This window comes from Melitaea cinxia, chromosome 23, assembly GCF_905220565.1.
Source record: "Melitaea cinxia chromosome 23, ilMelCinx1.1, whole genome shotgun sequence".
In the NCBI taxonomy this organism is placed as follows: Eukaryota; Metazoa; Arthropoda; class Insecta; order Lepidoptera; family Nymphalidae; genus Melitaea; species Melitaea cinxia.
This window is the reverse complement of record NC_059416.1, coordinates 2,060,061-2,132,149: the sequence shown is the minus strand read 5'-3', so window position 1 is coordinate 2,132,149 and position 72,089 is coordinate 2,060,061. Positions and strand designations below refer to the sequence as shown.

The window sequence follows — 72,089 nt, the reverse complement described above, 5'->3', positions numbered from 1 at the left end:
GAAAAAAAATTACACGTGTCATCATGTATTGCGTCGAGTTTCTCGTAAATCTATTCTTCAGAATTTTAACTAAGCATTGTCTTTAATTTGATTATGATTTGTTTAAGTGATTTATTTGCTATTATGTTGTTCTTACTGATTTATTTGTTTGCAATGTTGGTGCTTTGAAACGTTTTTTTTTGTTGTCATTAATTTCAACAAACCGTTTTGGTTTAGTGGTGCGTGATGGATATTTGTATTTGTATAAATACTTCTTTTTGGACTTAATGTCTTTGTGGGTTTCCCCGCCGTGCCCCGGAGAGCTCTTTAAGCCGTCGGTAGCGGTTGTTATCATAAACACCTTATAGCGATCGTTACTTATAGTAAGGATTATATCCATCAGGCATCAACCTAAACTGGAGCAGTGCGGTGGATTAAGCTCCGACCCCGCTCCTACATGTAGAGAGAGGCGTATGCCCAGCAGTTATCTTCTTTCTCTTTCCTTAACTTCAAAAACCACAAAACTTTTTACTGTGTGTACTGATTTTGATGATTCTTTTTATTCGAACGATTGTCGCATGTGCCCATTTAAAATTAAACGAGATTTGACGAAAAGTTTTTGAGTTATCAATAATGCGCGTTTAACTACTTTGATGATGTTCTAAATTTAATGTAAATTTAATGTCAATGTATATTAGTCAAAAAATAAAATAGCTTTATAAAAAATCCGAAAAACGTTAATTTTTTACATTAAAAAGAAAAAACGAAATTTATCGATGAAAGTATCGACATTAGGAAACAACACTATACATTTTCCCTGCAAACTAGCACAAAGCTCGTCGCTTATCGGGCCTTGAATAATAATTAGACTGCTAATTATTATGAGATAGCACGAGAACTTATGGTAAACGATTTACATAAATGTCGTGAATAGTTCTGATAAGGCATTGTCCTAACATTCTTTTTTCTAAAATAAAAAATAAAATAAAATAAAACGCCTTAGTAAAGAATAAATAATTGTGTTTGCTCGCAAACGAAAATGAACCGACTTCAGTTACATAGACAAGTAATACAGCGTAAGTTGACCAAAAAAATTAACAAACACACAAGTTATTACTACGATTTTCGAGGGTTTCCCTCGATTTCTCTGGGATTCCATCATCAGATCCTGGTTACCTTATCATTACTACCCTCATCCATACCATTCCATGCCACCTTTCGTCATCCATACCATCCTTGGAATATTTCCTTTCCAACAATATATATATATATATCTATACGGTTGAATTGAGTAACCGCCTCCTTTTTTGAAGTCGGTTAAAAAGTGGTATTAGTTTTTTTTTTGATCGAATCATTATATTGTATGTTTTTTTATTACGTAAAATTATTACGTTATCTATCTATATCGATTTCGATAAGATAAATAATTTACACAAGAAATCTAAAACAAAACATTTTTAAACAAAATTAAATTGAGTAAATAAACAAATTGCCACAACTTACAACAGTCAAACGATGCAGTTTGAGATTTAAAAAACCCTGAAAACTGATTGCATAAGTTACATATAAGTAGGTACCTATTTTAATTGTTTTTTTTTTCTTGGATGAAAATATAAATTCTCCGGAAGATGAAGAACCTTTGCCATTTCAAAGTTGTTACCTTTGACAGATGAATTACCAATGGGTACAGAATCCTAGAAATCATTACAATGTTAATTAACCAATTTCAAAAAGGAGGAGGTTCTCAATTCGACTGCATTTTTACGTGTGTTACCTCAGAACTTGAGTCTCAAGTCGACATCGCATTTTTTAAGTGTTACCTCAGAACTTGTGTACCATTCTAATTTGACCGAGATTTGACGAGTTCTTTTTGAGTTATCCCTAATATTGCGTATTTAATTGGTTATTTTTTCAATTACCCACTTTGTATTACTTGTCGAAATAAATTTTTCGTTTTTTTTTTATGTGTGACCAAACATAATGATTATTTTCGTACTTACTTCACTCCGATACATAATAAAATGTCAAATAATTTGCATACCTATTCTTTACTAAAACAATTACACAGTAAAAATATTATCCTATTTTAAATAAATCGTTCCATTCTCACTGATAGAAATAAAAATAGTAAAATACTGTATTAACAATTATTTTTTTAAATATTATAGTGTTGTACATTGGTATTTGTCGATAGTTTTGTCACCATTTCATTATTATTTCTTATTTCGATTATTATTACAAGTAGTTTTATCGTAACAAGTAAATTCGTTTGACATTTGATGAGGCGATGGTGCAGTGATACATATAACACTATTTTGCTGGAAAGCATGCGTTCGATTAATGCTTATCTTCTGTTTGTAAAAACGTGTAATATTATAGTCTGATGACTTCTAATGAGATCAAAATCAAAAATATCTTTATTTAAACGGGCTTCAAAAGTACCTTTGAATCGTCATTTTACAATTTAATCTTTTAATTATTTTTAAAAGTGTAGCTATCACTAGTTGGTCATGCAGGTTCTGTAGAGAAGAAGCGGAGAGAAACTGCGCAGTCTCTCTTCAAAAATATATATACATATAAACTCTTTTTTTATACAGATTTGGTAATATCATGCATTAAATGCAATCACTAATGTGAATTTTAAATCAAGAGTCGAGAGTAGGCATCTTCTATGCGCGCACCACCTTAGGCTGCATCTTCACTTGCCATCAAAAATAAAACCAACACAGGAGAAATTAGTTCTGAGGGCTTTTGAAGTAAATATTACTAACTTTTACTAACTATAAGTGTCTTTTTTATTGTAATTAATAGTTTCATTAGAAGGACATTTTATTTGAAAGAAACTGTATCTTTTTGACAGTTTTGTTAAAGAAAGATGAGAATTTATAGAATAAGAATCAGAATCTATAGAATAATCTTTATTATTTCTTTAAAATTTTTTGATGTTTCTTTTTTTTATTAAAACAACCGTACAGCTCACCTGATGATTCTAAGTCAGACGTTACGTGACGTTGTGACATTCGACATGATAGCTTTAAATAGTAACTTGAAACTCATTGTTTGAAAATTATTTTTCTAATTTATTTTAATGTTTTTTTTTTACACAGCTAATACAGAATACATATACATAATAATCAGAATCGGTCACCAACCCGCCTGCCCAGCGTGGTGAGTATGGGCAACACATATGAGTTCACGTATTTATGGCGCGAACTTGTGGAGGCCCATGTCCAGCAGTGGACTGCAATAGGCTGGCATGATTGAATACAGAATATTCGTTCTCTGCTCCAAATCCGCCGCTGTGATACCATCAAAGGTAAAATTATAGGACAGATTTAAAACGAGTCTTCTAAGTTTAATTTCTTAAATATTTAGTTTTTATTTAAGATATATTATGTGTTTTTATGTATATATAACTAGGTAAGCAAACAATCGCACGGCTCACCTGATGGTAAGTGATTGCTGTAGCTTATAGACGTCTGTAATACCGGAAGCGTTGTAATTTGAAACCGCAAAAACTTTTTTGATAAATTTCGCGCGGACAAAGTCGCAGGCACAGCTAGTTTCTAATAAATTTAAATGGAATAATACGACAAGCACAAGCTTTCGTTTACAAAAGGAATAATCTAAATCGATTCACTCTAACAACTTATGAGGTATAAAAATAGTACTGTCGGATATCGGATTGCTAAACTGTGATTGCTAACTTCTACTTTGTGGTCGATTAGTAAGGATTTTTATAATTATCATATGTTCAATGAGAAGTTTTCTTGGCGTGATTTCTTCACTATATAAACGGATGTAGACGAAGCCAAGTATATTAGCTAGTGAGCTTATAATCTCAGTAATGTGCTAAAGTGTCGCTAAGGACCGCCCGCGTCGGCCACACACCGATGTTATTGTTCCAACCACGACGGTTTTACGATTGATTCCTCTAGTGACGGGCTTTATATCGATAATAACCAATTGAATGATTCAGGGTATAATATCTCACTGCTGACTTCTTTCTCTACATCGGAGAAGGGGAAGGGAAGAATATCGATGATAATTAGTTTTACTAAGTAATCGTTTCTAACAGCAATAATATTTTTTGCGCACGTTCTTATTATTTTTGACAGTTCAACATTTTGAATCTGACGTTTTAATGTCGAAAAACGAAAAATAAATTCTCGGTTTACGTTCGAAGGTACAAGTAATTATTATGTGATAAAAAGTTTTTCGATAACTTTTATCGATACTTTAATTTCCCAACCCTATTCATCGACTCGACACAGCCCATTAATCGTTTTTACTTTCAGTAATTTATGTTTTGAACTTCATTACGGGCGCAAAATTCTTTGGTTAAACAAAGTTCCATATCAGATGCCTTTGACACATGAGATGGAACCTTGTGATATTAACAGTTCAATGCAGTCGTTCGTTTATTAAATTAAGTGTATTTTGAATATATGAATTAAAGCCCGCTTATTTTTTATTTTTTTAAAAGTAGATAATAATTTTTTATTACTTTTTTTTTTAATCGTAAGATAAGCAAATGAACACCTAACTAAAACGCTATTAAACTCCACTAAACTATGCAGTTCTATTAATCATCATCACATCAGCCTATCGCAGTCCACTACTGATCATAGGCCTCCACAAGTTTGAGCCAAAAATGGCGTAAGCTCATGTGTTTTGCCCATAGTCACCACGCTGGGCAGGCAGATTGGTGACCGCAGGCCTGGCTTTGTCGCACCGAAGATGCTGCTGCCCGTCTTCGGCCTGTGTATTTCAAAGCCAGCAGTTGGACGGTTATCCCGCCATCGGTCGGCTTTATAAGTTCCAAGGTGACAGTGGAACCGTATTATCCCTTAGTCGCCTCTTATGACACCCACGGAAAGAGAGGGGATGGCTATATTCTTTAATGCCGTAGCCACACAGGTCAGACTACTAATCCTACCAATATTATAACTGAGAAAGTTTGTGAGGATGGATGTATTTAATTATTTTTTTTTTGTGTTCGTTAAGTAAAGATTTGTACTAAAGAAAATGATTAAAAAAATATTTTATAAAATAAAAATTCACGAAAAAAAAATATGGTGGTACGTAAGTATATAGGTTATATCATAATGATTGTGAACCAGAGCACCTTCTCATTGAGGTTACGCTTTCTCACACAAAGTTACTTTTGGGTGTGTATTATAGTCCTACAAAAAACGTTGACTACTTCCTATCTTTTGAAAATTTACTCGACTCTTTTACTCCACTTTATGGTCATACTGTGATAATGGGTGACTTCAATACGTGCCTGCTGAAAAACGATACGCGATCTTTGCGTTTGACTGCAGCTGTCAATGGTTCAAACCTAAATATACTTCCTCTTTCTGCAACTCACTGTTTTCCAAATTGCATCCCTTCTTTGCTCGACCTAATTATTGTCTCATCTACTGATCATGTTGTGAAACATGGTCAATGTCCAGCACTTGCTTTCTCATATCACGATCTTCTATTTCTCTCTTATAAAATCAAACCTCCAAAGGCAAAACCAAGTATTCTTCTTCAGCGCAACTTTAGTGGAATGAACTTGGATCGCTTGCGGGAAGACGCTGCTAAGACTCCTGAAATAAAAACTTTACAACAGAGGAAAAACTTGGCAAAAGCAAAATATAGGTCGAATCCAACTGAAGAAAACAATTCCATTTATAAAAAGTATCGGAATCGATGCAACAAGTTGTGTAGAGATACACATCGACGGCATATTCACAAATCTATACTGGAAGATAGTAACACATCCAGAGTCTGGAAATTTTTAAAATCTCTTGGAGTTGGCAAAATACTCAATGCAAACATACAATCGAATGCTATCGATCTCAATCAACTAAACAATCACTTTTGCTCTTCTGATGCTATTGATTATGCAACTAAGTTAAATACTATTAACCTTCTTTCAGCCAGTTTAGCTCCAACATCATCCTCATTTTCCTTTGTTCAACTAACCGAATGTGATATTAGGAAAAATATTTTAGCTATAAAATCTGATGCTGTCGGCTGTGATAGTATTAGCCGTAAAATGATTATTCCTATTATTGATTATCTGACTCCAATTTTAACTTCAATTTTCAATAACTCCATTATGACCAGTACATTCCCCTCTTCCTGGAAAGATGCCCAAATCATTCCTCTCCCGAAAAAAAGCAATGCTTCTTCACTTAATGATTATCGTCCTATCTCCATTCTCCCATTCCTATCTAAAGTTCTAGAACGTCTTTTATATCACCAACTTGAATTTTTTCTTTGTTCAAACAACCTTTTGAATCCATTCCAATCGGGTTTTAGAACTGGTCACAGTACAACTACTGCTTTGGTTAAGATTACTGATGACATCAGATTGGCTATGGATAACCAGGAACTTACTGTATTGACATTGCTTGACTTTAGTAATGCTTTCAATACGGTAGATTACGACATATTACTGGCTGTTCTTAAATCTCTCAATATATCTCCATCAGTGATTAAGTGGTTTCATAGTTATTTAAATGGTCGTCGTCAGCGTATTAGAGTCCAAGACTCGTGCTCTGAATGGCTAACCGTGAATGCCGGTGTACCTCAAGGCGGCGTTTTATCGCCTCTACTATTTTCAATATTTATCAATAATATAACTTCTCGTATAACTTCTCGCTACCATTTGTACGCTGACGATCTCCAGATTTATGCTCACTCCAAGTTAACTGATATTCTTTCTACAATTAGTTCATTGAATTCAGACTTAAATGAAATTGTTAACTGGAGTAATTCTTTTGGATTGAAAGTAAACCCCGTGAAAAGTCAGGCTATTATTATTGGTAGCTCTCGTTTGGTTCGTCGCTTAGATGAATCACTTCTGCCACCTATTATTTTTAACAATAATATCATTCCTTACAGTACAGAAGTGAAAAACTTAGGCGTCATTTTTGACCGAAATTTGGCTTGGAATTCACAAATAAAGGAACTAAGCCGTAAGATGTTTTGTGCGATCGGTTCTTTGCGCAGGTTACGAAATATTTTACCTATCCCCACAAAGATTGTGTTAGCAAAAACGATCCTTCTACCTATCCTTGATTATGCCGACACCTGCTATCTTGACCTAAGGGAAGACCAACTTAATAAACTCGAGCGGATTCAAAATCTCTCTATTCGGTTTATTTTTGGGTTAAGGAAATATGACCACATCTCTGATTTTCGAAAGCAACTCGGGTGGCTCCCAATTAAGTTCCGCCGAAATACTCACTCTCTATCGCTTTTCTACTGTTCACTGTTCAATCCGAAGACACCTTGCTACTTAAAAGAACGCTTTGAATTATTATCGAATTCTCACGATCGGTCTCTCCGCTCTGATAGTAATCTCCTTCTTAAAATTCCATCTCATTCTTCTTCTTTTTACTCTAACTCATTCTCTGTCCAAGCGGCCCGACTATGGAATTCTTTACCCGTAAGTATACGGCGTGCACAATCATTAGAGTCATTTAAGAGCCATTTGAAAAACCATTACTTAAAGTTGCTATAATATCGTTACTGATTTAGTGCTATATTTCTCTTGTACTCTGTCGTTTATATTTATAATATCTATTAGTTGTTTATATTGTATGTATGTATGTATGTATAAGTATGTATATGTATGTTTATGTATGTACTCTTATATGTAGTTTCATGCCTGTAATTATATCTATTCAAGTGTATGTATAGTTATACAGGGTTACAGGAAAAGTCGACCTAGATCCGTTAAGGGCGTGTAGTACACACCATTTGTGAATGATTTTACTATGGAACCCCCCATCCTAAGCTTAACCGTTTTCGAGATATTCGAGTTTTAATTTTTTTTATGAAAATGCCCAATTTTTCGGCTATTGAATTGAATATTTTGAATTTTTTTGACTCTTATGATTATTTTTTTGGTTTTTTACATGAAGAATGAGATGCTTAATGACTTCAATGACTAAAATTGAGCGTAAGTTAACTAAATAGGTCGTTGTAGACGATCGAAACTTAAGAAAATAAGTACAAATTATAAAAATATATTTTTCTTTTCTGGATATCTCAAAAAATCATTATGGCACTTACTCTGCAGATGTGCTTAAATAATAATAATAATAATAATATATTTATTTCGGGACTAGCCCATATAGTGTTAGTAATAATTTTTCTTATAATCTAGTGTTAGTACAATTACAAAGTATAAACTAAATACATTTTAATAATAATCTACGTGTTAGGTACACAAAACTTAAAACTAAACTTACAACTAAGTTAGTAAAACTTATAAATGTAATATAATAATTTCTTCCTATGGGACCCCTGTGCTAAAGATTATAGTTAGCAGAAGGAGCATGAAGCTGTACCCAGCGACAAAATAGTGGGGAGTCCCATCGGTCGGCCAAGACGTTCAGGATGGTGTTCGATGCTCCGCGTACTCGCGCCCACAACGACGCGCACCGCTTTCTAATGATCGCGTGGAAGCAGTCGGTGCGCGCCTCGGCGAACATAGACGACGCGCTACAGAAGCGCGGCAAACCAAACAACATCCTGAACGCATTGTTGTACTGGACACGGAGTGCACTGTATGCTCGCTGCGTGAAATCGACCCACAGACCGCACGTGTAGAACGATTGACAGTAGGCTTTGAAAAGTGTTATTTTGACTTGTTTACTACAGCGCGCAAATCTGTGAATCAACATGTTACAGCGAACAGACAGCGCCCTACGCTCTCTTTCAATATCCACCGTGTCTGTCAAGCTCTCAGTGACCCAGTGACCCAGATATTTGAATCGGTCAACTCTTTTCAGCTGAGAGCCCCCTAGAGTAACACAAGTTACTCTCCGTTGTCTCCTCGCGCCCGTCGCCCGAAAAACCATGAACTCGCTTTTCAACGCGTTATATCTGAGTCCATGAGCCACTGCGTACTCTTCACATATGTGAAGCAACTTAGTCAAGGCGCCGATCGACGGGCTCAGCAGCACCATATCGTCTGCGTAGCTGATGTTATTGATGCAAGTCCCGCCTACATGGCATCCTATGTAGGTGCTGCTGAGCTCCTCGATCAGCTTATTAATATACAAGTTAAAAAGCTTGGGTGAGGTCAACCCCCCCTGCCTCATCCCACATTCCAACCCGTACTCATCCGATCGCGAGCCAGCCCACTTGACGCAATTCCTCTGGTTGTCATACCAATATTTAAATATTGATATGACATCAAGAGGTAGACTGCTTTCACACCGTAGTTTTCTCCACAGCAAATTGTACGATACTAAATCGAATGCCTTCGACAAGTCCAAAAAGCAAGCAAAGACTGGGGTTTTTCGAGCCGTGTAGTACTGCACAGTTTGCTTAAGACAGAAAACGGCACTCTCTGTGGACAAGCCAGGCTTAAAACCAAACTGTAAATCGTGGATTTTAATATTTTCGGCCAGTCTTCTGTCAAGCAAACCATCCAGCACCTTGGCTATAACCGTAGCCAGAGATATAGGCCTGTAGTTGGACAAGTCGGAGGCATCCCCCGTTCTATTTTTTATTATAGGCACAACAACAGTATACATTAGTTCATTTGGTAGGTAACAATGGCTTATACATAAATTAAAAAATGTGGCCAGAACTCGAGGCAAGTGTACCCCCGCGTACTTCAGGTGCTCGATACTGAGATCATCGTGACCGGGAGACTTACCTCTGGCCATTCCTTTAATAACCGAAGCGACCTCACCTTCAGAAAATCTAACAGCAAAGTCCCCGTCGCGACACCCAACATCGAACACCTGCGACTCTATAGGGAGGGAAGACTCCACTTTAAAGTGTTTACGGAAGGCATTGGCTATGTCAGACGGATCAAACTTACCATCAATACTCACGGGGAGGCTCGATTTTGGATTAAGCTTATTAGTATTTTTCCAAAATTTATTGAAATTTTTATCAGCATGATTTTGAGCAATAATATCTAATTTTATTTGTTTTTCATTATTTTGACAATATTTTAACTTAGCTTTAAATAATTTTTTCGAGTCACGCATCTTATCATAAATAAAACCAGAGTCCGGTTTACCATACAATAACCAAGACTGATACCAAAACCGAGCCTCCCTGTGAGCGCTACTAACGTGCATATTCCAGCCCGCTATGCACTTGTGCCTCGTCACTTTTTTATCGATATAGCTACATGCTGCCGATTCCCTCAGAATACATACAATCTTATTATACATAGCTGTTATTTTAATTTTATGATCGACATTTGAACACTTTTTATCATTGCATCCACAGAAATCCGCCGGAAGGTCTATTAAGCGTAATTTACTATTACAACTATCAGTATATATCTGTATTTGATCACTGTCTCTTTCACCCCATTTTATTTGATTAAAATATTGTGTGGGGGCCACAATTTTACACTGAATCTTGCTTATGTTACATTCAATTAATAAGGGAAAGTGATCAGACCAGTAAACATCATGATTCAAAACAGATGCATTAAGTACAGAATGCCGTGCGGCACTAGTAACAATACAATGGTCGAGCCATCTGCGAGAGCCGTGTGAGTCACTAACATATGTATAGGTATTGCTAGGTAATAGTTCCATATCTACACACGACCACATGTTTTCGTTACAAAAATTTAAAAGTTCTAGTGAAAACAGCTCACCGGGGTGTGCGTTGAAGTCCCCAAGTATAAAAACTGATTCGATGCTGTTTGTCTCCACTAAGGCACTTATTTCACCCATACAGTCCGTGAAATCAACAAGGTTCACCGCCGAGTCCGTAGGCATATACACAGTAATCACTAGCATCGACTTACCACTGTCGAGGTGTATTTTAACAGCCGCTAAACGCACACTATGACACTCAACTACCGACACACGCGGGAACGCAGACTTCCTCCACAATAGTGCCACACCACCGTACGGTCTTCCACGGAGAATACCCTGCGAAGTGTCTACCGCTGATTTTCCAGTAAACGCGAAGTCCTCATCTATATTTCCCAGAAAGTGAAGATCATGTGGTAGGAGCCATGTCTCTTGTAAAGCAATTATGTCAGCAACCCGGCAGAGAGACCTCACACAAGTAACAGACCGCTGTACATTCTTACAGTTGAAACTAATTATTTTAGTTGTAACATCCATTATTGATTAAAGGTAGTCCTGGGCATTTGACCACTTCGGTGTCTTCCTTTGAAGTCTATAAAGCGTCTAAATGCCACCCCTTCCGGCCAAAATTCATCTCTTAAAAAATATGCTATTTTACTTTTAGGCACATAGACTTTGTATGCGTCATAATCTTTTGGGATTTTCATAATAACTTTTTCCAAATCAACAGAGACTTCCGTCTTATTTTTTACATAATTTTGAATATCGTCTTTCGTCACATCTTTCGCTATGTTATAAATATACAGCGGTATTCGTATATCCGCCGCTTTAAAATTTACATTTGATTCGACAACGGCTTTCCCTTTGTTACTAACAAATCGATTTTTCAATCTTTTTTTTTGTACCAATATCCATTGCTTATTTTCTTCTTGAGGCTTCCATTCACCCTGTTCCAAAACTTTAGAGTAAGATTTTCTATCCTGCGGCTTGCAGTCATTGTAGAACGGCGCGTCTGACGATATTGTAGGCGCAGGAACGTTCAACGCATGAGTCATGCGCTCGCTCGGCGTTAGCTTTGATTTGTTTACCTCTTCGAGCGATCCGCTCACAGCTGACACGACGAAGTCAGCCGGTGACACACCGTTATTCATTTGTTCGGTCGATGATTTGTTTTCAATACTACCCTCTTCAGGATGTTGATTTTTATAACGGTTTTTTCTGCTCGGTGATAATGAGCAGGGACCCTCACAAATGTCCTTCTCATTGCTGAAAGGCTGCAACCCCATAGGACCACTGTTACATTCGAAACTTTGTAACATACAAGCTCCCCTCTTCGGATTTATGTTTCTAGAGAGATTATTTGCAACCGAGGCACCCTTCAGCGTTTCAATGTCATGTTTCAGTATATTTAAATCCTCCTTACTTGCATAGTACTGAGAAACATTGTTGAGATCCTGGCGCATCTTCACTAAGTCCTTGAGAATTTGTGTAACATCGACATGGTCGAAAAGAACTGGGGGTAGTTTTTGCAACTCCCGTGCGACGAAGATCGGTAGAACTTCTGGATCAGCTTCTTTCAGCGTACAGAGGATGTCATCAATATCTCTTACAGTCTTTCCATCACGTTTTCTGATCTTTATCTGCTTCGATAATGATTCATACAGTAACCGTTTCGCAGTCACAATATCATTTTGAGAGAAAGCCGTGACACATATACGGCTGATACTCTCCTCATCCATAATGTCCATTTTATTACAAATGAAGGCAAGTACTTCATTGATCACAATATTACACGACACACATTTTACAGTTGTTGACATTTTGATTTAATAAAGAAATTTCACGTAGATCGGCAATTACCGACCGTCTGCTAGCGCGTGTCAGACCGAACTTGAAAGGACGAACTTAAAAACATCTACATTTTATCAGCTACCCAACGAGGTACCTAGGGTTGTATTTAAACTCATAGAAATAAACATAGTTGAAAAGGTTCAGGTAGTAGGTCTAACGGGTCCCTCGGCTATTGTCCTTCAACTTAATCCGGTGCGTGTGAGCGAGACAACTTAAGATTTATGCAGGTGAGAGTGAGAAAAATAATGTGCAAAAACAAGATCTGAATGGTGAAACTTATGAAAATTTCTTAAGAGGTGACTTAGGTGACCTACTTGATGATCTCCCATTACAATTACTGCGGGACATGTGGTTTCAACATGATGGCTGCCCTGCTCATTTCAGAAGAAGCGTTAGGGAATGGTTGGACACTAACTATCCTAACAAATGGATTGGACGAGGTGAGCCTTTACCCTGGCCACCCAGATGTCCCGACCTGACCCCCATGGATTTTTATGTATGGGGGCACATGAAGAGCCTCGTTTACAGTGAGCCCAACCCCATAACGTCAGTGGAAGTTCTCAAAGAAAGGATAATTAATGCTGCTAACGACATAAGAAGAACATTTAACCACTGGTATAGTGAAAAGTGGACTACGTGAAAGAATGAGAAAATGTGTGCGAAATAGAGGTGGACACGTAGAACATGAACTTCAAAAACATTAGGTGAATAAATGTTATTTTGAACTGATTTATTGTTTCGTTTAGCTTACTACAATCACCGACGATCTGTAATGATGATGATGCTGAACTTAAGTCAAATTAATTAGATTAAATAAGCGCTATTTATTCTGACTGCCATGTAGCCTTAGAAACTAAGTTTCACCTTTGAGGTTAATAAATACCCTAGAGTGTTATACCTCGTTGGATAGCTGATAAAATGTAGATGTTTTTAAGTATATCTGCAGAGCAAGTGCAATAATAATTTTTTGAGATATCCAGAAAAGAAAAATATATTTTTATAATTTGTACTTATTTTCTTAAGTTTCGATCGTCTACAACGACCTATTTAGTTAACTTACGCTCAATTTTAGTCATTGAAGTCATTAAGCATCTCATTCTTCATGTAAAAAAACCAAAAAAATAATCTTTGACGATTAGCAGGAAAGTGGACATAGGGTGCCAATCAAACCACCAATTGCAAATTCATGCGACGTTTCGATCCTTTATTGGACCATCATCAGGCATCTATAAAATATAAAATCATTGAAGAAAGCTGTATACATAAACCAATCCATAACAACAAACAAACAAAAAGAAACCAAATCCTCAGTACCTTTACATACGGTAGTCAAAAGACATCTCCCCGTCAAAGTTCTTTAAGTAAGATTCTAAATTCCAAACATTATATACTATTTTTAAGTTATATTCTAAACTTTAATCTCTAAATTTTGAAAATTTAAACTACAACATTTGAATTTATTAGGTAAACCTACCTAATAAATTCAAATGTTGTAGTTTAAATTTTCAAAATTTAGAGATTAAAGTTTAGAATATAACTTAAAAAATAGTATATAATGTTTGGAATTTAGAATCTTACTTAAAGAACTTTGACGGGGAGATGTCTTTTGACTACCGTATGTAAAGGTACTGAGGATTTGGTTTCTTTTTGTTTGTTTGTTGTTATGGATTGGTTTATGTATACAGCTTTCTTCAATGATTTTATATTTTATAGATGCCTGATGATGGTCCAATAAAGGATCGAAACGTCGCATGAATTTGCAATTGGTGGTTTGATTGGCACCCTATGTCCACTTTCCTGCTAATCGTCAAAGAATATTTATAATAAATGGACACAACGATAGATAACAAAAAAATAATCATAAGAGTCAAAAAAATTCAAAATATTCAATTCAATAGCCGAAAAATTGGGCATTTTCATAAAAAAAATTAAAACTCGAATATCTCGAAAACGGTTAAGTTTAGGATGGGGGGTTCCATAGTAAAATCATTCACAAATGGTGTGTACTACACGCCCTTAACGGATCTAGGTCGACTTTTCCTGTAACCCTGTATAATTATATGTGTTTACATATATTATTTTAAAGTACACCTCTATGCCGCTTTATTCTTATTCATGTCCTTTTTCTAAAGGTTGTCTGGAAGAGATCGCTCTTTAGCGATAAGACCGCCTTTTGTACATTCTTTTTTTTGTTATTATTATTATTATTATTATTTCTCGCTTGTTTCTTTTTCTTTCTCTTTTGTATTGTTTTTGGTTGTACAGTAAAGTATATTTGTATTTGTATTGTATTTGTATTTGTAAGTTTGCCGATTCAGTTAGTTAATATTAAACGCATAATTGTTTTGTTATGGTCGATTTTTTCGTAGCTTATGTGTCTCACACTCAAAGGCCCCATGAAAGATATACTCCTATGTCGGGGATCCGAAAACGTACACAATACACAAGCCCACACGCCTGGACCACAGCACACAGCGGGGATCAAACCGGTGACAGCTAACACAATTGTAAGTGCTGTGACCGCTACGTCAACGCGTCATTAAGTACAGCCATTGTTATAAAATTTTATTTTCAATTAGAATAATCATCTTTTATTTGACGAGTGAAAGTTCCAAACAGTGCGTATTCTGTATTTTAAAACGGTATTCTAAACAATGCAAGGTAAAGTTATTCATAGCACTCTATTCAATAAGTGCGAAAGTGAAATATCGACACAGGTCGATGCATGATCTCGTATGAGATTCGTAAAGTTTTCGTAGAAGAAATTAGTCCAATTAGGAGCGCCTTTCAGGCGCGAAGTTGCCAACCGCTGGCTTAGCGCTGCAGTGCGCCGCGGGCCTATGCGCTGTTGCCGTTTTTATGTATACAAACAAACGTGCCGGCTTCGTCGGTTTTTTCGCAGTTTTCTGTTAAATAAGTATTAAAAATAGATTGTACGCGACATTTTCTTTTGAAAATTGAACTATACAGTGTATCTTTTATTTGTCAGTCTGATTGAAATTTACATTTATTAACTCTCTCTGCTCTTTCTGTAATGTTTGTACAGCACGAATGTGACTAACAGTATTATGTTGTGCTAAATTTGTACATAGGCGGTCAAGCATTGATTCATCCAGGAGGTGATAACGCTGATACTTGCATACAACGATGGCTCGTACTTGATCAGATAGTCATTAAGCGATTACGGTGACAGTTGGTTCAAGCGCCTGAAACAGAGACAACATCGTTGAACGATACGCAGAGAAGTTAATTTGCCCTCCTGTTGCCTCATAGTACGCTTGCATTTCACTCCAATTCATATTTTAAGTCCATCTCATGCGGCGCACAGCACAACCGGCAGCGAGGATTCTTGTGGAATCGAGTTGCCCCTAAACCTCCGATCTAGCTGGTGGCGTGTATGACTCGTCGTCGTTTAGATCGTCTCGCAGACGAGTCAGCATCGTTAGCATCCGACTCCACGGTAGGCGCGGTGTTTGATATCCATCGTCTGTCGTTGACGACTGCGTTTCGGAGCTCGATGTGACCTTTGGTCTTATTTGTGCGTGTCGTCTCCTGGGGTTCTTTATTTCATTGTCTCGTTATTTGTCCTTTTTTGTGATGATTTAATTATTGTAATAAATTAAATGACAAAGAAAGTGTCATTTCAGTGGCCAGATGACAGATACTAAAACACAGCATGAAGAGTAACGGTAAGAGTTGTATCATTGTTTTACTGTCTTAGTTTTTGGCAACTGTTTCATTTTTGTCTGATTTTATGCATCTCGAATTGTTTCACAGTGGAATAGTTCATTGTCCCTTACCACTGTTTGTGATTTCAAAAAAATATTTGTTATTTCACGGTTTGTGCTAAATAAAAAATTTCGAAAGTAGAGAATAAATAAAAAGAAGAAACAATCTTAACATTAACTGAAACGGTTGAGTAGTGTATTAAAAAAATGTAGTGTATTATAATTTAAAGTTTAAAATATTACAATTAACATCAATGTTTGTGATTTCAAAAAAATATTTGTTATTTCACGGTTTGTGCTAAATAAAAAATTTCGAAAGTAGAGAATAAATAAAAAGAAGAAACAATCTTAACATTAACTGAAACGGTTGAGTAGTGTATTAAAAAAATGTAGTGTATTATAATTTAAAGTTTAAAATATTACAATTAACATCAATGTATTAAACAACAATGTTAATTATATTCTATAACAGTCCACTGCTGGACATAGGTCTCCACAAGTTCACCCCAATAATGGCGTGAACTCATGTGTTTTGCCCAAAGTCACCACGCTGGGCAGGCGGGTTGGTGATCGCAGGGCTGGCTTTGTCGCACCGAAGACGCTTCTGCTCGTCTTCGGCCTGTATATTTCAAAGCCAGCAGTTGGATAGATCCTGCCATCGGTCGGCTTTTTAAGTTTTAGGGTAGTAGTGGAACTGTGTTATCCCTTAGTCGCCTCTTACGATACCCACGGGAAGAGAGGGGGTGGCTATATTCTTTGATGCCGTAAAAACACAGCATTATATACATATGGATGTGTATTTATATATATACGAGTATACCTATCTACAGAGACAATTAATACGAAGCGTACATAATTTCCTTACCCATGTTTTGAAATCTACTTATCTTTAAGTTTTCTTAGAATTTGAATATAAACTTTATACACGAAAATCCAATAAGTAAAGGGACTGAATTACAGAATATTATCTAGTATTCAAACCTCAGTTAAACGTTTGTTTTGCGATCATACTTGTCAACCAAACTGGAATAGTTTAAAAATCGAAATTAATTACAACTAACAATTTATGAATATAACTGCTGTTATTTAATTTAAGTTTTGCGTGTCGTACATTTGCAAGTAATTCCAATTTACGTACATTTATAAGCAGTAAAGAAGTGTTAGTGTTCACGGTACTCGATAGATGGCGTAACTGGTCTCAAACTACGCTGCAAGCTATCTAAAGCTTTAAGGGCTAGTTTTTCCTTTTGCTGATGAAGTGAATCTCACATATAAATTTACTGATAGGATTTATTAACAGTCGGTAAAAAAGGCCCAGCGTGGTGACTATGGGCAAAACACATGAGTTCACGTTATTTTTGGCGTCAACTTGTGGAGGCCTATGTCCAGCAGTGGACTGTATAGGCTGTAATGATGAAAAAAGGCCGTTAGGGTTTGTTTTACCACCTTCTGGTTTCACAGGTTTCGAGTAAAAAAAATACGATGATACGAAAAACGTGAGTGTGTTTAGACCACACAACTAAACTAAAACTTCTCTTTCTGGCAACCGATGATAATAACCGTTTTAGGAACACCCCATAACAGTTTATTTCAATAAAATGCTAAGAGAAATCTTATTTGAAGTTTCTTTGTTTCATTTATCTATACTAGTATTTTAAAGAAGAAGGATTGCATTGTTTGTTTGTTTGTTTGCATTGAATAGGCTCCGAAACTACTGAATCGATTTGAAAAATTCTTTCATCCTTTTTTACTTTTTTTTAACTATGCATGTCAAGTGTGCGTAAATAAGTTTTACTTCAAAAATGAAAAGTGTAAAGATACAAAAGAATTAAGATATTGCGGCATAAAAAATTCGTCAGCGTCGGGCCACGTCCTAGCATTACTATGCAGTCAAAGGACTGTCGATCTGTAGTCGCCTTTAGAATAAACTTAAATATAATTACATGATGGTTAACAAAAGGCTTGGGCATTTCAGAGCCTGTGGATGTTAATTTTAAATAGTAAGAAATTTTAATATCGGAAACTATTTTTGGTTAAGTGATACTATTGTGTTGTGTTTTCCTGTATATTTATGTAATACCGTTTGTTTCCAAAATAAAGTAAAAAATAAAAAAAAAAAAAAAAAAAAATAAAAAAAAAAAAAAAAAAAAAAAAAAAATAAAAAATAAAATGAGCGTGCTTTACACCACACGACTGAAGTAGCACTTTCTATCTCCGGTAACTTATATCTTCCTCTCAACTTCCGTTCGCGTCGCTCGATCACACTTTTCGTAACGCCCTCGTCACGCATTCGCCAGCTTACTCCAGTCAAGCGTGCGTAAATTTTTTTTAAAAATACATAACTTCTTACGGGTAAGCTATATTGTATACATATGGACGTGGATTAAGCTCTAGTCCTTCTCCTGCACGGAGAAAGAGGCATATGCTCAACAGTGGGTTGTCACAAATTGAATCGTTGTATCGTCGTCTATTTCACTTACCACCAGACGAATCATACGTTTGTTTGCCATATTAGGTGAGGTAGGTTACAGCAGTATATATCCCGCTCAAAATCTGTAGCAGCCTGACTGGAGAAGTACCTCGACCTTACAGAAGATCACAGCTAAATACTACAGCTTTGAAGCAGTGATGTATTCCTGTGGTAAGGTGATCAAAGTTCACAACCAATCCCCAAGGATTGGAGGTGGGGTCAGCGACGCGCTTGCGATGCTTCTGGTTTTGCAGGCGTCTATAAGCTACGGTCATCGCATACCATCAGGTGAGCCGTGCGCTTGTTTACCGACCTTGTTATATAAAAAAACAGCATGGAAATCAAACTATTACGAGTACATTTAAACTATATTTCGCTTTTCATAATCACAATTACTTTATATATGTATAAAGGTTTAAACTTTCCTATTAAATATCTAGGCCCTAAAACGAAACCTAGATTTGTAGATAAGATCGGTATGCAGGTTATCAAGTAACAATGACAAATTACAGTACTAAGTTAACAAGCTCTGGACATAAAGCTTGCGATCAATTTATGTGATTGATTAGTCGACTTTAATAAATATTCCAATATATTTAATATAATAAATAAACAAGTCAGGAAATATCTTAGGTACTAGCTGTACCCAGTGGTTTCACGTGCCTTTATTTGAGAAAAAAGTATTCTATAGTCTTGCTCGATAAATTTTTATTTTTTATTTTATTTCAAAGTTGCACCAACCAAATAAACACCATTACATTTAAAGTTTCTCGTACATTATAAACTCGCTAAGTGTAACCTCAATTATAGGTGCAAACGGTGGTTCCAGATGGCAATATGAATTTACATCTTAACAAACATTTTATATATATATTTATATATATATAGTATTAAAGAAATTTTTAAACAATTATTGATAACAAAAAATTATTAACTGATGTAAATCTAAAGATCCAAAATCTTATTTTTTTCTTTATAAATTTATATTCTTTACAAGAATTAAGTTGATGTCAATAATGGTTAGTAAAAGTGGGCTATCCAACACTAAAAGAGTTTCAATTCGAACAAGTAGTTCCTGAGATTATCACGTTTAAACAAGCAAACTTTTCAACTTTATAATATTAGTATAAGTAGATATCAGTATAAATAAAAATGTGTCAAGGAATTGCATGTGCTTGTATAACTTCTGAACTTCTGCAACATATCGGATAATTCATATTTGTTTGTTCTTGTTAATATAAGTTTCGTACAAACAAAATTTTATCTATTTTATAATAAAAATAATATGTGTGTAAAGAGTCCCTATAAAAGAGAATTAAATAAATCATTGTATAATGCAAAAAAATATAAGTACAAAATTTGCGATGCCTCTGTTGTTGCAGGCGTCTATAGGCTACGGTAATCGGTTACCATCAGATGTGTCGTACGCTTGTTTGCCGACCTAGTTGTAAAAAAAAGTTTACCAAGCCGGCTAGTAGAATATAAAAAAATCATTAAAACTATATTAAATGCTTAAAGACAGACAAATGACATTCTTAATATTTTAAAATAGACATAAAATAATAGTAGCAATTATTTTAATTGAAGTAATTATTTATTTAAATTAATAATAAATATTACACGTAACTTGTTAGCGCTAGACCCGATAATTTGTCTAGACTTGTATAGGTTACCTAGAGGAAAGTCTAGCCTACGGCGTTGTTTGATTGCCTCTAAAGATTCGTGCACGATGCAAAATTTACTAGTTTTACATAATCATACGTTTTATGAAATATATAGTCATCTTTATTAATTAATTAAATAGTCATTATAATTTTATAAATCTATGTTTATAAGTAAAAATAAATTTCTAAAATGTATGTTGCGCGTGTGACTTCTGAATGACTTCAAATTGGACTTTTCTGTGTTCGTTATTACATCACATCACATCAGCCTATTCAAGTCCACCACTGGACATAGGCCTCCACAAGTTCGAGCCAAAAATGGCGTGAAACACATGAGTGATGAAGTCACATTGGTGTCCGCAGGTCTGGCTTTGTCGCATCGGAGACGCTGCTGCTCTTCTTCAGCCTGTGTATTTCAAAGTCAGTAGTTGGATGGTTATCCCGCCATCGCTCGGATTTTTAAGTTCCAAGGTGGTAGTGGAATTGTGTTATCTCTTAATCGCCTCTTACGACACCCACGGGAAGAGAGGGGGTGGCTATATTCTATTCTTTCGTTATTTACAGGAGAATATTTATGTAGGTAAATGAATATGAAAAAAAAGTCGGTATATTCATGAAGAATTGCAGTAAACAAACGAAAAGGAATGACAAAATTGTAACTCAATGACAAGTATCCGACCGCGCAGAGTAAACGTCTTCTTTCTAGGTTATGGTATTCGCATGTACCTATAACAAAATACCACTAACTATTTCCTAATTGTCAGAAAATAAATTTACAGTTTTTATTAAAAATAACTTAAAAGTTAAAGCTTTAATCAAACGGTTCCAGATTATATTAATCATGAGTTGTTTAGTAACGTTGTATTTTATGTAAGACTTGAACAAATAAATGATAAATTATTTACAGTTTTTTTGAAATAAAACCTCTTTACGCACGCTTGACTTGGGGAGTAAGCTGGTGAATGTGTGACGAGGGCGTTACGAAAATTGGGATCGAGTGAGGCGAACGGAGCAAGAGAGAGAGGTACGAGCATACATATATTTTCTTTCTCTCTTACTCTCATAGCCAGTTACGTTTTATATATCTAAGACACAGTGCAGGCCTATTGTGCAGACCGATTGCTAAAAAAGTTTTACTTCACTAGTATGGTCTAAAGCACACTCTTTTTTAAAGAGTAGGTAACTGTGGAGTTATTTGCCAATTCTTCTCTGTAGATTCTTCATTCCGAATCGGTGGTAGCTTCACTTTTAACCGTAATTAATTAAATAAAACAAATATAATTTTTCATATGTAAAATGAAGATTCAGTAGTGATGTTTAGGCCTACTTGAATCTAGTAATTTTACTTTTGATAAAAAAAAACAATAGCAATAGGATGTAGATGCAATAATTACCAGTTTAGCTAGTCTAATAGGTTTAAAAATTAATCATTAGGTAGGTACTGATTAATTCTAAAATAAATAATAATAATTAAAATACTATATAAAATGTTTCTACTTTGACGCTTTTTTATAGATGTCATGAAATTTGTAATATATTTCGTGTAGGTTTTAAGTTTTTAAAAATTCTATTTTCTTATTTTATTACAAAAGTAATTGTTTCTCTTAGTATACTTATAGGTAGAGTAAAGAGTAAATTAGATATAGGTATGTCTAGTAGATATATTCAATCTACTATCTATCATCTAATATATACCTACATATATCTCGGCGGATTATGAAATAACGCTATAAATAAAAAATATTGAATGTAAATCTGTATAGAGCCGATTCAGGTTAATTTTAGTTAGGTATATTTCGATTACTGGAGAGAAACGAAATAATAATAATACTATGTGATACCCATAGGTAATAAGGCATTAGGTATAGGTAAGATACTACAGACTTAGGGCATGAGAATGTACCTAAGTAGGTTTATGTCATCGTTAGTACCTATTTACCCACATATCATGAGCACCCACATAAAAAACATCAATTATATACTACGTAGTCGTCGTCAAACGAACAAAAATTACATTTAACTCAGATAGGGCACATCAGGAATTTCCTGCTCAAAATATGGAGTCCCGACTTGGGTAGTACCTCGACCTTACAGAAGATCGCAGCTAAATAATACTGTTTTCAAGCAGTATTGTGTTCCTGTTGGTGAGTAAGGTGACCAGAGCTCCTGGGGATTGGGGATTGGGTCGGCAACGCGCTTGCGATGCTTCTGGTGTCGCAGGCGTCTATAAGCTACGGTAATCTCTTACCATCAGGTGAGCCGTACGCTTGTTTGCCGACCTAGTGATATAAAAAAAAATAATAATTAAAATGCATTACTTCATCAGCCCAAAGTTTTATTACATATCTTTAATAATTTAATTTGCAAAATCAATTTAAAGTCAAATTCGTATAAACGCAATAAAAACAATACGACCAATTTACATTAACTTCCCCTCGAAACTACATTTTACCGAAGCGAATAATCGAAATAAAATTGTAATCAAATTGTATAAATTTTACGCGAGTGACGTTAGAATTACAATCAATAATATTGTTTAAGCAGAAATCAAGCTATTACAAAACAAAATTCAATTAAAAAAAAATATCAAACTATTTAGAAAACACTTCAATGTTTACGACGGCGTTAAATTTGCGTGAAATTTAAAATCTTTATCGTAGCTATTTCATTAAATATTAAATAAACAGCGAACGTTGCAGTCGCGTCAGCCATTATTTTATTGACGATAAAAATTACAACGAACACGGGACGCGGCGAATCTGCAATTTCGCGCGCAATCGATTAAACATCACTCGGAAACCGCTGAAAAGTTTTATCTCGAGACATTAAGCTAATAAAGCATCGGAGTTAATTAAAGAGAGCCGTGGACGCGACCGGCTCGACGGGCCAAAAAAGAAGCAAAGACTCGACTAACCTACCCAATCGGGGCCTTAATTGATTCATATCCGGCCGATTTCGAAAGCCTCCCGAACCCGCTCGAACGCGACGATTCCGGAGCGTCTCTACATCTATCCGGTTGAAAATCACGAGCTTGCGACCGTTACCGCCCACGTGGGAAGGCTCTACATTCAAATTCCACCCTTGATAACCTTTCCGCCAATGAGATTGTGGCTAGGCTTGTAGTGTGTCAGTTTCGGAGCGCGAGCGCCTCCCAGCGGAATAGAGCGGCCAATCGAAGTTCGGGCTTCCATGTTCGTTATTTTTTGCTTATCGGCCGGCGCCGGGCGAGTTGTCGACGTAGGGCTCATTCGGCCGCGCGCCGCCTAGGCGTTCGTATCGCGAGCTCGCGTCACGATGGATTGTGCTTGTGACATGTGGTATTATTGATTTGGTGTTATTTGTGACGGAACTGTGTGTGAAAGCATGATGCCTCTCGCACCGACCCCTGTGGTGGCGGTGCCATCGAAGCCGAAGATCGGATTCAGTATAGACAGTATAGTGGGTGGGTCGGAGAGGCCGAAGCAGACGTCGCCACCGCTGGCGAGCCCGGGGTCGCCGTCACCGGTGGCGTCACCGCGCAGCCCTTCGCCACGGCCCTTGTTGAGACCGAGTGCGTTGCCGGCTGTGTTTCCGACTCCTGAACTTAAGAGACTGCCGTACTTGGATGCTCAGAGTCATCACCACCAGTTTCTGGCTCATTTCCAAGGAGCTGCGTTGGCTGCTGCTTTAGCACATCAACAACAAGGCTTTGGAGCTCCTCTTCCACCGCATCCACCCCCTCATCCTGCCGCTGCGGTACACAGAGAATCTTACCAGCTATACCCGTGGCTTATGGGCCGGCAGGGAAGAATTTTCCCTCACAGGTTCCCTGGCGGTGAGTACCTTTATTATTTATGTCAGAGCTGGTAGGTAATTTGTATTTTGGTAGATTGAGTGCTGGAGTTTTTTGTTACCGTCGCTCTTTTTCATTTATTTTTATTTACAATTGACATTTGTGTACATACATTATGTTGCTAAGCAATTTTAGGCTATGGTCATTTAAAAAGACATATTTTGCAGGAAGTCTAAGACTTTTTTAGTAGAAATTTAAATTAAACATTCATTGTAAATGACCGTTTAATGGTACCTATTGTTTTTCAAATATTTTCTAATACATATTCCTAAACTAAAAGCACTTTTATTAAATATAGCTTTATTTTTATTACTAACGTTAGAGAGAAAATTGACTGTGATTTCTAATTAACTTTAATGAAATGATTTTTGACCAAGCAGAAATTAATTTTATTAGTCAAAAATATAAGCAAAAGATCTTTTTTGATTACAAATAAAGTTATTTAATAATTTAAACTGCTTTTAAATAATTTAGTAGTATTGTAACCATTTGTGTGTCCATTAATAAAATCATTTTAATATATTACATATGATAGCTAATAGGATCTTGACATAACTTTATGATAGCTAATCAATAATTACAACGCGTGTGGAAATCTAAAGATAAATAACTAATTATTTAATTAAATAATAAATACTTTAATATATTTAACCTTTTTTTATATATTTAACCTAAGATAAGGTAACTTAATGCCTATATTTTAGGTAACAGTCAGCTAATATAAATGTAGATAAAAACAAAGATAGCACATATAGCTTCTGCCCGCGACTTCGTGCGCGTGGAACAGTTTCTTTGGGCTAACTATGGAAGCTCAAAAAATAACCCGATTTCGATATATTCTTCATTGGGGCTCCGCTACTATTGGTCTTAGCGTGATGATATATAGCCTATAGCCTTCCCCGATAAATGGGCTATCTAACACTGAAAGATTTTTCCAAATCGGACCAGTAGTTCCTGAGATTAGCGCGTTCAAACAAACAAACAAACTCTCCAGCTTTATAATATTAGTATAAATTACATTGAATTAAGCTTCGACCCTTCTTCTAGATGAAGAAAGATTCCAAATGCCCAGCAGTGGCATGTTACACAGTCTGAGTCGTAAATATTACCTACCAATCCAACTTAGGCGGTAATTTATAACCCTCTCAGCAGAAAATTGATACAAACTGCGTCATCTAGAACAATTTTATCTGAATAGATAAGTGGTTAATTGCACATCTTATATATAAAATCATATATAAATAAAATTCTCGTGTCACAATGTTAGTTAACATACTCCTCCGAAACGGCTGGACCGATTTTTATGAAATTTTGTGTGCATATCGGGTAGGTCTGGGAATCGGCTAACATATATTTTTAATACCACTAAGTTATAAGGGGGGGGGGAGATTAAGGGGGTTAATAACATATATAGCAAATCAACGTTTGCGGGGTTAGCTAGTTATACATAAAACTATACAGGATAATATAAAAGTGTGTAAGTATATCAGACACGCAACTGAAGTTTAACTAGAAGTTTTAATTGTTTACTTAAAAACTATAACATTGAGTGATATATGAATTAAATTAAAATTAATATGAAAAATGTCTAATATTATAATTATTATAAATATGAATGTAAGTTTGTTTGTTACGCTTTTACGCGAAAACTACATAACAGATCATCATGAAGCTTTGTACACATATTCTTGGTGGTATTAGAGGCAAAAATGATACTTTTTATTAAAATTTTACTTTTTATTAAATTAATGAGAGCAAAGCCGCGGGTAAAAGCTAGTGAAAATTTAAACTGACGCTTACTATTCGTATACACGTGGTACAGTCGATGCATGCAGCAGTATTGCATGTTACTTAAAGATCTAAAACGTCATTTTCTTGCGTCACTGATCGCCGCGTCATTTGCTTCACACGATTTCCCTGTTCATGTTATTATTACTAGTGATCGTCCAGTGGTCGAAATTCGATATTTAATTTATAATTTGAACGTAAGAGTGTATATGCGTGTGTGTGTCAAAATACATGGTAGTGTGTGTAATGTTTTTTTTTTTTAATTTTTGATTTAATGATTTTTGATTTAATGTATTTTTTATGTATAAATAAATAAATAAAAAGAATTAGCATTCTGCACACCTTCTCTATATAAACTATAAGTGTGCGAAATTTCATACTCATCCGTCCGCGCAATTTTCGTAAAAGAGGGTAGAAAATTTTTGCTTTACGTATTAATATACCTATAGAAGATACCACAAGACCTACGTTTCTTAAGCCTACTCGACTAACAATAGGAGGCTGTATGGATTATAGTCCTTTGCCTTTCCCTATTGGGGATAAATTTTAAAACAACAACTAACAATAGGAAAAAAGAGTGCGGTGGTTTTATTGTTCATTAGCTGATGCTCTCAATTTAAATTAGAAAAGTTAGCAAAAAATGGTAATCCAGTTATGAATATCAAAAACGACATCATTAACTTTTCTTACTTAATATTTTTATTAGTTTTTACAGTCATTTGTTTTGGTAATAAAATTACAATAATTATACTTTGTATTAAAACGACTCTAAGTCTTAAAACATAAAATAAATGTTTGCAACTATTATACATGACATAAAAAGTAAAAAATATTCCAATAATGACATCGTCCGTAAAATTTGTGGCCGTCTTCAGACCTTATTTGTACCTATTTTTACATACAAAAAAAAAAAAAAAAAAAAAAAATAAAAAAAAAACTAATTACGACTGCACCTTAACATTTTGATTTTTCATTCGTATACTATACATTTAATTCTTTGTGCACAATGACAAGGCTATATTAAACGTATTTTTTAGCTCGTGAACATCATGTTATATGAAAAATTTGGTTTTCCGACTGTATGAAAAAAAAACTGGTTTTATAACATAGTTATGATAAGTATTTTGTATTTTTAATGCATAAACTTTTTTTCTTTCGTTTTAATATTATTTTTTATTAACGGTCATCTGTTCCTAAAGTAAGCAACTTAATGCTTGTGTTGTTGTGTGTTATAGGTAAGAGCCCACTTGTATAACTACATTTTTTTTATCGAAAAACACACACTCATATATATACCTATACTATTTTTTATAATTTCGAAAAACAAAACACTCCACGTCAGACATAGTGCTATATTTTCCTTTCATTTGAGATATCACTATGAAATGACTGAGATACAATATCTATATATTTATCTATATCTATATTATATACTAATACATGATGACAATAATATGATGACTGCTTCATTCGGAAGTTGTCACAACATGGTATATACGCTTCAGCCTGTAATGTCCCACTACTGGGCATAGGCCTCTTTCCCCATGTAGGAGAAAGATCAGAGCTTAATCCACCATGCTGCTCCAATGCGGGTTGACGGATATATTCCCTATACTATGAGTATGAGTAACGATCGCTATCAGGTGTACATGATAACAACCGGGACCGACGGCTTAACGTGCTCTCCGAGGCACGATGGGGAGACCCACAAGGACTGCACAAACACCCAGACCACGGCAAACTCCTGTATGGCCAATAAAAATGTTTGTAATGTGCGGGGTTCGAACCCGCAACCGCCAGCGCAACAGGTACAATCCATGGCCGTAACCGTTGCGCCAACGCGGCGTCGCATGGTATATGTAAACTATTTAAAAAAAAAATGTTTGTGCAATAAAAAAAATCCCTTAAAATAAACCCTTAGAAGTTAGTTTATTTAATTATTTACAATCATGAGGATTTGAAACATCACACTATGGCGTACTATGTAGTAAGCAACTGTTTTGGTTTCGGCATACGATTTTATTAGGCGCGTCACCGTGTTTCTTTTCTTATTACTAATAGGTGTAGTAAAAAAGCATTAGATGTACCTGATGGTAAGCGGCTACCACAACGTATGGACGACTTTATGACCAACCCTATTCAGGCACTCAGCCATCTCACTCACCACAGGAACTCAACCCTGCTTAAGAGCAGTATTATTTAGATGTTTATTATCACTAACTGTATTATTATTTATCTTGTATAAAATCTCAATGCCGTGTGGTATCAGCCGAGTAGGATAGCACCACCCACTTTCTTCCCGTGGGGGTCGTAAAAGGCGACTGAGGGATAAACCTGGCTCAAAATCATCAGGGTCCTGGAGAAGGAAAACTACATTTGAAACCCGGAATGGGGTCTCCGTCAAGCGTTCGTGGTATAGCTCTAAAATGCGAAAGACTCCTGCAGCCGAACTGGCTCCATACGTATCGACTCGTCATTCCTGTGGTCCTAGCCAGTGAGGTCTAGAAGGTGGCGCAGAGCTTAGGCAACTCTGCGTTTTGCTGAAGAGTGTCCTAGGCAACACAGTGTCTTTCTGACACTGTCTAAATCTTCTGCAGTAGACGGATTTAGGCCAATGATGATGATGATAATAAAATCTTATAGATAGATACTTCCGCAAACGGGTTGCTCAAAATTTTGACCAAGTTTATTCCTACAGTGGCCTAAATCAAATAATGTAAACAGCGTATGTCTTTTTTAATATATAATTGGGTCAAGTGGTAAGCGATTACCGTAGCCTATAGACGTCAGCAGCATCAGAAGCATCGCAAGCGCGTTGCCGACCCCATTCCCAATTCCCCCCAAAATCTCTGGTCACCTTACTCACCAATTATAACATAACACTGCTTGAAAGCAGTATTATTTAGCTGTGATCTTCTGTAAGGTCGAGGAACTACTCCAGTCGGGCTGCTCCATATTTTGAGGAGGAAATTTCTTGCTGTGCTCTACCTCAGTTAAAATCTATTAATAAGCAAAAATTATAGCATTATAATATAATAATAATAAAAATATTCAATATTTTATAACAATAGTTTTTTAATAATTTGTCATTATCTCATAGTATATTTATTTTCAGTCTGATAATGTTATTACGTCATTTTTTCAACAATTTTAATGCAATAATCTTAGTCAAAAATCTGTAATGAAATGACGCAAGAAATGAAAGGCTTTTTTATTTTTATTTTTATTTTTTTATTTTTATTTTATTTATTTAATATAATAATCATATTTAAAAAAATCTTTAAAATTTTCTATATTTATTTCACGCATGTAAAAAGAGTGTGATCTTTTTCTCTTTAGTATTAATTAAAAAAAAAAAAAAAACAATATTAATTTTTACGTCATTGTTTGATAATGTTATTTGACCGTGGAACGTTTAAGTTGTTATATACGTAACGCGAGTTAATTTATTCGTGTTTCATTTCTTGTTACGTAAAGTAATTATGTTTATACATCTTTTTTACAATTCAAGTTTTGTTTTATTAAGTACTAGCGACTTGCCCCGGCTTCGCACGATTTCAAAGACTATCAGTGTTCCTCTACTATATTATAAACGTCTTTTGAAATCGCTTCATTTACTAAAGAAAACCGCATCAAAATCTGTTGCGTAGTTTTAAAAATCTAAGCATTCAGACAGCGGGAAGCGACTTTGTTTTATAGAACCTACTATGTAAGGATGATAAGCCGTCGCCAACAGCTTTGTGTCACGTGGACGCAAGTCGCAACGGTCACTCGCTGTTGCGCAGACTTACCGCTTCGATACCCACTCGTTGTAAACATTAGTATAAGCCATACAGTTTGCCGTGGTCTGGGCGTCTTTGCTTATGTATTGTTTGTTCCCAAGCACCGAAGCCCGTTGAGTGTAAAAAAATATTTATTATTTTGTTTCCTTGTAAATTTTTATTTAGAAAGTGTACATTTTTCCGGCATACAAAGTACCATATTATAGTTCCAGAATATAATTATCTCACATTAATAAAAATGAAAAGGCCATTCTCTAATAAAAATAAAAATATCGATATTGAAGAACATCACTAATACTTACTTAACATAATTCAAACATCGACCTTTATCAGTAAGTTGTCACTTCACTAAAGATTAAATGAATTATAAAAAAAGAGTAGCTTATCCTAAACACGAGGCAATTAAGATAACTTTATCAGTTACAATTTAAAACTGACAAACTTAGGGCCTGTTACACCATCATCTTCCTGCCCTTATCCCACTTATGTAGGGTCGGCACAACATGTTTTCCTCTTCCATTCCTCTCTATTATTCGTCACTTCAGTGCTTACTCCTTTCTTTCTCATATCCTCACTCACACAATCCATCCATCGCTTTTTCGGTCTGCCGATCGCTCTTTGTCCTTCGACATTCATCCCTAACATTCTTTTACCGACATAGCGGTCATCCCTCCTCATTACATGCCCATACCACGCTAACCTATTGCTCCTCATTTTCTCTGTCACGGGTGCTACTTTCAAACTTCCCCTTATATACTCATTTCTAATCCGATCTTTCCTCGTTACTCCTGGCCTGGGGGCCTGTTACACCGTTTGTGGATAACGCTATTTGACAGATGACGGTATCCAACAGATAATATTTTGTGATCACTTCAGCCTATCGCAGTCCACTGCTGGACATAAGCTTCTCTAAGTTCGCGTCAGACATTATCGCGCGAACTCATGTGTGTTGCCCACAGTCACCACGCTGGGCAGGCGGGTTGGTGACCGCAGGGCTGGCTTTGTCGCACCGAAGACGCTACTACCCGTTTACGGTCGGTGTATATAATAGTTTATGATATATCATTCTTTTTCACTATAGAATTTTACTACATTAGTAGCCGATACGAAAAAATTGTTTCACTATAACAAAAGTTGTAGTTTCTTAATTAAGGAGAAACATCTTGATGACCTATTCTACCTCCTGCTGTTAAAGTTTGTCCGTAACTTATGTGCAGGATAAACTATCCACAACCAGTGTTACAGGCCCTTATTGTCAGAATCTATGTATACAAATAAAAATGAATGGCCGAAATGTATATACGTGTATAGTTTCTGATTAAAAAAAAATTGTGTGTATTTATCATTATCAGGGAGGTGGTGTGCTGTGTGGCTACGGCACTAAAGAATTTAGCCACCCCCCTCTCTTCCCGTGGGTGTCGTAAGAGGCGACTAAGGGATAACAAGGTTCCACAACCATCTTGGAACTTAAGAAGCCGACCGATGGCGGGATAACCATCCAACTGCTGGCTTTGAAATACACAGGCCGAAGACGGGCAGCAGCGTCTTTGGTGCGACAAAGCCAGTACTGCGGTCACCAACCCGCCTGCCCAGCGTGGTGACTATGAGCAAAACACATGAGTTCACGTTATTTTTGACGTAAACTTGTGCAGGCCTATGTCCAGCAGTGGACTGTATAGGCTGTAATGATGATGATGATCATTATCAGGAGGTTGTATCAGATTATATTTAAAAAAAAAAATCTCGAAAAAAAAATTTGTTATACAAATTTCATCCATAGCGAATCATTATTATTTAATTAGGCGTATCTACTGATATATTTGGTTAATTGCTGTAAAATATGATAGTTACAACGTTTGTAATAAATGTAAATAAAATTATCGAATAATTAAGAAACAAAAATAACTTTAAGTAAAAATAGATTTAGTTTTTTTAAAGAAAAAATTATCAAAAAGACTTTTGACTTCCAATCGTTCTTTGGTGATAAATAACATAAAAAATATATAATTACGCGGGAAATGGTACGTATGAACAAATAAAATGTCTGTTTTAATATTTGAGTAAATAAAAACAAGTAAATTAGGGTTTATTTTGTCTGCTATTGATAAAGTCAATTAGTAGCTTATGTTTGAGATAAAATTTCATAGTTACCTGTGAAACAAGTCTTTAAAACTGTGGAATTGCAGCGAAATACCATGTTCGATACATGTCACACCTTTACTTAGTACTAGCGACCTCTGTCCGTTCGTATTTTTTAAGTAATCACCATCATATCATATACTAAAACCTTTTCCGAAAGACGTGCTGCATCTTATGGTAAGAATTATTCTTTTTATATATATATAAAGTTATGTCCACAGGCTTATAGTGCCCGTGCTTTTGTTATTCCGATTTTTAGTTTTATTACTGATCGTTTACTTGTTACACTACTGCAGCTCACATTAAGAGAACTAATTATCTTAGTATCCCTAATGCAGACGTGAGTCCACCGACCAAAATTATGCTAACTATGCTAAGGTAAGAATTATTCCGAACGGTTTAGTAATTTTCGCAGTATAACCAAACAAAATAAAAAACCGGCTCGCCACTTATCAGTGTAGATTTAGTTCATATCATTAATAATTTAGAACGTAGAATATAATTACACGTTTAAAAGTCTGTATTAGTCAAATTTAATTATAGATATACATTTTTAACCTCAGTTCGATTTTACTTTTTCAATGGATTTAAAAAAAAAAGTTTGAGGTTCTCTATTTCCATGTATTTTTTATATATCAGGGACAGAGTGGTGGATATTAACTCTCGGACAAAAGAGACTTATGTCAGTTATGTCCAACAGTGGGATGTTACAGGCTTAATAACATTAATTAAAGAACTGCAAAAAAAGCTGAGGTTATTATTATATTATAATTTTTTAAACATTTTTAGTACGAAAAAAAAAACGAAAACCAGTGTGGAAAAATCTAGCTAAATATACCCATTTACACAGATAAAAATAAATTTCTTATATTTAAATTCTGTTTTTACACGAAATAGTTCGATCGTACCGTAATGACTTTACAGATACATTCATTAATCATTATTTGTTTTTTTTTTTTTATTCATTTGACAGCAAAAAATGTTGCGAGCTCATATCAATATTTGTTGATAATTTTAATAATTACTTCACGAATGATTTTAGACGCTGACAAGTTGATTATTATCTGTACCTACTAATGATTAATATTTATTTTTTATTTTTTTAAATAGTAACTGCGGAGTTTCTTGCTGATTATTTTCACAGAATCTTCATTCCGAATCGGTGGTAGCTTTACTTTTAATGATAATTAATAATTTCAAACAAATATCATTTCAATTGTAAAATGACGATTAAAAAATTCTTTTGAAGTCTAATTAAATACAGTAAGTTTTGAGTTCTATTTTGATTGATAATATATAGAATTAGATATGAATGAGTCTTTTTTATTTTTTTATTTATACATAAATAATTGACAATTTTCGTACAAACTATTAATTTGTAAAATAGAGATTTAAAGTGATTAAATTCAAACGTAGGTATTTACTATAAAAGTTTTTTTGACATATTAACAAAATTATTTTAGATATATATATATATATATATATATATATATATATGTATTCAAAATAATATGTTTTGGATATAAATATATAAATAGAATATTTAAAGAAAATTGTAACACTAAAAAAATAAATGTCTACTCTTTCTTATGTTGGTGGATATTTTCATTGATTTTATACCATAGTATTTAAATGAATACTATACAAGAAATAGCAGCAAATATTTGCATATTACGTAAAACCAAAATTTACGTCAGAGCGCAGCCGTGCGATATACTAGTATCTTTACTTCATTCATAATATTATATCAGAAAAAGGAAAAATCATTGAAAGCGACGCAAAATAATCATTTCGACCGATTTGATCTTGTATAAAAAATCCTCATTAAAAAAGGTTTATTATCGTCTCAACAATGTAGCCATAATATAGGTAATCTAATTAAAAAGTTATTTTGATTCATTATCTGTGACCCGCCATTTCGTAATTACTCCGTCTGTAGAACGATAACCCCCGTACAAAGTAACTATCATTAGTCGTAATTATTGAGATAATTTTAATTGTAACAATATATTCAATAAACAATGTTTTTGAAAATAAAACGAGTGTGCTTTACCTTGACCACACGACTGAAGTAAAACTTTTTCACCTCCTACAGTACTATACGAAACGGAACTCTCTTTCTCTTTCTATCTTCACTAATTTATATCTCCCCGCCGCTCGCCTCACCCGATCACACCTTTGGTAACGCTCTCGTCACGCAGTCACTAGCTTACTCTCCAAGTCAAGCGTGCGTCAAGAAGTGTTACATCAATAAATCTCCATTTTGGTTCTGTGATCGTTCTGTCAAGTTATCTATTACGTATTAATTATCTGTATATTTTGTTATCTGTGTTTTAAATGTATATATAAGCTAACACCATCGCATGGTTTTACTCAATAAATTTATTTTGTGAGAAAATAGTAGCTACTGGAAATAGTTACTGTTTTTAATTTTAAATAAATTATTTGTCTTTTTATGTCTGGGCTGTCTGGAAGAAAAGGCTAATTAAACATAAGTCCGTCCATTGTACTTTACAGTCTGTAACTATTACTATACGATGCTATACTACTGTTTGTAATGTACTCGTTCGTATATGTGGTGTACAATAAAGAAAAAATACATAAATAATTTAACATTAACATATTTATTCAGATATCTTAAGCTATTATTAATATTATTACTTATTGCTGTTCATTACAATTATAAATTACAAGTAATGTACTTATTATAAAAAAAATTAAGAGGCCCCCACTCAATGTCAATAGAGAAATAAAAGTATTCCATTATTCGAAATATGAACTTCGCTCCCGATTTAATTACACGCTACTGTTCATGACCCTCCGTAACTTTTGCTATTATCTGTGTCAACAAAAAAAAAACACATACATAATGGGAGCTATAAAGAATATTATTCGATAAATAACTCCCTTGATCGACTCCCCTTCTAATAATATTATTTTTATTGAACGGAATATACAAAATTTGTTTTTAATCAAACCGGCTTAACGTGTCAGAGTCGTCGCCTGAAATAAAATAAAAAAAGTTACAAAAGTAATATGGTTTGACAAAGAACTTTTGTGAAGGCGGGCATGAACGCCCGCGATTATCAGCCAGCGCCATTGTTGTTCCAAATTTGATTATTTCGTAGGGATGTGTTGCTTATTATCGACATAGTTTACTATTAGTTATACTTCTACTTAGTACAATTATTAAAAGTAATATTTGGATGGGATTTTTTTTTGAACAAATAGTATCAGTATTCAACATACGTCAGTTTTTTTTACTTTAATTATTTTTTTACATCTAACTTAACATTCTTTCTTCATTGTCTTAAGATTCATAGATAAGACTTAACTTTAGGTCCGCCTCTTGTTCCATGTTACAAATTTTAGCAATAAAATTTATATGAATAATTTTCCGCATTCTTAATATAAGCGTGACGATAAGTATTGTAATGCTGTAAATTTTTTAGCTTATTATTGAGATATAGTTATTACAAAATTTTGTTATCCTTACGTATATTAGAATTGTACATGACACTTTTTATTATGGATATGTAAATCTTCTCTATAAGTTAGACCATACATTGTTCTGTGACCATAAAGATAAAATAAATCACACACTTAGTAAGATAACCTTCGTTGCTATAATCACTGTTATTATTTTTTTCGTCACATTACACCGCAATTATAGTTTAACAATGTGGACACCATTTAAATAAACGGGTAATCATTTACATTTACGGTTTCATGTATACTAATTATCGGCCATCGATGGAACAAAGCGAAATATTGATAATCGTTTGTCAGTTTTATTGAGATAGGTTCAGGTTATTAGGACAGGAGGATATTACTTACTTCCAGTGGCGCTACAACCCTTTGTGGGTCTTGGCCTCTTCCACGATTTTTTTCCACTTGTCACGATCTCCGGCAACCCTCCTTCAGTTCGTAAACTTGCCCATCGTCCTTCTCAATCCTCCAATCTTTCGTAGTACTAACCACTCTACGAGTGTGAAAAAATTTTCGGTTCCGAAATCTAACACGAAGAATAAATTCGGAAAAAGATGGAAGAACTGCATAGAGGAGGATTTAAATACAGCAGGATATAACCTGCTCAAAAATCTGGAGCAGCCCTGCTAAGGAAGCAATTCGACCTGACAGAAGATTACAGCTAAATACTGCCATAAAGTAGTGTTGTGTTCCTATGTGAGTAAGGTAGCCAGAGCTCCTGGGGAGGATCGGAAGCGCGCAAGCGATGTTTCTGGTGTTGCAGGCGTTTATAGGCTACGGTAATCAGTTACCATCATGCCGTACACTTGTTTGCCCCCCCCCCCCCAGTAGTACATAAAAAACAAACCGAAATGTCGATAATCGTTCGATACACGCACATCACTAGCCGTCCGCATCGTTAAACATGTTGGTAGCTCGAAACGTCAAATCTTTCGTTACGCGCCTTTTTTCTTAATGACCGCGATTGTTACCGGATGTTTTTTTTTTACAACAATATAACTCTAAAAGGATTGAATGGTATATAATTGGATGTAATACGAGAGTTTGTCGAGAGCAAGATTAACAGCCATACTAAATTAAAACTGTTTATGTTTGCATCGGCGGCCATTTTGAAATATGTTAGGAAATGGCTATATGACAGATGAAAGTATCCAAAAGATAAAAGTTTAGGACGTATTGTTCTTTTTCACCATCGACTTCCACTGCATTTATAAGATATTTCTATTAGCATATATGAATATAAAACTTGAAATTTAATATTTATGGAGAAACAGGTCCTATGGCCTATTCTATCTCCTGCTGTTAAAGTTTAATGGTAACTTACTTGCAGGACAAATTTTAATATTAGTAGGGTCGGGCATCGTGCAGGCGTCTATAAGCTACGGTAATCGCTTACCATCAGGTGAGCTGTACGCTTGTTTGCCGACCTTGTTGTATAAAAAAAGAATTTCGACTGTTTTGCAGTAAAATCTTGCACTACATATATAAAAAAAGTGATATAGAACAATAAGAAGTATCCACATGGTCTAAACTCCTTAATTTTAATAACAAGTATCAAAGATATCTATACTAAGTATAAGGGCAAATTAATTGGCTTATTAGAATTTAGAATACGTTTATCTCAAAATTTATCAAACCGATCAGAAAATTTTTTGTTGCTACAGATAACCTGTTTATGTAGGAAGCTTTTTGGCTATAAATCATCATGCTATGACTTATATAGGCTGAACAATAACCAAAAATGTCAACGAGAGTATAACGGAATTGTGAGAAAAATCGATCTTGTTAAGTATTTTGTATGTGTCACTCTATTTTCCTTTAAAGATAATTCAGTCACAGAAATCTGTTTTAAAAATAGCAAATTAAATGTGGCTTCTTAAATATATAAAAATACCAGCGTATATAATAAATTTAGTCATAAAATGTTTCCTAACACCAAGTAGGTGTAATAAAAGCAGTTTAATCAATTAAAAATATTAATAAAACCTTTTTTATAATTTAATCTCTTTGATGAACATGACGAATCGAATTAATTATATTTTAATTAAATTTGATTTATTATGTTACATAAGTAATGTAAAAAATTTAAATAAGAATGATTTAATCATAATTGAAATAAATAGAATATAAAATTGGCAACAGTAAAACCTTTATTACCCGACTTTAAAAAGGAGGAGGTTCTCAATTTGACTGCAATGTTTAATGTGAGTTATCTCATAAGTTTTTACTGGATTGACAGATTTCGATAATTCAAACAATTATGTTAGTTTGTCTCTATAACTTTAAGACAATACACGAATACCAATAACGTTATTCTGATCTCTTATAACGCGATATTATATAGCCTATATTATTAGACAGATTATTTATAGTAATAATCGTTTTAAAAATCTCATATTTATTTTAGAAATATTAGCGCGTTTAAACCTTTAAAAAAATATTTAGAAATAAAAAACCCAATAAATATAATAAATATCATTTTCTAAGCAGTCGGTTAAATATTAAAATCAGTACAGATAACCAAGTCAAACGTCAATGAAATTTATCAGAATCGTTAAAACTACAGATTTATATAACACGAGGCAGAGGTCAGAGATAAGGAGACACATTGAGTTTTCATTAATGTTACTAATGGTTTTTATAAGGCATTGTCTGTTTGTTACCAATTATTTAAAAAAATATAACTTAAGCCGATTTTGATAATACTTTAACTATTTGATAGCTATATAATTCAGAAATAAAGTAGAGAAATATGGTGGGGCATCGTAGGAAATATCTTTTTCAAAATCTAGATTAACCGGTGAAGGTGGTCAGAGCTTCTGGGGGGAATTGGCGGTAGGGTCGGGAACGCGCTTGATATCAGTTGAGCCATATACTTGATTGCTGAGGTACGCTTGTTCATTGACAACTAACCTACCTGGTGACGAAGCTGGAGCTGATCTTTCTTGCCGCTCCAAGGTTAAGAGTTTAGTTCCCGCTTCGATTCTGACTGTAATGTTTTTGTATATCTTGTAAGTATATTAATAGTAAAAATATCGATATGCGTATTAATCAACTGCTGCCTAAAACAAGGCGTTGTTAGTCTTGAATTGTAGACACATAAGCTTGGTCTTAATTCTTGTCTACATCTCATTACGCAAAACAATTCGCATCCGGTGAGAACAAACTCTTGGTTGCCGACCTAGTTGTATAAAAAATAATATATAGTAGTAAATATAGTATTGTCATGTAGTGCTTTAATATGTATGTATGATGTATGTAACATGATCTGTACAAGTTATGACAACTCAATGTATTAAGTTATCTACGTGCTTATTACAAGGATTTTTTTCGTTCCGCGGTATGGTATGATTGTCAGTTGTACTTAACCACTTAATTACCTACAAACGTATATTTATACTAGATATTTTATGTGGTTTTACTTACTTTAAAGTTTATTGGCATTAAGAAATAATTAAAAAATTAAATAAATACGTCACACTCAACGGAACACACTAGGATTTACTCTTGTGTCACAAGCACAAACGCCCAGACCACGACAAACGTTTGTATGGCCAATATAAATGTTTGCCATGAAAAGAAATCGAATATATTTGTAAGATGTATTGCGTATTTATTAATTAATAGATTTTTCTACGTAAACCGATATGATAAAATGTTTAAAAATGAGCGCCATTTGGTAAAAAATTAAACAATAAAATGTTAATACAGATAAATAATTTTTATCACTTATCTCAAGTTTATTAATTAAATTATCTACAACTGTTTATGTATTATTACAATTGTTTTATAACTGATAAAGAAAATACAGAATCTAAATGATGACAGACAAATTTCATATAAATGTGCCAACTCCGTGTAGCAACATCGGTTATTTAAATATTGTATATATACTAGCCGACCCGTACCCTCTTCGTTGGGCGTAAATTATTATTTTTGTGATGCAAATATATGTATAGTAAAGTTTTCATCTCGCTCGCATTTCTCCGACTTGATTTACATATACTATTATTTTTCACTGATTGTTCAATAACAATAAAATATAGCCTATATAACCCCTGAATAGTGTAGCTGTATGTTAGTGAAAGAATTTTAATGATCGGATCAGTATTTGCGAAGATTACCCCCTACAAACAAAATTAGAAAGTTTTGTTCTTTATAATATTAGTATAGATTTCGTATAGAAATAGGCCTTTAGTGTAAAACAATAAAGCTTATTCAAAAAGGCTTCAGAAGCACCTTTGAATCGTCATCTTACAAAATAAAATTTTAAGTATTGTTAAAAGTGAAGCTACCATCGATTCAGAATGTAAATTTTGTAGAGCACAATCGCCATTGGTAATATCTTGCATGAAATATAGCGTTACTAAGTCCACACATCGTAGTATCGTACATAGCTTTATCTATTAATTTATTTTTAATAAAGCTTAAAATATATTCTCATCACTCATCATCACTTCAGCCTATCGCAGTCCACTGCTGGACATAGGCCTCCACAAAATCGCGCTTAAAATGGTGTGAACTCGTGTGTGTTGCCCATAATCACCACGCTGGGCAAGCGGGTTGGTGACCGCAGGGCTGGCTTTGTATTTTTTTTGTATATCCAAATTGTCTGAGAATATATTTGGTAAATATATTCTCTGACAATTTCAATATCGTTTGTACCTTCAACTTCAATTTAACACACATATCTTTTTCATTAATAGGAAGCTGAAAGACAAAGCTACCCTTTTTCTAGCTTGCCCTACTCGTCCATTCATTTTTATATCAAGTCACATGACTCTTTGTACTCTGACTGCTTAAATATTCATATAAAAAATAACCTTTTTTGTATAAAACGGTGTAGGGGGTCTATGAACAGATAGCACCACTTGATGTTAAGTGGCTACCGTTACCCATGGACATCTGCAACAATAGATGAGTTGCGGGCGCGTTGCCGGTCTTTAGGGAAAAAGTGTCTGCACACTCAACGCTTTCGAATTCCCAATCATACTATTTGCCTATTAGAAGTCAGGATATTAGTTAGAATGTTTGAAGTTTTTTACTACTATATTATAATAGTTTGTCATTTTATGATATTTTTACGCCTATAACATTCACCACCAGGCTTTGATAGTTAAACATATTTTGTTATTATTTAGGTTTGATATACCTACTCATAGATCGAATATGCTAGTAATTTAAAAATATTGTAAGGGATTCGTATTTTTTATTGGACATATAATATCTATGTTTAACAACAGACAAACGTAATCCAAAGATTTATTACATATGTACAGATAATGTCACTAAAGATTAAAAAAATGTATGTATACAGACCAGATCCATTTACAGCATCTCACCTACAGATACATTTCATAGTAATGTAGATTTACTTCACATTTTTCCACCATATATAGATTTGATGTATGAATTATTAATCCTACGCCATATTTGTTAAGGCTTAGTTGTGTGAAGGAGATAGATAATAGTGAAGATATTGTGTACTCTTTCTTGCGTTTTTCAGACGCATTTGTATTCGAACCGAGCGACGGCTATAAATTAAACTAGAGTTGATATAGAATTGTTTTAATAAATAAAGAGGCTTTGGAGATTTGACAAATATTGTTTAATCAACAAAAATAGAATTGGTAAATAATAATATAGTTAGGATATAGTAGTGAATATATCCGCTAATCATCATTCAGCAGTGGAGCAGCGTAGTGGATTAAGCTCCAATCCTTCTCCTACATGCTGAAAGTGGCCTGTGTCCAGCAGTGGGATAATAAAGGCTGAATCAATAAGTCAATCAAAAAAAAAACGAATGTTGATGTCTGTGAACAAAAAATATTAAAAATGTAACCATATGTATCCGTCATCATAACATTACAGAAATACAAAAATAAAATCTTTATCTTTAGAACTTTTTAACATTACTTGTTAGCCAGTCCAAATTAAAAAAAAAACATAATAATAATAATAATAATTTATCTACATTGTTTGTGTTATCAATATTTGCTTTATTCTTTATTGATAGGGGTTGTTTGGAAAATTATCACTATTGGTGATAAGACCAGACCGTCTTTGCACTTATATTATGAAAAATGCAATAAAAAATATTTTAATAAAAAATATAAATACTAAATATATATATAAAATATTGAGACAAAAGAACAAGCAAATCTTACTTTTATATATAGTTAGTCGTTATTTAACTTTACATTTCTAGCAACAGTGGGTGGCGCTGTGTCATCGTAATGGCGTCCGCCGCTCGCTAATATAATTGCAGTGCCACTATAATTATATTACTACGTTGGATAAATTATTTTTTAAATACTCATAATTGCTTTTCGACAATTTTCTCTTGAGAATTTCTAGTGCAGAAACGATTTTAAATTAATTTTAATAGCTATGGGAACGATTTGAAACTAATATGCCATTACTTATAATGTGGGACCCAGTTATTATGAAATTAGTGTGTTGATATTATTTTCTATTTGAATTTATTTATATTTATTGTATACGCATTCTTTTAATACTAATGTTTATACGTGTTGGTTTTCGTTTTAGTTCTTGTTACGTTTTACGTGTTATGTACGAATAGTACTAGAAACTATTTAGAATTATTTCAATAGGAACAAATTAGTACGCGAAATTAGGTTTTTCGACTTCTGACAGTAAATACAATAATTATGACAATCTAATGCGAGCTATCTTAATGATACATAGTTCTGCCTTAATATAGATTAGGAAAGTAGTTACGTTTTTATACTACTAAGTAGTAAAGAATAGTAAAAACAGAAATAAAAAGTTTTAAGACGATATTATCTTTTTGAAGTGAAGCTTCTTTAGAATCATTATGATTTGAAACTCTATGTAACGGAAATGGATTACGATAAAGAAACATACATAAATATGTATAGGAGAGAATGAAATAGAACACATTATACAGTACTTTATATCCTCGGTGAAAAAATCTCTCGAAGGCTACTTTCCAGAAGTTTCATTTCGGCTGTGTAGAAATTACCCACACACATTTTTTTTTGTTATTGATTATTACATAAAATACAGTAACAAATTTAATTACATCAAAAATACTTAATATTAAATCATGTTCTATTAAAAAGTACGAGTCAGTAAATATGAATGTGTATTCTGAACTATACTCGTAGGTACATTATCTACAAACTTACTCTTTCACATATAAATAATGAAACCTAACGTTTGTCTCATCTCGCTCTGGTTTAGTTAAAAACTTTCCAATAAAATAGCAACAAAAAACAGTCCACACGTTCCATTTTTATTTACGTTTCTTATCGAACATCTACACAAGAAAATTACCTTGCATTTACTTCATAATATATTAAGTCCATACTAATTAAGCAACATTATAATATTAAAAAAAACTCAGCTCCTGATGAGAATCAGCCTTAACGTCATAAACAACGTGCAATTTGTGAAATGGTAGTATTATTTCTTTCCTTACTTAATAATTCTTCGTAAAACGTATGTGTGTGATAGATTAACCTGCTGTTGGTCGCTTAGCGGTAATCTCTAGTTAATATAATTTTAATAGCCGTCCGCCATTACAAAGATACAGCGTTCACAGCCAGTCATTACATTCGCGAGCTTTTACAAGTTGAAATGTTACGGAGATTATATTAAATGAACGTTCGGATAATTAATGATTTGATATTTCGTATAATTAACATAAATGTTTGTATAAATGTCACTTTAATTGAAAACGTCTAAACGTATTAATATTGTATCTTATTAATTTTTTTGAAATGATTTGATTGTATGTTACTTTTGATTGTCCTTGTGGGTCTCCCCACCGTGCCTCGGAGAGCACGTTAAGCCGTCGGTCCCGATTGTTATCATGTACACCTGATAGCGATCGTTACTCATAGTAGGGAATATATCCGCCAACCCGCATTGGAGCAGCGTGGTGGATTAAGCTCTGATCCTTCTCCTACATGGGAAAAGAGGCCCAGTAGTGGGATATTACAGGCATACATGTAAATGTATAGGATAGAATTAGATAGAATACATTACTATTTTATATTTTCGGTACAAAAAATCTCGTAGGCTACTTTTTAGAAGTTTCACTTCTGCCGTGTGTAAGTTGCACACACACACACACTTTTTTATTATACGATGCGGTTTATATACGGGAATATCTGGATTTTATTTACAAATCTTTTAAGAGTATGATAACGTACTTAACGATTACATCTGTCTCAAATCGCAGTACCTACTTACCTTGTAAAATATTTACTTCCACGCTTCTATAGGTTCTGGTGTGATGTTATTCACCCTATAATGTCAAAAGATTTTGTCTCTACATCTCTCATTTTAATTTTAAAAATAAAATAATCATTCTTATCTCTACTAATATTATAAATGTGAATGTAAGTTTGTTTGTTACGCTATCACGCGAAAATTACTTAAGCGATCGTCATGAAAATTCGTGCAACATATTCTTGAAGGTATTAATAGTAACATAGGATACTTTTTATTAAAAAAAAATTAAATGCAAGTGAAGCGGTGGGTAAAAGATATCATATCATATATTTTGCTAAGGTTATTAAATATGTAATTTTGTCTCCAGGTCCAGACATCCCCGGTTTTCTTCTTCAACCGTTCCGAAAACCCAAACGGATCAGAACGGCATTCTCGCCGTCCCAGCTTTTGAAGTTGGAACACGCTTTTGAGAAGAACCATTATGTAGTTGGAGCAGAGAGGAAGCAGCTGGCACAGGCGTTGAGCTTGACTGAGACCCAGGTAAAAAACATGATTATTTTTTAAATTATTATGTCTTAGGTAAATTCAAAAATAATTCTGAAAAACAAAACAGACTTTAATTGTTATCGACAAGTAATAAAACATACAGTAAGAAATACGCATTATTAGATATAATGAAAATTAAAACGGGACCACATGAAAAGCATTAGCCTTAGTTGAAAAAAGAATCAGCAAATCGATACCCAGTATAATTGTGTTTGCAGGAAAACGAAAAAAACCGACTTCAATTATATCGACAAGTAATACAACGTCTACCTAAGACGAAAAAATAGTCAAGTAAATACACATTATCAAAGCTAACTCCAAAACTTGTAATCAGATCTCGATGAAATTTAAATGTAACCACATGATAAATATCGGCTTTCGATTAAATTAAAAATCATCAAAATCGGTACACCCAGTAAAAAGTTATGCGTATTTTTGAGAGTTTCCCTCGATTTCTCTGGGATCCCATCATCAGATCCTGGTTTCCTTATCATGGTACTATACCAGGGATATCTCCTTTCCAACAAAAAAAAAGGAATTATCAAAATCGGTTCATAAACGATGAAATTATCCCCGAACATACATAAAATATATATGTATATATATATATATATATATATATATATATATATATATATATATATATATATATATATATATATATATATATATATATACGGTCGAATTGAGATCAGAAGGTAACACACATAAAAATACAGTCCGATTGAGAACCTCCTCCTTTTTTTAAATCGATTAATAAATTTGTTAAAGAGATGCAGTAGTTTAGATAAATGATAGCTCTTGTTGCTTATGTCACGCACATTATTGCTTACGCATACAAACTGTTCACTCTACTAATTTTCACATATTTATAAGTTATGACTATTTTACTTATTTAAAAAATAAAATGAGGGGTTTGTTTAAATGGAATCGATGACTACACGGAAAGTAAATATTCAAAAGTGTTTGTAATTTAATTTCGCGTTATTCACACAATAATTTATCAATTAAAATTAAATATCCTGATAGCAATCGTTACTCATAAAAGGGAATATATCTGCACACCTTCAGTGGAGCAACGTGACCCAACCGTGAGATGTACGCTGAATTTCAAATGATATTCGAAAAATCTGTATAAACAAAATGACCTTTCTTTACAACTAGGTCGCAAACAAGCGTATGGCTCACCTGATGGTAGTGATTACCGTAGCTTAAAGACGTCTGCAACACCAGAAGCATCGCAATTGTGTTGCCGAGCCTATCCCCAATTCCCCCAAGAGCTCTGGTTATTTCACTCACTAACAGGAACACAACACTGCTTGAAAACAGTATAATTTAGCTGTGATCTTCTGTAAGGTCGAGGTACTACCCCAGTCGGACTGATCTATATTTTGAGCAGGAAATTTGCTGCTGTTCTACCCCAGTTAAAATCAGTTATTAATTACAAGTTAAAAAAATGTATTCGATCTTGAGTGAACGAATAAAATCTATTTCATAAATTATTCTGAATTTGAATAGATAATAGAAGTAATATATAAAAGTTATATTAAAATGTGAATTGATAAAAATTACAGAAAGACACGTCATAACATAAAATTAAATAAATAATAAGGTCGTAACATGTAAAATATATATTAAATTGACTTAATGATGTATTATATCAAGACAGTGTACTAAATTAAGTAAATTTTGATTAATTATATCCGTTCGAGTTCTAAGAATAAAATAAGTGCTTATCGACTCGAATATTTTTTGTAGTCTGGGAGTTTGTTTGTATTGTATATATTTTTGGACTCCCACAAGACTTTCTGTTTAGGGTTCCGTACCCTAAGGGTAAAAACAGGATCCTATTACTAAGACTTCGCTGTTTGTCTGTCCGTCCGTCCGTCTGTCTGTCTGTCACCAGACTGTATCTCAAGAACTGCGATAGCTAGACAGTTAAAATACTCGTATTTACAAATTATGCATTTCTATTGCCGCTATAACATAACAACAAATACTATAAACAAAATAAAATAAATATTTAAGGAGGGCTCCCATACAAGAAACGCCATTTTTTGCCTATGAATTATTCACAAAATATTTAATAGTATATTTACTTTAATAATAAATAATAACAATGAAATAAAAAAAATTAACAAAAAAATTTGTCTAAATATTTCATCTAGTCAATGGTACGGAACCCTTCGTGCGCGAGTCCGACTCGCACTTGGCCGATTTTAGTTTTTTTATATCACTAGGTCGGCAAACAAACGTACGGCTCACCTGATGGTAAGCGATTACCGTAGCTTAAATACGTCTGCAACATCAGAAATATCGCAAGCGCGTTGTAGACCCCATCTCCAGTTCCCCCGTGGAGCTCTGGTCACCTTACTCACCGACAGGAACACAATACTGCTTGAGAATAGTATTATTTAGCTGTGATATTCTGTAAGGTCGAGGTAACTACCCCAGTCGGGCTTTATATTTTGAGCAGGGAATTTCCTGCTGTGCTTTTTTTTTTATATCAGCAGGTCGGCAAACAAGCGTACGGCTCACCTGATGGTAAGCGATTACCGTAGCTTATAGACACCTGCAACACCAGAAGCATCGCAAGCGCGTTGCCGACCCAATCCCCCCAGGAGCTCTGGTCACCTTATTCACCAACAGGAACACAATATTGCTTGAGAACAGTATTATTTAGTTGTGGTCTTCTGTAAGGTCGAGGTAACTACCCCAGTCGGGCTTTATATTTTGAGCAGGAAAACAGACATACATCAGTTCACCCGGGTTCAGTTCATCAGTACCTACTGGGTCAGTTGAGTGTAAAGCGTTTTTTTTTTATTTGCCTTAAATTCTTAAGAAACTGTACTATATGAAGTCTGTAGTATAAAAACATAAGGTAAGTGAAATAATTCATGTGATTATTGTTACTGTTCTAAAGGAGTAAATTCTAGATGCGTGTTTTATCTGACTCTTTATTTAAATTGAATGTAAGTTGAAAGAAACACAAAACATTGTAAGCGCCCTTTAAAAAAATATTAACGATTTTTTAGCAATATAAATGCAATATTAATAAATAGTGACGTTTCTAATAATGAAATCGTTTATCTACATAGCGTTTAATGCTAAAACTGTCGAAAAAAAAATTAATAATTACGTTCATTAGGCATTGCGTGCGTCCGAGTACGGACAGCAGAAAATTTAATATTACTAAAACATTTATTTACATAATAAGACATTTTTTTTAAACCGATAAATACGAAAAGAAGGTATCATGACCTACTTAATTAATCAATTTATTTATTAATTTATTTACATATATTACATTAAAATAAGTTATTCTATACTATATTAAGATAGTGCATACCAATTACATTTACATCACTCTTAATTAATTGATGTTGATTTGTATAAAATCAAAAAAGAAAAAAAAAGTACGAAAAAATGTGACTTTACGTAATCTCGCACAATAGGTAATATAGCGAGAAATTAGGAATTAATTGATGAAACTGTAAGAGGTAGGGCATAGCAAAAAATATTTTGAACAAAATCCGGAGCAGTACGACTCGACTCACAGCTCCGTGCTCCCGTGGTGAGTAAGGTATGGCAGTATGTGCGATGAGTATGGTATTCAGAGTGCCTAGTGCGAGTTTTATTCACAGAAACATGACAGACGATAAAGAATAGTATACGATGCAATCGATACAGAGTCATCTAGCGGCAAACGCGAGAACTAGGTTGAAATCCCGAATTTCCCATACAAAATGAAGTTAAAATTTACGGCCGTTATTGCGAGACGAATTAAACAATATTCGCACTAGGCACTCTGGTGTGTTTGACGACGCGTTAGCATAGCGGTAACAGCACTGGCTGTTGCACTGGCGGTCGCGGGTTCGATTCCCGCCCACGACAGACGTTTGTATCGACCGCGTAGATGTTACTCGTGATCTGGGCGTTGTGTTTGTGTATTGTATGCGTTTCCGGATCCCCAACACAGGAAAAAATCCTACTGGGGGATCTGTTGAGTGTGAAGCGTGTATTAATTCTAATTCTTAGTGTAAAATCCAATTGAAATAAATACAAATACTGTTGAATTTTGAATTAGAACATGTAGTTATTATACATACGTTTTCATAATACTCGTATATAATATATCGGCTCTCGCCTCTGATGATTCAATTTATATTAACTGTGTTATTACTTCATACAATTATTTCTCATTACAGCATGCGTATTACAAACCTCAGAAATCGTTAATTTTGTCAATTTTCGAACGAATAATATGTTCTATAATTATCTTAAAGCTATATTTATGTAAATAACTACATAGTTACTTTGTTTATGTAATTTTGATATCTATATGTAAGAATCGACACTATATGATGTAATTGTTATGCTGTTCTATACTAATAAAGTAAATTATTTTACTTAACACACACACGGTACACTGCTCTGAGGTGAGCTTAGCTCCCATGTTTTAGATATCCCATCCCTGACTTAATACAGAAATAGTATATTAGTTACGATATTAATACCCTTGTATGTATGTATGCATCTATGTATTTACACATACATATATACATTTACTACATAAATAAAAAACGAGTGTCCTTTAGACCACACGATTAAAGTTAAACTTTTTTAGTTGTCCTACAGTAATTTACGAAACTTAACTTTCTCTTTTTCTATATTTACTAACTTATACCTCTCTCCCGACTTTCGTTCACCTCGCCTGATCAGACTTTTCGTTAACGCTCTCGTCAAGCATTCACCAGCTTACTTCCAAAATCAAGCGTGCATAAAGAAGTTATACTACAAAAACAATAAATAATAGTATAAAGAAAAATCTTAGGTATAAAGGAAATTCTATAGGTATATATTTCGGCGTTTCAATTATTTTCTAAATAAAATTCTCGTGTCACAATGTTAATTACTATACTCCTCCTAAATGGCTGGGCCGATTTTTATGAAGTTTTGTTTGCATATCGGGTAGGTCTGAGAATTGGCCAACATCTATTTTTCATACCCCTAAGTTATAAGGGTGATTAAGGGGGCTAAAAACATATATGGCAAAACGACGTTTGCAGAGTCAGCTGGTATTTATATAGATTACTAGCTGATTCGGCAAACGTTCTGCTACAACCCATTCTCAAACCTACATATACCCAAAAAAACTCTCAAAAGTCGTTCTGTAACAAACACATTGACACGAAATTTTTATATATTAAATATTATAGAGGTGTAATGTTCGTGTGAACCATACTAGAGACACGCCCGGGCGTGGCCGGCGATTATTAGCCCAGTTTCTACAGCATTGATATTATTTACAGCTGAACGAGGACGATGATTGCAATAGATTTCACATTTGCTGCGCTTTGATTTGGGTCACATTATTTACTTGATTCTTATATAAACATACATAAAAATACTAGAATTATTATACTGAGGTATGGCATAATATGAAATGAAAGCAGGAGCTTAAATTCTGAGCAGCCCGTCCGGGAAGTACCTTGACCTTACAGATCACAGCTAAATAACACTTCTCTGAAGTTGTGTGTTATTGTGTTCCAGTAGTATAGCGAGCGCATTGCCAACTCTATCCTTACCTCTCCCTTGGAGGTTTGGCTACCTTACTCATTACTTGAGAGCAGTATTATTTAGCTGTGGTCTTCTGTAAGGTTGAGGTACTTCCCCGGTCAGTTTATCCCACAGTTCCTCGGCCAGCATACATGGTCATTTGCTTACTTGTTATCATAAACACCTGACGACAGACGTAACTGTTGACAGGGGCGTTATCCGCTACTTTATTCAGAGACTATATTAATATCCAACAGTATCATATGAGCTGGTTAGGTAACAGTGCCTTTTTTAATATATCGTCATTTAATTTTTTTGTCAATAACAGTTAAAAGATAATTTGTAATTACCATATGGAGGGAATAAATGATATTTTCGGTATTTTTAATGTTGCCATACAAGTCTTCATATTATAAAAACTATAATTTAATTTGTATATTTCTTATGAAATGTCATTCTTACTTAATTCCAACGTTTTGTTATTACCGTTCGATGGTCATCCTGTTATTATGTCATTAGGGTGTCAAGTATCAATAAATGCACATTTTACTTTGTAAAAAAATGTCTTTTCATTTTTATCATTGTCTAAAGAAAATAGTTGCATTCACATAAATGTACTATGATCGTTTTAAAATAACGCCGTTTCTTTGTTACATTTTATCATTATTTTACCACCATCATCATCACTTCAGCCTATCGCAGTTAACAGCTGGACGTAGGCCTCCCCAAGTTCGCGCCAGACATTCCGGTTGTCCTCAATCCTCATCCAGCCTACACCGGCAATCTAACGTAGAACATCGGTCCAGCGGGCTGGAGGACATCCCACACTGCGTTTGCCAAGACGCTGTCTCCACTCCAGGACACGTCTGCTCCAACGGCCTCACGGTGGAACTCAATACGAACACAAACGTTCAGACCACGACAATCATCTGTATAGTCTATACAAATGTTTGTCAAATGCGGGCATCGTACCCGCAACCATTTGTCAATCATTCAGGTGCTGTGTTATCTTCGTTAAAAGCCATCCATAAACAACGTCACACGAATTTCACGATTATTAGGCCCCGTCCCCGTCCTTGTCAAAGTTTGTCACATTTATGAGACCTACTGTGACAAGGACAAAACATCAGTTTCAACAATATTTTTATTTCCAGTTAACTAAAAGTTAGATACATCACATCTTGAAATTACATCATTCATCTTGAAATGTAATGTCACAAAATTGTAGATCCCTTTTCACCCCTTCTCGCACATTGTCACACTTTGTTTGTCGACAAAGTGTGACAGTGCGTCTTAACGTATAAAGTAATTTATGGATGGCCCAAAAATTATCTTTTTCTACTTTCTCTCGAGTTGTTTCCAACTAAGTTGCCTTATTGTACACCAAGGATTGCCAACTTTGGTTTATTGTAGTAATAACGTCAAGGGCAAATACAATGGTCAGAGGTACTCTAGACAATTGACGCTTAATTACATTTAAATGGTGGGTTTCGCTAAATATCGGCCTCCCGCAGTTGCTTTGAGGGGATATTATGGTCAGTGATTATGGAAATATGTGGGTAATGTTACAGCTAATAAGATTTTAATGTATAGGTACAAATAGTATTGTATTAATTTATAACCGGTTTATATATACATATAGCGCAAACAAAATATGGAATAACTACGCAAAATTTAGTAAGCGAAATCGGGTGTTTTTTAACCGACTTCCAAAAAAGGAGGAGGTTCTTAATTCGATTGTATTTTTTTTAATGTATGTTACATCAGAAATATTGATTGGGTTGACCGATTTCGATGAATTTGGTTTTAATCGAAAGGTGTTGCGTGTCATTTGGTCCGATTTAAATTTAATTAAGATCTGACAAGTACTTTTAGAGTTATATCTAATAATACGTATTTACTTGATTATTTTTTCGTCTACCTACATTATGTTACAGATCCACGTAATTGGGGTTGGTTTTTTTTTTCGTTTGCGAACATACACAATTATTTAATTTTTAAGTAGATAAAATTTGTCTTATGAGGTGCTGTGTTTTTTAAAAATTAAATAACATAAATATGTAACTACTTAGAAACTTTTTGTAGAAAATAAATATAAACGTAATAACAGACGTTAAAAGATATAAATCTCGACACGCATGAAACAACCTCAACTGTTGTAAAAACAAGTAAAAACTCATCAAAATGTAATAAATATTACCGGTGTTCAAGGATCATTACCTCGCAATTTTTGATGCTAATTGTAGAGAAGAACAATGTTGGTTTTAGAAAAAATATAAAAAAAAGAAAAAATATGTCATGAATCACTGAACTTCTAAGACATATTACAACATCTAGCTCGCGATATCGGCTGCATTATTTTTCTGAGACGAAAAAAAATATGCCAGCAACAAAATCCCCAAAAAATATCTCCAGCCCCTTAAAAACAAATGCATATCTTCAAAATAATTGTTTATTTTTCATAGAAAATAAGTAGCCTTCTCTTTCTATCTCCAGTGTCAAATTTCATCATAAAGAACATTCAAACATTCGCATGTATTGTTATCTATAAACATAATCTATACATATAATAAAATGGTAGGAAAGTCAAAACTGTACATTGAATATTTTTTTAAAGAATACTTGGGGTGTGATCTGCAATCGATACCGAAGCCAAAAATATAGTTTTTAGAATTTTTGTCTGTTTGTCTGTTTGTCTTTATGTATGTCCGGGATAAACTCAAAAAGTATTGCATGGATTTACTTCAAATTTGGCACGAATATTACTAAGAAGTCGGGTCAACATATTATCATGCTGTCACCTACCGGGAACGAGCAGTGAACCTTTATTTCCTCTACGCATTCTGTAACAACGTGTAATCTAACGACGCATATTTGAATGTTGTTGTTATTATGTTAATAACCATGCTATATAAGCTAGCTTCACACTATAAAAATCACGCAATATAAGTAACTAAGCCGATAAAAATAATTAAATGAATATAAGTAGACAAGACAATTTTAAAGCACGCCATCTATGAGATTTTTATGTAGATATGAAATGTAAAGAAGAAACGGGTAAATGAATGTTATTTTAAAAGGTATAATCGTAGGTATTCATAGGTTGGTTGCGGGTAGCAGCTAGTAAATTAATATAGTAAGATAGTAATCAAAGTATCCGCGAATTTCCGATCCGACTTACTTGATCAATTAATAACAAATTATAAACAAATTATTAACGCACTTTTGAAGCGTTATTTTACAAATTATTTTTTTTTGCCATTAATTAATTAATTAATTATAAAATTACTACTAACTCGGAATGTAGATTTTTCACAGAAGAATCGGAAAGAAACTCCGCAGTTATTCTTTAAAAAAATTTGTACACCTACAATCATAATAACTTTAAAAATTACACTTAAAACCCAATAAATTCACTTGTCACTGCCATACATGGTCGTTAGTATGAACGCTATAAATTAACGATAACATTACAAAACGATGTCTATTTATAATTCTCGTTTCTGTAAATACATCACTATCAACAATGTCGGAGTTACAACACTAAATAGATGTAATAAATTTACGAATGACATCTCAATAAATGTAATTCTGATGTCTTTATGTAGAATTGTGTAATTTGTTCTAGTTTTGTTTTTTTTTTTTCATTAATTATTATTTATAAATACGGTTATTTTAATTGTCTCATATTATGATTTATAATAAATTAAAATAATGAATATTAAAATCTCAGATATTAAAATGTTTAAATTTGCTAGAATAGGCTAAGTTACGAAGTACCAATCCGATTTGATCTTTTTTTTTTTGCGTCGAACAACATTTAAACATCAAAAAGAGGTTATAATATTCATAATATAATACAAAGGCAATGTCAACTGAAATACTACAGATTAGAGTAAAGATATAAATATTGTCATTTATTTAAAATTAGAACATAACATTGGGTACATTACCCCAGTTTGTAATGTACCTTAATATGTAGCAATTTTGAAATTATTCGTTGATTTGCTACAACTACTCCTTTATTTGTTTATTTTTTGAAAGTAGTTTGTATATAGTCCTACATGGCGACATAAATGTTTTAATTACATTTCATACGTTTTAAGTCCCCTTTCAACAATCTCACAATTCTTAGTAATCAAATTATGTATTTATGTACGTAAACATTTTATTATAATAGCTGTATAGCGCAGGTGTACAATTTACTTAATAATGTGAAATTACGAGGTTCGACCAGTTTTGATCATCGAAGAGTTTTATGTCTGGCAACATTGTAAAAAAAAGTATTAATGTTACTTTACTTCAATTGTTCAGGAACTTATTGTCTATAACAACAATTTTCGATTAATTGTAGATATATAAAAATTTGTCCTTTTTGGATTAATGACGGTTGTAAAAATTTTGACATTGATTTTGACAGTATTCTTTTTTTATATTTTTTTTTTTTTTGTATGAGGCAAAGGTTTTTATTTGTTATTTTTATAAGAGACAAAGGTAGTATAAATTAACTATTAAGATTATATGTTTAATTTACAATTTAAATTTTTGAAACATGTGTTATTATTTCTTTCTCTGCTAATATTCATTAATCATACCTTAAAAAAATAAACAGTAGTGTTAATATTATTTTGAGATACTTATAATGAATAATTGTAATATTTAACAACTGTTTTTCTTACAATACTGTTATAGCACGAAAAATACCTAAGCAAATAGTCTAATACCGAATCTCTTTTATCTAAAGTTGGTACCATAAGTAATGTGGGTAGGTAACGACAGTTATACCTATCTTGGGTCGCACCCTTATGGTTAAAGGCTGTTTAATCAGCGCCCTTCAGCTCCGCCCATCATCCAGCCCATATCAAACGCGCATGTCCTTATAAATATTATTCGTATATTTACTTCCGGTATGCTATTGGACAATTTTATAACAATTTTTTTTTACCCACTTCAAAAATAGGAGAAGGTTCTCAATTTAAATTTACTTTTAGTGTTCGTTATTTTATAATTTTTGTTACAATTACGATAATTATTTTTGTATCCCATTTTAATTTAACAGATCTGATAATAGTTTCGGAGTTATACCGAATAATGCGTATTTGACTCCTCTTTATATTACTTTTCGATGTGATTTGAAATCGGTTTTTTTTGGAATGGAAACAAACACTATTGTTCCTATTAGTTCACACTCTCCTTTCATATTTAGCTATATATCGTGTTTAAACTTTCACTCATTCGGTTCTAAGGTTTTCTTAATGATAAATATGCGTGGGCTTATTAAGTAGCGCTGTATTTCAAGACGCCGCGTTGGCGCAACGGTCACAGCCATGGATTGTACCTGTTGTGCTGGCGGCTGTGGGTTCGATCCCCGCACATGACAAACATTTGTATTGGCCATACAGGTGTTTGCCGAGATCTAGGTGTTTATGCAGTACTTGTGGGTCTCCCCACCGTGCCTCGGAGAGCATATTCAGCCGTCGGTCCCGGTTGTTATCTTGTAAACCTGATAGCAATCTTTACTCATAGTAGGAAATATACCCGCCAACCCGTATTGGAGCAGCGTGGTGGATTACGCTCTGATCCTTCACCTGCATGGGGAAAGAGGCCTATGACCAGTAGTGGGATATTACAGGCTGAAACGTATTTCAAGATATGACAAACTTTATAAAGACTGTCATTTTTTTTTAAATAGTTTTAGTTCGAGTTTCTTGCAAATTTTTGTCAGCAGAATCTACATTCCGAATCGGTTGTAGCTTTACATCTATCTTCTATATCTACCCTAATAAGTGAAGAGCCGTTTTTTTTCGTTCGATTATAGTGCAGAAACTACTGAACCGATCGGAATAATACTTACAGCATTTTTTTTTTGAGTTTTTTGTATAAAATATGTTGGTTATTATATGGACGGATAGAGGTCGTTAGTTAACTATAAAAAAATATTGAAAACAATTAAAAAGTGCTTTGACTTTAAAGCTGCTTGAATAAAAAAGTTTTGATTTTGAGCCACTCAAATCTACGAATAAACTAAGTTTTAGACTTAGGTTGCCAGCGGTCATAGATGGCGTGGGTGAGCCATAGCAAAAGGTGAGGCATAGCAAACCTTTTCAAGGATCGTTTTGCTGTACACTCTCCATGGAAATCCATATTAATACCTCTTTAAATGCTAAAACGATTGCTAAAATTATAGAGTCGATGGCAAGACACAAATCACCTGGCCATAGTCTCAGCATCAAGCACTTTTAGCACGCCGGGCCTTACCTTGCTGAGGTGATGTTAATTTATCTATAGTAGGTACATTCATACTTACCAGAGAGTTCTAACACTACATATGTCAAACTTATGTTACCACCTTCAGAAGAATTAGAAAACTGTACTTTTATATAGACACCGTTTTATGTATTGTTACTTTGTTCTTTACTTTACAAGTGTTTATTGGATGCTTCTTTCTGATTAGTAAAAATGACGCGTCTTATTTCCTAGCAAATGGTACTTGCCATTAATGTGTTTGTTCTCAATCAAGAATTAACCGTAAGTAATAGTAAAATAAGAACTAAAATACGCATTGATAAAGATAACTCAAAAACTACTCATCAGATGTCGCTGAAATTTAAATAACACGAAAAACATCAGCTTTTGAATAAAAAAAAAGAATAATCAAAATCGGTACACATAGTAAATTCCAACCTTCTCCTTTGACCTCGAAGTCCGTTAGATATGATAAAACCACCCAAAAAATTACTTTTACATTTTCTGGTGTTTGACATTCATAATATAGAAATGTTGGTACTAGTACTTTGACGTCAAAATCTGAATGTACCAATATTACAAAGTAGAAAGATTTGAAAACTAGTAATACGGTTCTAAAAATTATACCATATTATTTATCTATCCCTTATTATTTCATTGTCACTGAGTAACAAAGGCTATATTTCAATTTTCAAGATAAAATGGAACATCCATGTAATCTGGAAATGTAGTAACTAAATATAACACTATTAATATGAAAAGAATATGATATATTTATAAAGTTATCCACCCCTCTGAGGGCGCGTGTCAACACGACGGCGCCCCGCGGCTCCGCCCGGCGGCTGCATACCCGCATCAGATTTATAAAACCTACCACTTATCTATAATTTCTATATTTGTATCATAGCTACCCATATTAATGTTATAAAGAGACTTTCCTCTTTACAATTTTAATTTGTTTTTTTATTTGTTTGTAACGTAAACTCAAAAATTATTGGACCGATTTTAAAAATCAAAAATAACTCTACAAATAGATCCCAAGAGCACTTTCTAATCGTCATTTTACAAATTAAAATTTTATGGTCTTTATTGTTTTTGTAAAAGTAAAGCTACCGCCGATTCGGAATGTAGATTCTGCAGAGAAGAAAAGGCAAGAAACTCTGCAGTTACTCTTTTGAAAATAATATATAAACTGTGTTTTAGTACAAAATTAGTAATATCATGCATGAAATACAGCGTCTCTAAGCCCACACATCTTTATCAACTATGTAAATCTGCATACACAAATACGCTTTATCTATTAATCTCTTTTTAATAAGAACTTAAAATCTATGTTGAGATAATTCCAAAATTGCTTGTGGGATTTTATTATACATGCGAATACCTTAACCCAGAAAGGAGACGTTTACTTTGCGCAGTCGGAAACTTGGAGTTACAATTTTGTTATTCCTTCTCGTGTTTACACTGCGAATATTCCTATTTATTTCAAAACAATGAATATTCTGGTAAATATACATAATATTGTTAAACAATTTTTTAGTAGATACTATGTTATCACTATATGGAATATCTTTTAAGGCGAAAAAACGGTAGTGTCGAAATATTAAAAGAATCGTGTTAAAAAAATCCTCCATTCTTTTTGTGGGATGTTGTAGGCTGAATTGTGTAAAAAAAGAAAAATTAGATTTTTTTATGTAGTGTAATAAAAATACCTACATACAATTTCCTACTATGAAAAGATCCGTGGCTTTAACAATATTAATAATGAAGGTTAAAGAAAAATCAAGATGTATCTTATAAGTATTTGAGAAATATTGTGTCTAATTATTTATTTTTACTAATGGTTTCCAGTAGTGTCAAAAAAAGCACAGATAATTTCGCTAATGTCACGGAGAATGAGAAAACACGAAGGAGATTGATCGGTTCGATCAAGAATACAACCTTAATTGAATTTTGAAGTGCCTAATAATTAACATGTAATTAATTCATTTAAATTTACCATTTACGTGTTGTCTGATAGTCGTAAAAACTTACTAACTACATTGCTCAAATATAGCCTATGGCGGATATTAGTTAAATTATAATTAATTTTTATTCTCTCTGAGTGTTATATCAATAAATAAGCCGTTATAAATGACGGATATAATAATGGCCGCCAGTAATAAAAATATGCCAAATATACCTACTGTAATGTCGATATCCGGTGTTAAACAGGATATTACTTTTTTATGTTGTTTTCTTTATGATTGATGACGTGAAGCTGTAATGCCTAATAAATATATTGTATTATGTAAGACATTTAGTTATTTTTCAATTAGCGTTATAAATATAATGATTGATGTTGAAGACTAATTTATCGTAATTTTGTACATTGAAGTATTAATTTAAATTATTTTAATTGATGTATGTTTTTGACATTATTTTTTTTAATTCGCGTACGTAACTTGGCTAAAGTGTTTCTCCAGGTCTTAATTTTATAAAAAAAAATATGTTATCTGTGCCTGAACGATTGACAAAGAAATTAAATAAAATCAACTTTCACATACACGAGTAAATAATTACTCAAATAAAGTAGTATCATCTATAATTTAAAAAGCACTCGTAACGATCTCACTCTATTATCTAAACTTACAATGGCCGCCCACAATTTCAAAAGCAAACATTAATCTTAACTAAACTACCTGATATAAACGACTCACCAATTATATCTGACAATACGATTATTATTAACAAGTAATTGATCTTTCGTAACCGTGCCATTAGACTAATGTTCTATCTCTTTCTTTCTAGTACTTAATATATATTACCCATCCTTGTCTAACAGTAGCGAAATCCGAAGGGCGTAAAAATTACAATTGCTTAACAACCCCAATTTGTCGCATAATGACGTCCCGCTCTATCGTATACATCTGTCCCGTTTTCACACTAATGGATCGACAATAAAGTAATATAGAGATAAATAGCTTTTCGCTTAAATTTTGCCCCAATTCGCGTTCTGCCCCATAATTGCGCATCTCCCTTCGCCCCTCTCTTTCTAACTCACGAGCAATGTTTATTCTGTCTCGCTCTAATCCGTTGGGGAGTATAATCGCATACATAAGCACTTAATCGTATTTTGGGGCATGTTTTGAATGACACCCTTTATTTATTCAGCGCGGGTGTCGTTATAACGGGTACCCTTCCATTGAAATTGTTTGCGGAGTCTTATAACGTTTATAGGACCAGTTTTTCGAGACACTCTTTATCATCTGGAGCTAGTTTAAACGGAGATCATTTTATTTTTGTTCTAGCAGATGGGCTTGTGGAATTAAAGTATACTGTGCTTGTACAAAGTGTGTTACATTAATTTTGCATCGCTCCGTAATTGTTTAATCGTTGCTCATATTTTGTTTGTTAATCGCTACTCATGATTTACTCCTGCAACTTTGACATTTGCTTTTTATTATCGCTGAGTTTGTATGGAAACATGGTAGTCTTATTATGTGTTTATAGATGATGGATAGTACATTATTAGGTACAGTTTATTATCTAGGTATTTGATTTAACACTTAATTCTAGTTTATTGTAAATACCAAGGCTTATCTAAACAATGCCGTTCTCTTTATCAAATCTTATCAAATTAAAAATGTCGAAGTTTCAATTCATTTATACAACTTTATTTAAGACTATAAAATTTACGATAATTGTTAATAACAAGCTTCCTTTAATTATTTTACCATATATTAATAATTTAATTTAGATTTTATTGAACTTTAAATTAAATTAATAAACTTTATTGACATTTTAATTATAGCTTTAGATTTTCGATTGAGGTAAACAATTTTATAGATTTCATAAGATCCCTTATCGTACAAACTTAGCATATGCAATAACTTAGCATTCAACTTTGCTTATTATTTCATATTATTAACTTACAATATAAAACTTACAGCATAATTAAATCTGTATTGTTCCTCAATGGTGTAAAAAAAGTTCACCCCGTAACATAACCCATTACTCGTTAAATTACAAGCGTATCCGACGGGCCAGGGTCCCATAGGCCAATTTATTGGTAACGATTGAACACCCCATTTATCACGGTGACTCCCATGGGGTTGAGCCCTCGTTACAAACTATGGGGTTTGCGAGGAAACGTAAGATGAATTGGTTAACATTTTGATGGTTATCTCAATTCTTATTTTACGATTTCTTGTATGTAATATAATGTAGAGTTCTTTTTATTTTAATTTAAGTATTTTTTTCTAAACTAAATGATAATTGTTGTAATAATGAATTTATACAAATAACTCATTTGATTGTTTCCCAATTAATGCCTTTATGTATAACTTTTGTAAATATTATTGAATGAAGTAATACTTCTATTGACGCGTTAGGGAAAAATGAGGAGAGTACATTGTTACGATGCGCGCGCACACCGACACAAAAAACAGACACCCTGAAGTTAGCTAGTCAACGAAGAAGAAGTTAGCAAAGTGAAGTTAGCTAGCCAATGAAGTATAACCTACGTGCGTACATAAGTACAAACGCACATTTTTCTTGCGTGCAGGCTTCAAAATCACTTTTGTATAAGTATTTTACAGCTTAATTTTATTAATCAATTAATATTAGTATAATACCAATGAAGTATAACTTCTTACGTGCGTACATACACAAGTACACACACTTTTTTTAAAGATAAATTGTAATATTTATTGTTCTCGAAAATATTCTGGCTAAAATTTAGTTGAATACGTTCAGTTCTAATAGACAAAAATATCTGTAATTCGCAAGACTAAGTAACTAATCTAAGAAATATCTAATTTTGAATATTCGACCGAAAATACCTACAATATCACCCATATAAATTATATAATTATTTGTATTCAAAAACCTTTCCACGCGCGTGTAATATGAGAACTAAATTGCAAACTCATTCAACAATTGAACGAATGAACATATTCCAAGCACATTATAACTTCATTCAGTAAAACACAACTGTTCAAGAGAACTCTGCAGATCGTGTTTAAGATCAATAAAATCGGCAATAACCAACAAATATTGCAAGTAACTGCAAACTTCTATTTAAGATATTAACAACCGAAGTATGGATGTCATTGTCGTTGGGATTATAGCTTAACGTATGAGTCTTAATACTCGGTTTCATGTTTACAACTTAACGATAACATTATGGGAATTTTAAAACGATCAAAATGTTTTATGTCTCTTGTTTTGTAAGATGTATTATATTGTTTACGTTTTGTTTTTGGTACAACTTTATTATGTAGCTGTGTATGTCTGTTAGGAAGTTATCTTATCGACTAAGGTCAATCTCAGTAAAATCAATGGCTTATGACTAGCTATTTCGATTCTGATAAAGCTATCTATCATATTACAGTATCCAACAGATAAAAGTTGATATATTCTTCTTTTTTACCATCAAACTTCCCCCTTTTTTGATATTTCTACTCGCAAACTTCGTACTTAAACAAAAGCTATTTAAATATTGAATAAGTGTTTGTATTGATTAGTATCCGCCAACCCGCATATTGGAGCAGCGTGGTGGATTAAGCTCTGATCCTTCTCCTACATGGGAAAAGAGGCCTATGCCCAGTAGTGGGATATTACAGGCTAAAGCGTATTGATTAGTAATAGGCTTGGGAAACCTCTTTTACCCAACGCTTATAAGGTCATTTGATTATACGTTATCTGTAAAACAGGTCATAAATACAGCATTCTTTGGTCAAAAAAGGAATATTATGTACCTATACACATAGGTAACCTGGTACTATTATACTTAATATTATAAATGCGAAAGTTTGTGATTTGTGTGTTTATGAATATATATATGTACGTTTGTTACTGTTTCACGCAAAAACTAGCAGACCGATTTTATTGGTACGTAGATAGCTGGAAATCTAGAATAATACATAGGCTACTTTTTATCCCGACATTCCCACGAGATCCGAAATCACGTGGGTGAAACCACGTGGCACAATATAGTATAGTAGTTTTATATTTTCATTCTCTATGTATGTCTCTATCTAACACTCCGCTCCGCTGTCACGCGCCATTACGTCACTACAAAGGTTATTTGATTGATATTTGATGTTGATATCAACTGCTAATGTACCGTGTCGGCTTATTGTTATCTAATTTTAGGGATAAATGGATAGATGATGGACTTTCCGGGTTAGACATACACTTCGTAATTAGCTTACATTTTGAACTTTATTTACATAATTTTGAAATAAAAATTAATTTTACTTACATACATAGATATCTTTTTAACCGACTTCAAAAAAGGAGGAGGTTACTCAATTCGACCGTATATATATATTTTTATTTTTTTATGTATGTTCGGGATATCTCCGTCGTTTATGAACCGATTTTGATAATTCTTTTTTTGTTAGAAAGAAGATATCTCTAGTTTGGTACCATGATAAGGAAACCAAGATCTGATAATGGGATCACAGAGAAATCGAGGGAAACTCTCAAAAATCCGCATATCTTTTCCTGGGTGTACCGATTTTGATGATTTTTAATTTAATCGAAAGCCGATGTTTATCGTGTGGTCACATTTAAATTTCATCGAGATCTGATTACAACTTTGCGAGTAATTTTTGATAATGCGTATTTACTTGACTATTTTTTCGTCTACCTACATTATATTACTTGTCGATATAATTGGAGTTGGTTTTTCTTCGTTTGCCTGCAAACACAATGATTACTTTATTTGTTTGTTTTATTTTATATAAAAATATAATTATGAAACAAAAATTTATAAGAAATTTTTAATTTTTTTTTTATACGTCTAATAAAAACTTATTATTCGAAACAATATAAAACCAGACATCGTAAAATCGTTTACAAAATGGCTGCCATCAAAACATACACAAATATAAGTAACTAAGCAACGTATTTTTCTATTCAATATCAATATAAGAGAGGATGTTGTATATTGTAAGTTATTGCCAAAAGCGTGATTCGCTTGCATTAACATATTTTCTCAAAACTCCGAATAGATTTTACCCGCCATTAAGCACGTGACAGATCGCTTCACAAGATGGCGTCCGGTAGCGCGGGAAATCTCTTTGTGCTACCAGTAGAAAAATTTCGACAGTTTTCTTTCAATGCGATGAAATATTATTGGGGTTGTATAGTTTTATTTTCAACCCTTCACGGTTGAGTTAATCGAGTGTGTGTAATGTATATTTTGTTAGGGTGGAACAACCCTTATATTTAATACATATCGAGTTAATTAAATCATGTGGTTGTGTAACACTTTCAGTTTATAAATTAATAATTTGTGGCACCTATGAGTATGTCAAATGGCTTACTTTTATGCGGACCATTTTTAAGAAGAAACATCGCATTTTAGGATTATAATCGTGAAATAGATAAATTGTATATTATATAAGTATAAAAAATACAAGTTTTATTTTTATACTAGAACGGCATCGCAGTTTTTCCTGTCAGTTTTGATCTTGGGTTACTGGTAGGACTAACCATCCATAAACCAAAAAAATAACCATTGTGTGGTATTAATGTATATACATCTCTTACATTTCTAGCTATTATTTTAGATTTTTTCGTGATTAAGTATAATAAAATTAAAAAATAATTCAATGTTTACCTGACTCTAAAAAAGGAGTGTATTTTCAAATTGAATGTATTTTTTATGTGTTTTATCTCATAGTACTTTAGTGAATGTACATGGGATGTACCGATTTTGTCGATTCCTCTTTAAATCGAAAGCTGGTGCTTGTCTTGAAATTAAATTTGATTGAAATATTATGAATACTTTTCGAGTTATCTTAATAATGCGTATTTTGACTTAAATCCTTTTTTTTACGTTAAATTACTTGTCGAAGGTAATGTTGTATTGCTTATCTGTGTAAATTTAAGTCAGTTTTTTTTTCGGTTGAGTAAACAGAAATATCTCAATTTGTTAGTAGGACGTTCAGAAAAAGACAACATTCTAAACTTACTATTCTTTCACAGGTGAAGGTCTGGTTCCAAAACAGACGAACTAAACATAAAAGGATGCAACAGGAAGAGGAAGCGAAGACTGGCTCTAAATCTGGCTCCACCAGTTCGAAGCCAGACGACAGCAGTCAATTTAACAACTCGTACGAAGAGGATGAAGAACTGATAGACATGGATATGGACGATTTAAGTGAGAGTGATCCTGAATCATAAAAACTAAAATATACGTGAAAATGGACACGAGTGTAAATAGTAATTTAGTTAATATAGTTTATCGTTTATTTATTTCTGATAGCAATTCTAAAAATTTTATGTCAAATGCTGGCAACATCGAATTGAATCCTACTAATTAGTTTTTCATAGGTACGGTAATAACAGCCATCACCGGTTGTGGATAACGCTTTTTGACGGATGGCTATATCCAACAGATAAGTTTTTGATGTGTTATTCTTTTTATCATCAAATTTCAGTTATTTATGAGATATTTCTATTCGAAAATATGTTTCTAAAAATTGCAGGTTGTTAATTGAGGAGAAACAGGTCCCAATTGGCTAATGTACCTCCTGCTGTTAAAATTTATTCGTAACTTATTCACATACATATATATATTCACGCCTCTTTCCCGTAGGGGTACGCAGAGACCACTTCTTTCCACTTGCTACTATCCTTACATACTTCTTTCGCTTCGTCCACTTTCATTATTTCCTTCATACATGCTCTTCTAGGGTACTCTTGGCCTGGCCTTTTTTCAAGACGTCCATTATTTGGTCTCGGAACGTCCGCCTAGGTCTACCCCTTCCAACCCTTCCATCCTTCCATACTTGCCTTATGCACTTTTTTCATCAATCGTTCTTCACTCATTTCTCTCGACATGACCAAACTATCTGAGCATACCTTTCTCAATTTTTGTCACTACATCTTCTTTCAGACCACAACGTTTCCTTATCTCACTATTTCTTATTCTGTCACTCAGTTTAACTCCTATCATACTTCTTAACGCTCTCATCTCAACTGCATTTATTCTGCTTTCATGTATCTTCTGACTTACCCAACTTTCACTTCCGTACATGAGTGTCGGAATCAACACCCCCTCATGCACAGTCAAACGAGCCTTGTTAGACACCTCCCAACTGCTCATAAAAGAGTGCAAAGCTCCATTCACCCTGTTTCCTGCATTCGCTCTTCTTTCAATATCACTCTCACACTTTGCATCTCTTGTAAACTTTGAACCTAGATACACAAACTCACTGTGCATTGTGTGCAACCTAGATACACAATCACGATATTGCAGTCTGTCACTGCCTCATCTCTTTCAAACACTATCACTTTCGTCTTCTTTACATTCATCTTCATTCCCTTTCTTACAAAAGCTCCACTCATATCAGTTACCATCTCCTGCAACTCCTCGGGTGAAGACGCAAGTAATACTTGATAATCAGCATAGAGAAAACATTTGACGAGTAACTCATTCATTCTCAACCCATTTTCATTCTCTTTTAAATCTGTTCCATGAACAGATTAAACAGCCACGGTGACGCTACACATCCCTGTCTATCACCTTTTTCGATATTAAACCATTCTGTGTATGCCCCATTTGTCCTCACACAAGCACTAGAATCCCTATAAAGAGATTGCAATGCTCGTATGAGGACACTGTTAACACCATTCACGGATAATACTGACCACAATTCATTTCTCATCACTCTATCGTAGGCCTTTTCTAAATCCACGAACGCGCAATAGACTTTTTGTTTTTGGCCAAACAATTTTCGGCTATGCACCGCAAAGAAAAGACCTGATCCGCACATCCCATTCCCTTTCTAAATCCTGCTTCTTCACAGGATTAATATTATCCTCAACCAGTGAAAGAGGCCTTAAGGTATGTTATTAAAAGAAAAAATTAAAACAGCCATTATAAAATCATCGCTCAATTAATCTCAATTCACTAACCGTCATTTATTTTCCCCCAACAACGCGACCGTGTCATTAAATTAACGGAACGCATACAAGATGGCGCCCGGGCTCTTGTTAACGCGTCACGAATTATTAGATAACGAAATTGGCCGCATTATAATAGTTTTCGGGATTAAATTAATTAAAAAAATGCCTCCTTTGATGCGTTCCACTGGTGATGTGGGTATAATTAGACGGCTTGATTTTAAACGCTGATACGTGGACTTGTGAGTTTTGAAAGGTCGCTGTCAACGAGACGGAGACAGCTATATATCCGATCGGTGTGTTAGAAAGGGACGGGTTATATTTATAGAGAAGGTAGACCATACTTCGTTTGTGGGCCTATTATTAAGAGATGGTTCTTAGACGGTATCTTGGGTCGAGATCTCCTTAGTAATTGCTTGACGTAACAAAATTGTTTTTAAACTGTTGACGATTGTTCTCCACGGCTATTTGTCTACTCGTCTGGCTCGATAGAGATCTATCTCTTGTTAGTGATCGCTTTCACGCGTACGCTATTGTATGACTATTGTATTGATCACCACCAATTATGTTTGTATTTGTATATGTGTTTGTGAGAGCTTTAAACTTTTACATTCGATTTATGAACTAGTTCTAATTTTAGATTGTTCGAAATTTAAATTTACAATGTTTTTAAATTGTTCTCACCTTTATTAATTAATACAGATTAATTCCTTCATTTCATTTGTCGTTTTAAATTATTAATCTCTTTTTGTTAAAATATATTTACATATGTAGTAATACTAAAATTCATCAGATTGTGATGATATAGGTACTCTAGGTGACATTGTTAATTTTTTTAAACAATTACCTTTTTAATTTCAACAACATTATCATCAGAAAAAATCAACCGTAATTAAAACCTGAACTCCCATGTGTAGAGGACACCATTGTTAAATGCTCAGCAACACTACCGGAAGTAAATATATGTAAAGTGTAAAAAGCTTCTAATGAAAATAATTATGCTACTGCTAGAATAGTGGAGTAATTATTTTTAAGTAGTTTTTTTATTTAATTATAAAACCAGAGAAATTTTTTTTTCAAGTAGCTATTAAATAATGTTCATATCTGTCTGTTTCATTATTTAACTTATTAATGGAAATATTTCGTAACAGTCAATCTGTAATAGATACAGTAAAGTTGAAATTTTCTTTGTTTATACGTTTGACTGCGCTAATCTTAGGAACTACTGATACCGATACGAATTGAAAAAATATTTTTGTATTGGATGGTTTATTTTATTTTTTCTTTAAATTAGTACGAGTGAAACTCCGAGGATACAGCTAGTTATTTAAAAACAAATAAAAAAAAACAAAAATCTCTGGGTGGCAGTCCGCAATAAATTACACAGAAATGTCCATAACGCGATTATAAGCCTAATTTGTATTTACTTTTCCGTCCTTTGTTCGAATGATTTACGACCGAGATCGTATTCCCGTTCATTCGTTCATTCCAAATTAAAACTCTTTACTCCACGTAATGCCTTGTTATTACAACGGAATTGGCGTTATAGCGTTCTGTAATATAAGTATAAAACAATGCTTTCGTGTTTTATTATCTGTGAAATTAAAAACGTTTTTATTGAGATCGTATCCAGATAAATATGTCAAACTTTTTTTATTAAATATTTAGTTTTCTTTTGAATTGCTTAACCAACCGACATTTTCATGTTGAGCCTATGCCTACTTTAACGAATGGATTATTAATAAGTACCTATCGTTTGCTCGAAAACGAAAGAAAAATCGACTTCAATTACATCGTTAAGTACTACAACGTAGGAAGTAAAGCAGTAAATTAAATACACATTATACATAAAGGGATGACTCAAAAAAGTACTGGTTAGATATCAATCAAATTTAAATGAGACCACATAACAAGCACTAATATTCGATTTAAAAAAAAATCATAAAAAAAGATATTGGTGGGAATATAATATGGCATAATTGTTTTCAAAATTCATCATAACTTTAATATGACACACAAGAACGATTATAATTAACAATTACAATTAAAAATTTATAATCTGCGTACAAAAAGGAACTATAAATGTCAGCCTCGTAATGTTCAGTATTTCCATTTTCCGCTCAATTGACCGCCATTTTGATTATCGTTTTTATTCATTAACTGTTTCTGATTAGCGACCATGTCGATATTTAACGATTTCATTCGATTCTTTAATTACGTACATAGCTACTGATTAGGTGAAATTATTCCTTCATTTGATTTAATCGTTAATTAAAACGTTTATTGACTATGATTAATATAGATTTTAAATTTTAAATTTTTTTTTATTAAGGTCGCATTTTTTATTTTCTCAAGATACATTATAGGCTCATGTAACTAATATTTTATCAATTTTTTAAACCTTATAATTAATAAATCCAAAATATATTTTTTGAAATCAATTTTCTGATGTATGCAATTAATATAAATTTATTATCTGTATTCAATTATTATATTATACAGATAATCATAAAAAGCATCCCCCAAACCGCATTGGATCATCATTAAGCTCTGATCCTTTTCCTACATAGGTAAAGAGGCCTTTGCACAGCAGTGGGATGTTACAGGCTGAAGCTGTTAGCGTAAAAATCAATAACAAGCGTCATACAATAGCGTTAAAACCTTCTTAGTCGACAAACTGTTTAGAGAATTAAAAAATATATATATCAATTAGTTGAAATCATTATTACGAATACGATATATATTAGACAGTTTTTGTAAATAATAACCGTAGTGTATGTACTTCGTGTTACGTTTAGATTGTAAAATCTTAGACTTTATAGAGAAAACTATAGTAATGAAATACATAGAACCTTGAAATCTAACCTGATTATTTATGGTTAAAAACTAATTTAATGATTTATATGTAAAATGAGACGTTTACCAACTTTACCTTATAAAAGAGCAAAGCTAAATAGTTGTGTTTGCTCGCAAACGAAAAAAACCGACTTCCATTACATCGACAAGTAATACAACGTAAGTAGACAAAAAAAAAAAATAACTAACGCACTAGTCGTCACTACGATTTTAGAGGGTTTCCCTCGATTTCTCTGGGATTCCTTCATCAGATCCCGATTTACTTTTCACGGTATTTATTTATTTATTTATTCTTAATGTACACCAAAATACAGACACATATAAAGAAAGATACAATACAAGATGTACAAAGGCGATCTTATCGCTAAATAGCGATTTCTTCCAGATAACCTTTGGGTACTGGACACGATACAGTAGCAGCGGATAGAAGTGTGCACAAATTAAGGAGGAAAAATCAATAATAAATAGATACCTCATTTGGGATATCTCCTTTCCAACAAAAAAAGAATTGTCAAAATAGGTTCATAAACGACGAAGCTATCCCCGAACATACATAAAACAATATGTATATATACACCGTACCGTATGACCGTATATCATTACAGCCTATACAGTCCACTGCTGGACATAGGCCTCCACAAGTTTACGCCAAAAATAACGTGAACTCATGTGTTTTGCCCATAGTCACCACGCTGGGCAGGCGGGTTGGTGACCGCAGTACTGGCTTTGTCGCACCGAAGACGCTGCTGCCCGTCTTCGGCCTGTGTATTTCAAAGCCAGCAGTTGGATGGCTATCCCGCCACCAGTCGGCTTTTTAAGTTCCAAAGTGGTAGCGGAACTGTGTTATCCCTTAGTCGCCTCTTACGACACCCACGGGAAGAGAGGGGGTGGCTATATTCTTGAGTACCGTAGCCACACAGTACAGTATATATATACGGTCGAATTGAGTAACCTCCTCCTTTTTTGAAGTCGGTTAATAACCCTGCTCTCAAGCAGTGTTGTGTGAGTAAGGCCTCTTGAATAGGGTCGAGGGCCTACCCCTGGGGTATAAAAAATACTTGTCGGTCAAATTCCTGTTTTACATATAAATCTTAGTCTTAGTAGCCATGAAAGTTTGATAACTTAAAACTAATACTTTAATTTTTTTCACGTCCTGTGTCAGACTATATGTATGGATAATCAGTTTTTTTTTTTTAATTTGTAGTTAAAGATACAACAGTGCCACATTTTGTAATGATTTTCTTATGTCTATATCTGTTCTTTTTGGAGGTAAAATTTTTCTAAATTAATTTTTGTAAATGTCAAAATATATTTAGGCATTCAAATTTAATGTGAACTACGAAATTTCGCTCAAATATTTGTAGTAGAGTTCCTTTAGCAATAATGTTAATATAAAAATGTATTTAACATTTGTTTGCAATTGATAAATAATAAACTAATAGATAATATTACATATAATTGTAAGAAGGTCCTATATCAATTTTTTTTTTGGTAACATTTTTAATGAGAACATAACTTTTCATTGAAGTTCTAATACTACGTGAGCCATTTTTAAGCCATTAGGTACCCTACATTGCGTGACCCAACATTAGCCGTTATAAAAAATTAATGTTTTTAATGTTTTTTGAATTTCTAGACAGTCTTAAGACCGCTGATCTGAATTCTATTAAAATACACCTGGATAAGTGAAATTAAATGATATATACTGTTGTATACGTGCAACTAAGAGCTAAAAAACAAGATTCTGTCATACATACGTAGTGTTAGAACTTCAATGGCAAAATGTCAGATGAAATGAATCAGGCATGATTGTTGTTATCTAAAAATGCATGATTTTTGATTTAATCCTTTTTGACAAATGCAATAAGATATGATTTTATGTAAATTTTTGATTTAAACATTTAATTGTTCATAAAACTAGATATAAAAAGTGCTTACATATCAATTAAGTTACAGTATTTTGTAGTTTCATTTTATTTCTTCATCGCCTATTCAATAAAATGTGTTAATATGCTGTGTAAATAAATATACATTATTTATTATTATTTCTTATTAATGATTATTGTGAGTATTAATATCATACTGGAATATAGCCAATGTATACACATTTGCTTAGGCTACGATAGAATCTCACGAGTGTCGTTGCTTTAAAGTTTGTGTGCTGTGAGGTAACACCAAAATTACAGTCGAAAGGAGAACCTAATTTTTTGAAGTCGGTTTAAAAATACTAAGTCATAGCTGTCACTTAGCTTAGCTGTTTGAATGGATTATTTTAACTGATCAATTTTAAAATTGCGTTCTAATTTGCTACGCTTTAATTGGATAATGAACGTAGCTAAGCTGAATTATTTTTGCAGTTTATACCTATATTTTGTCGTAGTCTAAGCCGGAAACACTTAAGTTTTTATGTATTTTACAGCTATTGTTCATAAAAATATCACGCAAATGTTAACAACTGCAATCTTAATTATTTTAAGAAATTTTACACATACATAGGTATATTTAAAAATCCAGTATGATGCATCGTTCCTTTTATTTGGAATTCCACGCCATACGAAATGGAATACTGTAAATATAATTAATTAATTATTAATATTATATATTGTAAATGATTATTTAATAAGTTAAATGTACATAGGTGTGTTAGTTCCGGTATTCTTGTAAGTGTACGAGTATGTGTGTATATTCAGCTGACACTCCTCCATGTGACTGTACCCAGTAATAACGTGTAGCGAATAAACAACGAGTGATATGAAAATATATGTTTTTACTCATTTATTTTGTTGTTTTATTACTGAAAAAAAAACTAAAGAAAAATTGGATTTTAATATAAGAACTCTTTGGAGAATTCTTGTGATGTCATTAAAAAAGGGAACTCGTTGGTGAATTTTTATTACGTTTAAAAAAAAAATCGTATTCAGTTAATAAATCATACATAAGACATTGTATTTACAGCAATGAATTCACAACTTTAACTTTTTACTTTTCATAGATTTCTTTTTGTAATGTTAATTATTACTTTGTTGCATAGGCTTAGTAATAAACATATTAGTACAAACGAAAATGATACACAGTAAAAAAGACAAAACGTAAGGATGAATATACATCGGAGGCATGAAATTGAAGGAGAAGTCAAATCATGCTCTCTTTCTGCATGTTTCCGGCTGCATGTTATGTGCGATGTTGCATACAATTTCGATGGACTAGCGTATTGATATTTTTATATCGTATATAATGTTTGATATTGTTTCAATTTATTTCGCTGACTTTGTGTAATTATTGAATTTTTATCTTGTTCCAGCCTTCTCAGTTAATTTTCTATTAGTTGTTTTTTTTTTAAATTATATATTTATTTATTGTAAAAACTTTTAAATAATTTTACATAATATTTAAAGACCAGACTATATAATATTGTAATAATTATTAACAAGAGTTTCAGTGAAATTTTTATATT

The 72,089-nt window shown here is 33.5% G+C and overlaps 2 protein-coding genes across 2 annotated transcripts; one reads left to right on the top strand and one right to left on the bottom strand.

Moving 5' to 3' along the window:
• Positions 1–11,095: 11,095 nt before the first annotated feature.
• On the bottom strand, positions 11,096–12,379 carry LOC123664925. Its single transcript, XM_045599294.1, has one exon. The coding sequence runs from the start codon at positions 12,377–12,379 to the stop codon at positions 11,096–11,098; it is 1,284 nt and encodes a 427-aa protein (XP_045455250.1).
• Positions 12,380–23,635: 11,256 nt separating this feature from the next.
• LOC123665191 (homeotic protein empty spiracles-like) lies at positions 23,636–64,054 on the top strand. The gene is made up of 3 exons (XM_045599535.1): positions 23,636–24,086; positions 43,893–44,065; positions 63,857–64,054. The coding sequence occupies exons 1-3, from the start codon at positions 23,636–23,638 to the stop codon at positions 64,052–64,054; spliced, it is 822 nt and encodes a 273-aa protein (XP_045455491.1).
• The last annotated feature ends 8,035 nt before the right edge of the window (positions 64,055–72,089 follow it).

Coding starts and splice junctions, on each gene's coding strand:
- LOC123665191 (XM_045599535.1), top strand. CDS start 23,636: ATGATGCCTCTCGCACCGACCCCTGTGGTGGCGGTGCCATCGAAGCCG. Junction 24,087..43,892: donor CCCTCACAGGTTCCCTGGCG/GTGAGTACCTTT, acceptor TTTTGTCTCCAG/GTCCAGACATCCCCGGTTTT. Junction 44,066..63,856: donor TGAGCTTGACTGAGACCCAG/GTAAAAAACATG, acceptor ATTCTTTCACAG/GTGAAGGTCTGGTTCCAAAA.
- LOC123664925 (XM_045599294.1), bottom strand. CDS start 12,379: ATGTCAACAACTGTAAAATGTGTGTCGTGTAATATTGTGATCAATGAA.